The sequence below is a fragment of the Heterodontus francisci genome, chromosome 3 (genome assembly GCF_036365525.1).
Source record: "Heterodontus francisci isolate sHetFra1 chromosome 3, sHetFra1.hap1, whole genome shotgun sequence".
In the NCBI taxonomy this organism is placed as follows: domain Eukaryota; kingdom Metazoa; phylum Chordata; class Chondrichthyes; order Heterodontiformes; family Heterodontidae; genus Heterodontus; species Heterodontus francisci.
In genome coordinates, this window is record NC_090373.1 from 125,001,962 (window position 1) to 125,071,961 (window position 70,000).

A 70,000-nucleotide genomic window follows, 5' to 3' on the forward strand; every position below is an offset into this window, starting at 1 on the left:
TTCCTGCGTGAGCAGCTGTGAAACTGACCCTTCGATGCTTTCAAAAAGGTCGGTCATCAAGAAGGTGGCAAAGGGAAGTTTCTCATCTCCAGTCACGGTGCCCTGTGGTGCCCTGGCAAGGATGAGGAACGGCCCCAGGTACAGTTGACACACACGGGCCGGATTCTGGCCTGAGGGCCATATGTTGGACAACCCTGGTATAGAGGAACAAATTTGGAAGGAAATTACGGTGAGGTGCAAACACTATAGAGTAGTAATAATATGGGACTTCAATTGTCCTAGCGTAGGCTGGGATAGCAATAGCGTCAAGGGCAGCGAGGGGGAAGATTTCTGAAGTGTTTTCAGGAGAATTTTCTTGATCAGTATGTTTCTGGCCCAACAAGGAAACAGGCATTGCTGGATCTGGTTCTGGAGAATGAGATAGTTTGAGTGGATCAAGTATCAGTCGGGGGCCATTTAGGGAACAGTGATCACAGTATCAGAAAAGGACAAGGATCAATCCAAAGTAAAAATAATTAATTTGGGGAGGACCAACTTCAATGGAGTGAGAACAGATCTGGCCCATGGAAACTGGAATCAAAGACTGGCAGACAAAACTGAGATCAATGGGCTGCCTTTAAAGAGGAATAGTTTGGGTACATTCTCCTGAGGAGGAGAAGGAAGGACCAACAAAGTCAGAGCCCCCTGGATGATGAAAGGGGGAGTTAGAGAAAGATGCAGGAAAAGGATATGGCAGATATCAGGTTGATAATACAAGTGAGAACCAGGCTGAATATAGAAAAGTTCAGAGGGAAGTGAAAAAGGAAATAAAAGAGGCAATGACAGAGTATGAGAAGAGACTGGCAGCTAACATAAAAGAGAATCCAAAAGTCTTCTAAAGGCATATGAACAGTAAAAGGGTGGCAAAGGGAGGAATGGAGAGATTAGGGAGCAATAAGTAGATTTACGCATGGAGGCAGAGGGCATGGCTGTGGTAGTAGATGAGTACTTTGCAACTACCTTTACCAACGAAGATGCTGCCAAAATTATAGAGAAAGAGGAGGTAGTTGAAATACTGCATGGGCTAAAAATTGATAAAGAGGAGGTTTCAGAAAGGCTGACTGTACTTAAAGTTGATCAGGCACCAGGACTGGATTAGATGCATCCGAAGATACTGAGAGAAGTGATGGTGGAAACTGCAGAGGCACTGGTCATAAAATCTTCCAATCATCCTTAGATACAGGGATGGTGCCAGAGGACTGGAGAATTGCAAATGTTATACCCCTTTTCACAAAATGATGTAAGGATAAGCCCAGCAACTACAAGCCAGTCAGTTTAACTTCAGTGGTGGGAAAGCTTTTAGAAACAATAATCTGGGACAAAATTGACAAGTGTGAGTTAATTAAGGAAAGCCAGCACAGATCTGTTAAGGGAAAATCATGTTTGACTAACTTGAATGAGTTTTTTGATGAGGTAACAGAGAGGGGCGAGGGGGGTAATGTAGTTGATGTGGTGTACCTGGACTTCCAAAAGGTGTTTGAGAAAGTGCCACATAACAGACATGTCAGCAAAATCAAAGCATAAAAAGGACAGTAGCAGCATGGATGCAAATTTGGCTGAGTGACAGGAAACAGAGTAGTGGTGAATGGTTGTTTCTCGGACTGTAGGAAAGTATATAGTGGGATTCCTCAGGGGTCGATATTAGGATCACCAGGTTTCTTTATTTATATTAATGATCTAGACATGGGTTTGGAAGGCACAATTTCAAAATTTGCGGTTAGCACAAAACTTGCAAGAATTGTGAACTGTGAGGAGGATCATGATAGACTCCAAGAGGACACAGATAGGCTGGTGGAATGAGCAGACAAGTGACAGATGAAATTTATTGCAGAGAAGTGTGAAGTGATTTATTTAGGAACATAGGAGCAGGAGTAGGCCAGTCAGCCCATCCAGCCTGCTCTGCCATTCAATACGATCATGGTTGATCATCCAATTCATTGCCTTTTTCTCACACTATCCTCATATCTCCTTATGTCATTTGTATTTAGAAATCTGTCAATCTCTACTTTAAACATACTCAATGACTGAGCTTCCACAGCCCTCTGGGGTACAGAATTTCAAAGATTCACAACCTTCTGAGAAAAGAAATTTCTCCTCATCTCTGTCCTAAGTGGCTTCCCCCTTATTTTGAAATTGTGTCCCCGGGATCTAGACTCCGCAACCAGGGGAAACATCTTACCTGCATCTACCCTGTCTATCCCTTTAAGTATTCTGTAGGTTTCAATGCAATCACCTCTCATTCTTCGAAACTCTAGAGAATACAGGCCCAGTTTCCCCGATCTCTCTTCATAGGACAGTCCCATTATCCTGGAAACAAGTCTGGTGAACCTTCGTTGCACTCCCTCTATGGCAATAATATCTGTCCTACGGTAAGGGAACCAAAACTGAACACAGTACTCCAGGTGCAGTCTAACCAAGGTTCTATGCAATTGAAGCAATACTTCACTACCACTGTACTCAAACCCTCTTGCGATAAAGGATAACATACCATTAGCCTTCTTAATTGCTTGCTGCACCTGCAGGTTAGCTTTCAGTGACTTATTGACAAGAACACCCAGGTCCCTTTGTACATCTTCATTTTCTAATCTCTTACCATTTAAGAAATACTCTGCACATCTATTCCTCCTACCAAAGTGGATAACCTCACATTTTTCCACATCTGCCACATTCTTGCCTACTCACTAAGTCTTTCCAAATCCCCTTGAAGCCGCTTTACATCTCTCTCACAACACACATTCCCACCTAGTTTTGTCTCATCCGCAAACTTGGAAATATTACATTTGGGCCTCACATCCCAATGATTGATATATATTGTGAACAGCTGGGGCCCAAGCACTGATTCCTGCGGTACCCCAATAGTCACAGCCTGCCAACGCAAGAATGACCCGTTTATTCCTACTTTCTGCCTGTTAACCAGTCCTTAATCCATGCCAGTATATTCCCTCCTATGCCATGTGCTTTAATTTTGCTAACCAACCTTCTGTGGGGGACTTTATCGAAGGCCTTTTGAAAATCCAAGTATACCACATCCACCAACTCTCCTTTATTAATTCTGTTAGTAACATCCTCAAAAAACTCCAACAGGTTGATCAAACATGATTTCTGATTCATAAATCCATGTTGACTATGCCCAATCAGATCATTATTATCCACGTGTCCATTTATCACATCCTTTAGAATAGATTCTAGCATTTTCCAAACAACTGATGTAAGGTCTGTAGTTCCCTGTTTTCTCTCTCCTTCCCTTCTTAAATAGTGGGGTGGCATTTGTGATCTTCCAATCTGCAGGAACCACTCCAGAATCTATAGAATTTTGGAAGATGATCACCAATGCATCCACTATCTCCATAGCTACCTCTTTCAACACTGGGATGTAGAATATCAGGTCCTGGGGACTAATCAACCGTCAACCCCATTAATTTCTCCAATACAACCTTCTTACTAATACTAATTTCCTTCAATTCCTCATTCCCCCAATCCCTTGGATCTCTAATGCTGGGAGATTTCTTGCATCTTCCTCAGTGAAGACGGACACAAAGTAATCATTTAGCTTCTCTGCCATTTCTCTATTCCCCATTATAAATTCTCCTGACTCTGCCTGTAATGGATCTACATTTGTCTTAGCCAAACGTTTCCTTTTTATGTACCTACAGAAACTTTTACAGTCTGTTTTTACATGTTTTGCTTGCTTACATTCATATTCTATTCTCCCTTTATCAGTTTGTCTTCCTTTGCTGTATTCTAAAATCCTCCCAATCCTCAGGTTTACTCCTATTTCTGGCAACTTTATAGGCTTTTTCTTTTAATCTTATACAATTCTTAACTTCCTTTGTTATCCACAGTTGAATGCCTTTACTTTTGGGGTTTTTGTCCTTTGAAGGAATGTATAGTTGCTGTAAACTATGTAATATTTCTTTAAAGATTATCCATTGCCTATGTACTGTCATACCTTTTAATGTATTTTCCCAAACACCTCAGCCAATTTGCCCCTCATACCTTCATAATTTCCTTTGTTCAAATTTAACACCCTGGCTTCAGATTGAACTACCTCACTTTCAAACAAAATGTAAAATTCTATCCTATAATGGTCACTCATCCCTAAAGGTTCTTTTACAACAACATTATTAATTAGCTCTTTCTCACTTTGGTCAGAAGAAAAAGGAGAGGCAATACAAAATAAAGGATACAATTCTAAAGAGGTGCAGGAGCAGAGAGACCTGGGATATCTGTGCACAAATCATTGAAGGTGGCAGGGCAGGTTGAGAAAGTCGTTAACAAGGCATATGAGATCCTGTGCCTTATAAATAGAGGAATAAAGTACAAAAGCAAAGAAGTTATGGTGAACTTTTATAAAACACTGGTTTGGCCTCAACTGGAGTAATGTGGGCATCGCACTTTAGGAAGGATGTGAAGGTATTAGAGAGAGGGCAGAAAAGATTTGCAAGAATGGTTCCAGGGATCAGGGACTTACGTGCATAGATTGGAGGAGATGGGGCTGTTCTTCTTAAAGAGAAAGTTGAGAGGAGATTTGATGGAGGGGTTCAAAATCATAAGGGGTCTGGACAATGTGGTTAGGGAGAAACTGTTCCCATCGGTGGAAGGGATGAGAACCAAAGGACTCTGATTTAAGATGAATGGCAAAAGAACCAAAGGCGATATGAGGAAAAACTTTTTTTTTTAAACACAGTGAGTAGTTATGATTTGGAACACACTGTCTGAAAAACTGGCAGAGGCAGATTCAATCATGGCTTTCAAAAAGAGAATTTTCTGAACAGAAAAATAGGCAGGGCTACAGGGAACAAAATGAGGGATGGGGACTTGCTGAGCTGCTCTTGCAGAGAGACTGCACAGACACAATGGACTGAATAGCCTCATTCTGTGCTGTAATCATTCTATGATCCTATGAATCTATAGCCCATCTGGAAGGCCCAAAAGTCACAACATAATTTAACACTGGTGAAGTTCAGTCATGGGATGTGGGGTATCATTGGCAATGTCAACATTTACTGCCCATCCCAATTGCACTATAGTGCTGTTAGGCAGGATTTTGACTTAGCAATAATGAAGGAATGGTGACATCTTTCCAAATTAGGATGGTATGCGACTTGGATGGGAACCTACAGGTGCTGGTGTTCCCACATCCCTGAACGAAGAACAAAGAAAATTACAGCACAGGAACAGGCCCTTCGGCCCTCCAAGCCTGCGCCGATCCAGATCCTCTATCTAAACATGTCGCCTATTTTCTAAGGGTCTGTATCTCTTTGCTTCCTGCCCATTCATGTATCTGTCCAGATACATCTTAAAAGGCGCTATCGTGCCTGCATCTACCTTGACCTTTTAAGTAGCAGTGGTTGCACATTTGGAAAATGAAGAAGTAGCCTGGCCGAGTTGCTGCAGTGCATCTTGTAGATGGTACACACTGCAGCCACAGTGCACTGGTGATGGAGGGAGTGAATGTTTAAGGTGGTGGATGGGGTGCCAATCAAGTGGGCTGCTTTGTCCTGGATGATGTGGAGCTACCGGAGTGTTGTAGGAGCAGCACCCATCAAGGCAAATAGTGAGAATTCCATCACACTCCTGACATTTACCTTTAGATGGTGGACAGGTTTTGTGGAGTCAGGAGGTGAGGTTACTTGCCGCAGAGCATTCAGCCTCTGACCTGTCCTGTAGCCACAGCATTGATGTGGCTGGTCCAGTTAAGTTACCGACAAAATTAATCAATAGTCCAACTGGTGTCATGCAGACCCTCACCTGCCAAGAATGAGACATATTAATTTTGTCATGTGAACATTGATTTTAAACTGTTGCTAGAGTGAAGAGATGACTTGTTTGAAGATCAGAAGACACTGGGCTGGAAGAACATTTGCATACTAAGAGACGCTGCTTGCGGAGACAAAGGACTAATCCCTGTTCCAATTAACCCAAATGGATTTTAATCACCAGACATTGAAGGTGTAAGGAAGTGCATTCCAGGGCCTGCTAAGATGATACAATCCACAAAGCCAGGACTGGTTAAACCTGGTCACATGACTAACTGGCTGGTCCAGGTTTTTTGAACTAGCCACAGGACAGTTTGAATTGAGATGGCTGTTTGAACTGGAACCTGGAACAAGAAAGCCTCTCTCTCCTGGCTGGCTCTCTGTCACTTTCTCCCCAAGCCACTGGACCCACAGAGGACACGTAAACCTCAAGAGAGAAAAGACTCCTACATTGGAACAAGTTGAAGCGTGAACTGGGCCCCAACAAATTGCAAAACTTAGCGGCAACCAAAGACTCCACATTGAACTTAAAGGACTGTAACTACCAGATATTGCCTCAAACTTTTCCCCTTTATTCCTTCTACTTTTTCTGTCTCTATCTGCATGTGTCTTTATCGCGTATGCATGCTAGCATGGTGGCGTTGCATATTCGTAGTCGTTAACTGGATTAGCGTTTAAGATTAATAAATTTCTAACTTTCTTGTTTAAATCTGAGGAAACCGGTTTGATTTCTTTGCCTTACAATTGGAGCAGTGAACAAGGATTCACTGAGGGGGAGCTAAAATACGGTGTTTCTAAAATTAAACCTTTTTATGGTTAAGCCAGGCAAAGACTGAGAGGGATCCCCCTAGATCACTTCTCACCTGGTCGTAACACAGGCTTTTATATAACACAAACATCCTATGGATAATAGTACAGTAATTTCATTTGCGACAATTCAGAAATTAAAATGGCTCTAAAATGAGTAATTTTCTCTTGTGAATCTTTAATATCTTCTAAAGAACCTTGATTTTCATACGCTGTAACGCAGAATGTATTAACTAACGACAATGCGCTGCAAGGATTCACAGCAACTGAAAGCAACAATGAGACTCAAAATACAGACTTATGAAGATGCTTAACATAGGAGGTAGTTTCCAGAGCACAGGGGAAGGGAGTCATTGACTAATGCAGGCTCTGCCACCCAAGGCCGCAAATGGAGGTGCAGGGTGTCATGCAGGCCCCCACCTGCCAAGAATGAGACATTAATTTCACCACATGAACATTAATTTTTTAATTGTTACTGGAGTAAAGAAAGAACTTGTTTTAAAAAAAACACACCAGACCCTTGACTGGAAAGACAAGGACAAAGGGGCCACTCCCTGCTCCAAGTTAATCCACAATGGACTTTTGATTACCAGACATTGAAGGTGGAGAGGCTAGCATTCCCAGTTAACTGCTAAGATGGACAAATACACAAACAGACGTGGTCAGACCAGTTTAGTCGCATGACTAACTGGCCGTTGGAGTTTCTGAATTGAAACTTGCCACAGAGAATTTGAACTCAAAGCTGTTTGCTCCTGGACTGAAAAGACCCTCTCCTGTCTGCTCCCATCTCTTTCTCACGGAACTGAAGACCCACTGAAGACACATGAACCACAAGAGAGAAAAGTCTCCTACAGTGAACAAGGTTTAAGAAGAATACTGGGCCCCGACAAAAAGCAAGACTACCTACAAAAGGACTACAGTGAGCTCGAAGCACAGTAACAAGAAACTCTCTACTTTATTTTTTCTTCTGCTCTTTTTTGTCTCTTTTTGCATGTGCATATCGCGCATGCATGCTAGCGTGGGGCATCGCGTGTATCCGTAGCTGTTAACTGAATTAGAGATTAAGATTAAGTTTTAATAAATTTCACTTTTCTTCTTTAAACCTAAGACGGCCTGTTTGTTCTCATTTCTTTGCCTTATAATTGGAAAGCGATGAACAAGGATTCACCAAGGGGGAGCTCAAAACACAGTGTGTTTAAAATTAAACCCTGTTGCAATAAGACCAGATGAAGGCTTAGCAAGACCCCCAGTCAGCTTTCTCAACCGGTCGTAACAGAGGGAAGTAAAGATACAGTGCAGGGTTGAAAGAGGGGAGCAGGAATGTACAAACATAGGGCAGAAGGAAGCTGGCTCAGCAGGGTAAAAGTAAGGCCATGGAAGAATTTGTAAATGAGGGTAAGGATTTTGAAATCAATGTGCTGGGACACTTGAAGCCACTGAAAGTTGGAAAGGAGATGGTCAACCAGTGAGCAGGAATTAGTACAGGATAGGATGTGGATGGCAGAGTTCTGATGAAGTGCAATTTGTTGAACTTGGGAGGCAAATGAGAAGAGCATTACAGAACTTGAGCCCAGAGCTGGAGAGATTTCAGGCTCATCTAAGATCTGTTGTTGAACAAGGAGTCAGGCATCACAGCAAACACTCCTAGAATTAGGGTTATGGTGGAGAAGTAAAGTGAAACATCATCTGATTACATATGGAAGCTGACCCCATGTTTACAGAATGAATTCCTAAAAACTCAAACAGTGGCCACCGTGAATCTAGGCTATTTACAAATTAATTTGTTGTTTAGTATAAAGAAATACTTCACATTTTAATCTGAATGCCTTTGAACTGTGTTAAATTTTTCATTACAATCCTGACAATTTCTCACCTTCCTAGCATTTATTTGTCTAACTTTTTATATTCACCAGGTACTATTTAGCTTCACCGAAACTAATTAGCTTCATAGACCTTTTCGTTTTGATAGCGGACTGAAGATCGCCAAATAATAAACATGAGGTTTGAACATAAAAGTTGAAATACATCAAACACAAAAGATAAATAAGTATTCTGCATAAATTGTCTTCAAAAGGTTTAGAAGGATTTCACCCACCACCCCCCCAACCCCCCCGCCCCCCGAGAATGATAGTCATCCAAGGGCGCATGATTCATAACAGTGCTGAGAAATATACTTAAGCAGTCTGGAAATCACCTGGAAATCACCTTGTACACTGAATAGCAATGTGTAAACATCTCAGAATTTCTGTTAAATTGACATTAGAATTTCTTAAATATATACAGAAATTGAATAAATACATGATCGTGACACTTTGCTCTGTCAATGAGAATAAAAGATCTGCACTAAAATCAAAGTAAAATACTGCAGATGCTGGAAATCTGAAATAAAAACCGAAGGTGCTAGAAATGCTCAGCAGGTCTAGCAGCATCTGTCGACAGAGAAACAGAGTTAACCTTTCAGGTGTTAACTCTTTCTCTCCACAGATGCTGCCAGACCTGCTTTGAATTTCCAGCACTTTCGGTTTTTGCAAAAGATCTGCAGTTGTATTTTTTATTAAAATGTCTTCAGCATCAGATCTCATTTATGCTTCTGACAGTCCACATGTTTGCCTACCTCCAGCCCATATCTCAGATGAAGGGTACACAAACTGGAGGGACACGTTCAACACTACGATTCCCCAAAAGTCAAGTTACCGATATTAGCTGGTAAGAAACGAAGTAGCTTCACAGTCCATTTCATTCTGATTACGGAGCGAATATCTCCAAGTAATTTAAACATGATGTTTTCAGATAGAAGTTGAAATATTTCAAACACAAAAGCCACTCAGCCTTAATTGTCTTCAAACAGTTCAGGAGGTTTGCCCCCTTATCCACCCCACCCCCTCCGAGAATGAAAAACATCCCAGGGTGCATGATTCATAAATGCTAAGAAATATATGCAAGCTAAGGACTTGCATAAAGGCTAGGCCAGTCACCACTCCTAATGTCCAACACAGTAGAACAGCTGACCAACATTTTCTTAATGGTTAGGCTCACACATGAAAATTGGCCACATTAGAGAGTCACAGGAGGCTACCAGACTCTGTTGAACTGTATCCCAGCCTAATTCAAAGGTTTCAGAAGAGAGGATAATCATGCTAAATATATACTCCAATGTGGCAAATAAAATTTTTACTCAAACAATGCCCTCCCATCCATGAACTGATCTTCCATCAATCCATCAACATTTGACTCAAAACCTGGCTCAATGACAGTGATTCCTTTTCCTTCATCGGGACAGCTCATTCAGGTATACATGGTGGTGGCAACATGACTGTCATATCCAGGTCACACCCCAGACTGGTCTTTTATTCCTCTAAATCCTTCTGTACAGGTAACTCAACCTTCTACCACTCCTCCTTCGAGTTCCTTAACATCTACTGCCTTCCAACGTCCCTCTCAACATCTCCCTATTTTCTCAATCACACACTGCTCCCAGAAAAATAAACATCCCAAGCTCCCTTTCCAGCACCCACCTCCCCTATTCCTCTGCTTCATTCTGTGACAATTGTGCAGTCAGACTGCTAATCTGAGATCAAATTGTGGTTCAGCTACGAGTTTACACAACATTGACAAGATCTAATCAATCTTGTCAGAACCTCACCAGGAGCTCTGCAATTAAACACCACATCCATACTCCCCAGCTCACTGATTGGATCAAATAAACTTTCAGATTGCATACGAAGTTGAAATTCAAATCCCACATCAGTATATCACTATCACTGCATACTTACACATCTCAAACACTGTCTCTGCCTCTATCTCATCCCAACTCTGTTGAAATTCTCATCCATGTCATTGACATTTTCAGACTCAATTTTTCCAATACCCTTTTGATTGGCCTCCTGAGCTCCACTACATAATTTCTGACTAACTCGCAGCTTCACCATCCTCTTCCAATCCTGCATAAAATCCCACTCAGTTATTACCCCTGTTCTTTCTGATCTACATTGGCTTCTCATGTCTCTACAATCAATTCAAAACCATTGTCCTCAAATCAGTCTGATGTTGATGTTTTTGCACAGACGTTTCAAGGTGGAAATAATTCTCAGAGGCATCAATTCATGGAAATACTCTAAAAGCTTTTCTTGTTTTTCTTCACAAACATTATGAAGAACTGATGGAGAATTTCCATGTTAATGAAATTTACATTGAAACACCACAAATTTATAAATAAAAGTTATATTTTTCCAGGAACATATCCTTTCAAATTCAGTGTTTCAGAAACATAGTGAACTCAACTACATTAACATATTTTTCATCAAATACTGCATTTCATGAGTTACTTAAACATATTAATACAGTTCAAATTGTAAATCAATCTGTAGATTTTGATTTCTCTTTTATATAAATGACTAACTCTAAACACAACCAATTTCTGCATTAAAAAATGTCATTTAGTATACTATTTATACCCGTTTTTCCATGGTACTTTAAAAGTCATACCCTACAAAGAACGGTTTATTTTAATTTTTTTGGTCGGGAGGGGATTTGGAAAATTCCGATCTAGCATTTTTACATTCTACAGCAAAACAAAACAAAGAAAGTAAGTTAAAGCATTCAATTTATTTTGTATATGTTTTATTCAACATATACGCTAAGGAAACAGAGCTGTGTGTATCCAGCTGACAGATCGAACACAAGCCAGTCCTCTCAACGGTGTAATGCCAACCACAATGCTCAGTGCTGTTGTTATTGCTGAGAAACATTGCCACCACCCCGAAAAAAGTGAATAACTTTCAACTCACCTCATATGCATGTGTTTCACTTGGCTTTAATGTATTCAGCTATTCCCGATGTGCCTCCAGCAAAGCTGACGGGAAGGGAGTTTTGAAAAAGAGAATCATGGTTTAGGTCGAGCTTCCATTGACCATACAGCTACAATTCACTTCTCCCTGGGTATCTGATACATTGAATCCCCGGCTTTGCTACACTGTAACAGTCGCCGCCGCCAATGCGCACCGCATCACGTGTGCAGCAGCCGCGCGCTCGGACCACTTCCCTGCCGCTGTGACAGGCGGCGCTCGCTGTCCCCGAGCAGGTGGGCGAGCGCGGGTCACGTGATCCGGCAGCCGAACGACCTGATTGTCGCCCTGTTCGGGTTCCTCTCTCGCGTGGCATTCCTTGTCCTCGCGCCCGGAGTGATTGACAGCAGAACCTGAGGTGCATTCCAATCAGTGCTACTGTCAACCCCACTTTAGTTGCGGACGCTGGAAAACAGATAACCATCTCAACTTTTCTAAAAAGAAATCTGCAAACTGCAGTGCCATGCCAACTAACTAGAATCGTCCCACCGAGAAAAATCGGTACATTACCTGGGGAACAGGGCTGCTTCTATGCAGCGTGATGAGAACACTGCAAATGTCCACTGCTCATGTCAAATCAAGCAAAACACATCGCACCGTTTTTTCCCTTAACTATTCGATCTGATATTCTACACAGGATCTTTTCTTTTGGGCCTCCTTATCTCGAGAGACAATGGATACGCGCCTGGAGGTGGTCAGTGGTTTGTGAAGCAGCGCCTGGAGTGGCTATAAAGGCCAATTCTGGAGTGACAGGCTCTTCCACAGGTGCTGCAGAGAAATTTGTTTGTTGGGGCTGTTGCACAGTTGGCTCTCCCCTTGCGCCTCTGTCTTTTTTCCTGCCAACTACTAAGTCTCTTCGACTCGCCACAATTTAGCCCTGTCTTTATGGCTGCCCGCCAGCTCTGGCGAATGCTGGCAACTGACTCCCACGACTTGTGATCAATGTCACACGAATAATGTCACAGGATAATATAACGATAAAGCACAGAAGGCCATTCAACCCATCATGCCGCTCTGAAAGAGATACTAATTACCACTGGCTGTGAGGGTGATGGAAGCTGAGACAATGATTTCAAAAGGAAATTGAGAGAAATAATCTTGCAGGACTAGGGGATAGAGCCGTGGAATGGGACAGACTGGATTGCTCTACAAAGAGGACTGATTATCTTGAAAAGGATGAAGATCTTCTTGGTCGACCATGGGCATTTAGATACACCGGCCTCATTAATGGACTCGATGGGCTGAATGGCCTCTTCCTGTGCTATAGTTACTCTATGACTTCTTCTGCTTTGACTTGAGCGGTTGGTCGTAACATATTAATTGGGTTTCTCATCCGGGATTTGAATCATATCTTAACTGGGGGCTTGCTCACAGTTGAATCATATTTAATTCGGTGGCTCACGTCTCGGATCAGAATCAGACTAATTTAATGGGCTCACATTTGGAATCATATTGATTACTCATCTCTGGGATAACATATTTAAATTGGGGTCTTGTATTTGGCATCATATTAATTGCTCTCGAGTCTAGGATCATATCAATTGGAAACTCTATTGTTGGGATCTAAATCTAACACCAATTACAAAGAAATTAAAAGAACCACTCTCTTGGATAATACGGTACAGTCTATTCCATTGTTACGGCATTAGTGGTTGCAGCAGAGTTTTTGGGAAAGCAAAAGGTTTCCCTGATCAACTTGATAACTTTAACGACAAACAAATTAAAAGAATTGGCAGCGAAATTGGGGTTGGAATTGAAATCAGGTGCCAAAAAAGCAGAGGCAATTGACCTAATAGCCGAACATCTGGAATTAGTAGAAGAAGATGATGATGAAGATGATAGGGAATATGAGGAACAAGAAAGGGAATACGACGACAAGAAGGTAGTAGATCCGAGAATAATGCAGTGGAGTTGGCGAGGATTAAGTTAGAAATGAAAAAACTGGAACTTCAACGGGAAAAAAGAATTAACAAGACTTGAATTGGAAAAAGAGGAAAGGGAGAAAGAGAGAGCATTTCAGAGAGAAAGTGAAAGAGAAGAGAGGAAATTTAAATTAAAAGAGATGGAACTAAGACAAAAGGGTAGATTATGAGAGGGTAAAGAAGGCTATTCTCTCTGCGTATGAATTAGTTCCTGAAGCTTACCGTCAGAAGTTTAAGAATTTACGGAGATTAACTGTGCAGACATATTTAGAATTTGAGAGGGTGAAGCAAATGAATTTTGACTGTTGGATATGGGCATTAAAGATAGAAACCACATAGAAGACCCTCCGAGAATTGATTCTATTTGAAGAGTTTAAAAACTCAATTTCTTCACTAGTGAGAACACATATAGATAACCTGAAAGTTTTGAAAGCTAGGCAAGCAGCAGAGATTGATGATTTTGAGCTTGTGAATAAGCCAACCTGTTTTGTCCATCGCCCCCATAAACCTGAGAAGGATAGAAAGTGGGAGAGTAAAAGGAAGGCAAGGACAAGGAGGAACAGCTGGGAATGCCCCAGGATCACCTCCTCAGGTCAGAAAGGAAGGCGCTGAGGGTAGAAGTGAGGTTCGCAAGCCAAAGTGTTATCATTGCAACAAAACGGGTCATCTTCATTCAGAGTGCTGGAAATTGCAAGGTAAACCCATGGGACTTGTTGGGGTATGCAAAGTTAGTGCAGAGGAAAAGACTCTGACTGAATGTATAGCAGACCAGGCTATAGCTTTAACGACAGCTGTGAAAATGGAACCAGATACGAAAACTAAAAGGAGTGCAGAGGTTAATTTATTTTTTATTTAGAGATACAGCACTGAAACAGGCCCTTCGGCCCACCGAGTCTGTGCCGACCAACAACCACCCATTGATACTAACCCTACAGTAATCCCATATTCCCTACCTACACTAGGGGCAATTTACAATGGCCAATTTACCTATCACCTGCAAGTCTTTGGCTGTGGGAGGAAACCGGAGCACCCAGCGAAAACCCACGCGGTCACAGGGAGAACTTGCAAACTCCGCACAGGCAGTACCCAGAATCAAACCCGGGTCCCTGGAGCTGTGAGGCTGCAGTGCTACCCACTGCGCCACCCCTAAAATAAGAATAAAATACCTGACAGTTATAATGAATTTTTGTCAAAGAGGAGAGTATCTTCGTATCCTGTAAGCGAGGTAGGAAAATCTATCATTATACTCGGACACAGGAGCAACCCAAACACTCTTGCTGATGAAAGATATGAGGTTTCCACCAGAGACCGTCTTGAATGCTAAAGTTTTAGTTAATGGAATTGACGGAGGGTGTATACCATACCTTTGTATAAAGTACTCCTAGAGAGTGACTTAATATCTGGGGTAGTAACTGTAGGTGTTGCCCACAGTTTACCAGTAAAGGGAATTGATCTACTTTGATCTACGTCGTGGATAGCACGTTTAGTGAGGTGGTCACACCGCAGCTAATGGCTGCACAGACAGAAAAAGGATGGGTGACCACCAGATGGAGTAGTAGGCGTAGGCAGGTAGTGCAGGAGTGCCTTGTGGCCATCCCCCTCTCAAACAGATATACCACGTTGGATACTGTTGGGGGGGGGGATGACCTCCAAGGGGAAAGCAGCAACAGCCAAGTTCGTGGCACCACGGAGGGCTCTGCTGCACAGCGTTGGAGGAAAAGGGGTGGAAGAGCTGTAGCGATAGGGGATTCTATTGTAAGGGGTGCAGATAGGGGTTTCTGTTGCCGAAAACTAGACTCCAGGATGGTATGTTGCCTCCCTGGTGCTAGGGTCAAGGATGTCTCGGAGTGGCTGCAGGACATTCTGAAAGGGGAGGGTGAGCAGCCAGAGGTCGTGGACCATATTGGTACTAATGACATAGGCAGGAATAGAGATGAGGTCCTGCAAAGTAAATATAGGGAGTTAGGCAGAAGGTTAAAAAGCAGGACCACTAGGGTTGTAATCTCAGGATTACTCCCTGTGCCAGGTGCTAGTGAGGGTAGGAATAGGAGGATAAGGCAAATTAATGTGTGGCTGAAGAGCTGGTGCAGGCGGGAGGGCTTCAGCTATTTGGATCATTGGGATCTCTTCTGGTGCAGTGATGACCTGTACAAGAGGGACTGGTTGCATCTGAACTGGAAGGGGACCAATATCCTTGCGGGGAGGTTTGCTATTACTACTCGGGAGGGTTTAAACTAGTCTTGCAATGGGGTGGGACCCAAAGTAGTAGTCTCTCTGATGAGATAATTGAGGCAAATGTAGAGGTTAAAGCAAGTCCAGTAGGCAGGCCGGGCAGGGGCAGGACAAGGAGCGTGGAACGTCTGGTAGGCTAAACTGCATTTACTTTAATGCAAGAAGCCTTACAGGTAAGGCAGATGAACTCAGAGCATAGGTCGCTACATGGGATTGTGATATTATAGCTATTACGGAAATGTCGTTGAGGGATGGGCAGGACTGGCAGCTCAATGTTCCGCGGTACCGATGCTTCCGGCGTGACAGAGGTGGAGGTAAGAGAGGAGGGGGAGTTGCACTATTGATTAGGGAGGATATCCCAGGGGAAATGTCCAGCAAGGCCATTTGGGTAGAACTTAGAAATAAGAAAGGGGTGATCACTTTGATGGGATTATACTATAGGCCCCCCCCAATAGTCAGAGGGAATTGGAGGAGCATATATGTAGGGAACAAAGAACAGTACAGAACAGGAACAGGCCATTCGGCCCTCCAAGACTGCGCCGATCTTGATGCCTGCCTAAACTAACACCTTCTGCACTTCCGGGGCCCGTATCCCTCTATTCCCTTCCTATTCATGTATTTGTCAAGATGCCTCTTAAACGTCGCTATCGTATCTGCTTCCACCGTCTCCCCTGGCAGCAAGTTCCAGGCACTCACCACCTTCTGTGTAAAAAACTTGCCTCACGCATCCCCTCTAAACTTTGCCCCTCGCACCTTAAACCTATGTCCCCTAGTAACTGACTCTTCCACCCTGGGAAAAAGCTTCTGACTATCCACTCTGTCCATGCCGCTCACAACTTTGTAAACCTCTATCATGTCGCCCCTCCACCTCCGTCGTTCCAGTGAAAACAATCCAAGTTTTTCCAACCTCTCCTCATAGCTAATGCCCTCCAGACCAGGCAACATCCTGGTAAACCTCCTCTGTACCTTCTCCAAAGCCTCCACGTCCTTCTGGTAGTGTGGCGACCAGAATTGCACGCAATATTCTAAGTGTGGCCTAACTAAGGTTCTGTACAGCTGCAACATGACTTGCCAATTTTTATACTCTATGCCCCGACCGATGAAGGCAAGCATGCCATATGCCTTCTTGACTACCTTATCCACCTGCGTTGCCACTTTCAGTGACCTGTGGACCTGTACGCCCAGATCTCTCTGCCTGTCAATACTCCTAAGGGTTCTGCCATTTACTGTATACCTCCCACCTGCATTGGACCTTCCAAAATGCATTACCTCACATTTGTCCGGATTAAACTCCATCTGCCATTTCTCCGCCCAAGTCTCCAACCGATCAATATCCTGCTGTATGCTCTGACAATCCTCATCAGTATCCGCAACTCCAACAACCTTTGTGTCGTCCGCAAACTTACTAATCAGACCAGCTACATTTTCCTCCAAATCATTTATATATACTACAAACAGCAAAGGTCCCAGCACTGATCCCTGCGGAACACCACTAGTCACATCCCTCCATTCAGAAAAACACCCATCCACTGATACCCTCTGTCTTCTATGACTGAGACAGTTCTGTATCCATCTTGCCAGCTCACCTCTGATCCCGTGTGACTTCACCTTTTGTACCAGTCTGCCATGCGGGACCTTGTCAAAGGCTTTACTAAAGTTCATAAAGATAACATCCACTGCCCTTCCTTCATCAATCATCTTCGTTACTTCCTCAAAAAACTCAATCAAATTAGTAAGACATGACCTCCTCTTCACAAGACCATCCTGTCTCTCGCTAATAAGTTCGTTTGTTTCCAAATGGGAGTAAATCCTGTCCCGAAGAATCCTCTCTAATAGTTTCCCTACCATTGACGTAAGGCTCACCGGCCTATAATTTCCTGGATTATCCTTGCCACCCTTCTTAAACAAAGGAACAACATTGGCTATTCTCCAGTCCTCTGGGACCTCACCTGTAGCCAATGAGGATGCAAAGATTTCTGTCAAGGCCCCAGCAATTTCTTCCCTTGCCTCCCTCAGTATTCCAGGGTAGATCCCATCAGGCCCTGGGGACTTATCTACCTTAATGCTTTGCAAGACACCCAACACCTCCTCCTTTTTGATAATGAGATGACTGAGACTATCTGCACTCCCTTCCCTCGGCTCATCATCCACCAAGTCCTTCTCTTTGGTGAATACTGATGCAAAGTACTCATTTAGCACCTCACCCATTTCCTCTGGCTCCACACATAGATTCCCATCTCTGTCCTTGAGTGGGCCAACCCTTTCCCTGGTTACCGTCTTGGCTTTATATATGTATAAAAAGCCTTGGGATTTTCCTTAATCCTGTTTGCCAATGACTTTTCATGACCCCTTTTAGCCCTCCTAACTCCTTGCTTAAGTTCCTTCCTACTGTCTTTATATTCCTCAAGTGCTTCGTCTGTTCCTAGCCTTCCAGCCCATACAAATGCTTCCTTTTTCTTTTTGACTAGGCTCACAATATCCCGTGTTATGCAAGCATCCCGAAACTTGCCAAACTTGTCTTTCTTCCTCACAGGAACATGCTGGTCCTGGATTCTAATCAACTGAGGTTTGAAAGACTCCCACGTGTCAGATGTTGATTTACCCTCAAACAGCCGCCCCCAATCTAAAAAATTCTTCAGTTCCTGCCTAATATTGTTATAATTAGCCTTCCCCCAATTTAGCACCTTCACCCGAGGACTACTCTTATCCTTATCCACAAGTACCTTAAAACTTATGGAATTATGGTCACTGCTCCCGAAATGCTCCCCCACTGAAACTTCGACCACCTGGCCGGGCTCATTCCCCAATACCAGGTCCAGAATGGCCCCATCCTTAATTGGACTATCTACATACTGTTGCAAGAAGTCCTCCTGGATGCTCCTCACAAATTCTGCCCCATCCAAGACCCTAGCACTAAGTGAGTCCCAGTCAATATAGGGGAAGTTAAAATCACCCACCACCACAACCCTGTTACCTTTACGTCTTTCCAAAATCTGTCTACATATCTACTCCTCTACCTCCCACTGGCTGTTGGGAGGCCTGTAGTAAACCCCCAACATCGTGACTGCACCCTTCCTATTCCTGAGCTCCACCTATATTGCCTTGCTGCATGACCCCTCTGAGGTGTCCTCCCGCAGTACAGCTGTGATATTCTCCTTAACCAGTAATGCAACTCCCCCACCCCTTTTAAATCCCCCTCTATCCCGCCTGAAGCTTCTAAAGCCTGGAACATTTAGCTGCCAATCCTGCCCTTCCCTCAACCAAGTCTCTGTAATAGCAGCAACATCATATTTCCAAGTACTAATCCAAGCTCTAAGTTCATCTGCCTTACCTGTTATACTTCTCGCATTGAAACAAATGCACTTCAGACCACCAGTCCCACTGTGCTCAGCAACATCTCCCTGCCTGCTCTTCCTCTTAGTCCTACTGGCCTTATTTACTAGTTCCTCCTCATTTATTTCACTTGCTGTCCTACTGCTCTGGTTCCCACCCGCCTGCCACACTAGTTTAAACCCTCCCAAGTGACGCTAGCAAACCTCGCAGCCAGGATATTTGTGCCCCTCCAGTTTAGATGCACCCCATCCTTCTTGTACAGCTCCCATCTGTCCCTGAAGAGAGCCCAATGGTCCAGATATCTGAAACCCTCCCTTCTACACCAGATGCTCAGCCACGTGTTTAGCTGCACTATCTTCCTATTTCTAGCCTCACTGGCACGTGGCACAGGGAGTAATCCAGAGATTACAACCCTAGAGATCCTGTTTTTTAACTTTCTACCTAACTCCCTAAACTCCCCCTGCAGGACCTCATCACTCTTCCTGCCTATGTCATTGGTACCGATGTGTACCACAACCTCTGGCTGTTCACCCTCCCCCTTCAGAATGCCCCCTGTCCGTTCAGAGACATCCTTGACCCTGGCACCAGAGAGGCAACATACCATCCTGGAGTCTCTTTCACGTCCACAGAAGCGCCTATCTGTGCCCCTGACTATAGAGTCCCCTATAACTATTGCTCTTCTGCGCTTTGTCCCTCCCTGGAAATCACAAGTAGGTGCAGGAATTATAGGGTTGTCATAGTAGGTGATTTTCACTTCTCTAATATTGACTGGGACTGCCTTAGTGCTAAGGGATCAGATAGGGAAGAATTTGTTAAGTGTGTCCAGGATAGTTTTCTGAAGCAGTATGTGGATGGCCGTACTAGAGAAGGGGCTACACTTGACCTCCTCTTAGGAAATGAGGCTGGGCAGGTGGTTGTTGTGTCAGTGGGGGAGCACTTTGGGACCAGTGACCAGAACTCTATTCGCTTCAAGATAGGTATGGAAAAGGATAGGACTGGTCCTCAGGTTGAAGTCCTAGATTGGGGGAAGGCTAATTTCGATGGCATCAGACAGGAACTCTCAAAAGTTTAATGGGAGAGGCTGTTTAGAGGTAAAGGGACGTCTGGCAAGTGTGAGGCTTTTAAAAGTGAGATAGGAAGAGTTCAGGGCCGGCATGTTCCTGTTAAATGGAAGGGCAAGGCTGGCAAGTTTAGGGAACCTTGGTTGACGAGGGATATTGAGGGTCTGGTCAGGATAAAGAAGGAGGCATATGTCAGGTATAGGCAGCTGGGATCAAGCGAGTCCCTCGAGGAGTATAGGGGATGTAGGAGTACACTTAAGAAGTAAATTAGGAGGGCGAAAAGGGGCCATGAGATTTCCCTGGCAGATAAGATAAAGGAGAATCCTAAAAGATTCTATAAGTATATTAAGAGTAAAAGGGTAGCTGGGGAGAGAGTAGGTCCCCTTAAGGATCAGTGTGGCAATCTATGTGTGGAGCCACGGGAAATGAGCGAGGTCTTAAATGAATACTTCTCATCTGTATTTACCATGGAGAAGGTCATGGAAGCTAGTGAGTTCAAGGGAGGGAACAGCGATATCCTGGAGCATATCAACATTACAAAGGAGGAAGTGTTGGAGGTTTTGAAGCGCATTAAGGTCGATAAATCCCCATGACCTGACCAGGTGTATCCTAGAATGCTATGGGAAGCAATGGAGGAGATTGCTGGGGCCCTGGCAGAGATTTGTGTATCATCGTTAGCCACGGGTGAGGTACCGGAAGACTAGAGGATAGCTAATGTTGTGCCTTTATTTAAGAAGGGCAGCAGGGGTAAGCCAGGGAACTACAGGCCAGTGAGCCTTGCATCAGTGGTGGGAAAGTTATTGGAAGGGATTCTGAGAGACAGGATTTATATGCATTTGGAAAGGCATGGTCTGATGAGGGATAGTCAGCATGGCTTTGTGCGTGGGAAATCATGTCTCACGAATTTGATTTGAGTTTTTCGAGGAGGTGACCAAGAGGATTGACGAGGGCAGGGCGATGGACGTTATCTACATGGACTTTAGCAAGGCCTTTGACAAGGTCCTGCATGGTCAGCTGGTCCAGAAGGTTTGAACACATGGGATCCAGGGTGAACTAGCCAATTGGATACAAAATTGGCTTGGTGATAAGAGGCAGAGGGTGGTAGTGGAGGATTGTTTTTCAGATTGGAGGCTGGTGACTAGTGGGGTGCCACAGGGATCGGTGCTGGGCCCTCTGTTGTTTGTCATATATATTAATGACTTGGATGTGAATGTAGGGGGCATGATTAGTAAGTTTGCAGATGACATCAAAATTGGTGGTATAGTGGACAGTGAAGAAGGTTGTCTAAGGTTACAACAGGATATAGATCAACTGGGAAAGTGGGCAAGGGAGTGGCAAATGGAATTTAACGCAGACAAGTGTGAAGTGATGCATTTTGGGAAGTTAAACCAGGGCAGGCCATATACAGTGAATGGCAGGGCCCTGGGGAGTGTTGTTGAGCAGTAAGACCTTGGGGTGCAAGTACATAGTTCGCTGAAAGTGCCAACACAGGTAGACAGAATGGTGAAGAAGGTGTATGGCATGCTTACCTTCATTGGCCGAGGCATTGAGTACAAGAGTTGGGACGTCATGTTACAGTTCTACATAACGTTGGATAGGGCGCATTTGCAGTACTGTGTGTAGTTCTGGTCGCCGCACTACAGGAAAGATGTGATTAAGCTAGAGAAGGTGCAGAAAAGATTCACAAGGATGTTGCCTGGTTTGGAGGGCTTGAGTTATAAAGAGAGATTGGATAGGCTGGGTCTGTTTTCCCTGGAGCGAAGGAGGCTGAGAGGGGACATGATAGAGGTATATAAAATTGTGAGAGGCATAAATAGGGTAGATAGCCAGAGTCTGTTTCCCATGATAGGGGTGACTAAAACTAGAGGGCATAGATTTAAGGTGAGAGGGAGGAGGTTTAAAGGGGATCAAAGGGGTAAATTTTTCACACAAAGAATAGTGGATATCTGGAATGAGCTACCAGAGGAGGTGGTGGAGGCAGGAACAGTAGCAACATTTCAGAGGCATCTGGACAGGTACTTGAATGAGCAAGGCATAGAGGGATATGGAATTAATGCAAACAGGTGGGATTAGTATAGATAGGCATTATGGTCGGCATGGACGCGGTGGGCCGAAGGGCTTGTTTCTATGCTATTTGACTCAATGACTCTACTTCTAGGAAATGATTTGGCAGGATCAAAAGTATCAGTTTCTCCTATAGTTACAGAGGAACCAAGTGAAATTAAGGAAACAGAGCAATTACGGGAACAAGTTCCGGGAATATTTCCTGCGTGTGTACTTAACCGAGCAAAGGCTAAACAGGATCCATTGTCGGAGGTAAAAGGGGCACCACAAATAGATAACCAAGCATCTGAAACCTTATTTGGAGATTTAGATAATCCAAATGAGTTGTTTAATAGATCATCTATCATTGCAGCACAGCGAGCTGATCCAGTGAAATACCAAATGGCTCTGTCAGAAGCTGAGGCATAAGGAGTTCCGGAAGGCTATTATATGGCAAACGGGGTTTTGAGGAAGAAATGGAGACCACCTCATAGACCTGCCAAAGAAGACTGGATAGTTGTTGAACAGATAATGGTACCACCTAAATATCAACAAGGATTATTAAGGTTAGCACACAACATTCCTTTTGCAGGACAATTGGCAGACTCACTCAGACATAAGAAAACATTATTACTGGTCAGGTCTTACAATCTGTAACTATAGGATGAGACACAATTTTGTAGGACAAGCCATACCTGTCGAATGGTGGGAAAACTAGAACCTACCATAAAACCAGAGGATGAAGTATTAGTGTTGTTACCATTATAGGGAGAACCATTAAAAGCACAGTTCAGTGGCCCACATAGAGTGATCAACAGAGTGGGCAACACAATGTGTCTTAAAGAGACAGATGTGTTGGAGGGACACTGTCAAATTCCTTTGACACCCCTGGGTAAGAAAAAAAATCAGCTTATGTTGCACCAGACAGGGTTTTCCAGTGTCAACTGATGGCACATAGGTTAAGGGGTACTCGAAAAAACTTCTCAGAGGGTAGTGAACCCAATAGTGGTCAGTGCTCCAAGATGTGCAGTTCATCTGGCTGAGGTGATGGACAATAGGGACACTTGAAAGGAAAACACGAATTAATTGGAAGACTATGCTTGTAAATTTGAAATGTGTTAATTGGGACAACCTTTTGAAAATTTAAAGCCAAAATGTTCTGGTGGAACCTGTTGCTGTAGGCTTAATATTTTAGAAAGGTGTATGCCTGTAAATGGGAAAGAAAATGTGTTCATATTTTTTTCAATTTGTATTTTTTGCACATTGTAATGAAACGCATTTCAGGAATGGTGTTTCATTCTGCCAGGGACGGAGGTGTTATGATCCTGTAGTTTTTTTTCGAGAAGAATGCAGTGTTCCTTTAAGACTGGAAAAGGAGCCATACTGCTTTAAGAACCAGCAAGCCTCAGGAGTTAGAGAAAGTGCATTTTCATTGCCGTTGGATACAACCATACAGAAAGGGAACTAACCAGCTTCAAAGAATGCATCCTGGTTACCCGGCAACAGCCATTCAGAGACCAAGGACTGGATATACAATGTTGCAATTATCTTTTGAGTTGGCTTTTTAGTTGAGACAGACAGTTCTAACTGAGAAACAGACAGACAGCTGTGTGTTCGCAGCTTAAAGGAGCGTTCTCATTTAAATTTAAGGAAGAGAATTTAGTCTGTTTATTATTCTCTCTCAAAATTGTAAAAAGTCAAGCCAAAACAGAGATCTCTGATAATTTAACCTGAAGGAAGCGAAGTTAGACTATGACAATCTTTTATCCCTCAAAACTTCAAAAGCCAAATTGATTCATTAAAAAGTGTTTGCAAGTTGTTAATTGTTGAAATTCATCGCTGGAGAAGGAAAGCATCAATTTCAACTTTTGAATTAGACTACAGACTGTTCTACTGTTGAAGAACCTTTTTTTCCGATAGGACGGCTGTCAGGATTTCAAGCAACTGTTCCACATGCCGCAGGAGCGTAAATCTGAAAGGACTCCAATTTTTTCTATTTTAAATGTTGTTTATATCTTAGTCGTGCTTAAGAATTTAGTTTTTCTAATTAAACAGTTAATTTGTTGATTTAAAGACACCTGGTTTGGTTAGTCTCATTTGGGGGTTAATAGATGGTACAATTTGGCTGGGTCTTTCTTTAATTTGGAAACTTTAAACGATATGTTAGTCAATCCCGTCCCTCCACAGATTGCCTAACAGTGCGATTCTCCCACCACAATCAGAGTCGCCTATTTTGACTGGGGGCTTTGACTTGAGCGGTCATTCGTAACAGTACCCTTAAAAATTTAGCAGAAACTCTATCCCAATATATATTTTGGAAAACAGTCCAGCTATTCTTTTCAACAGCCTGCTGACTACACATTGGAAAAATACATATCAAACATGTATAAATGTAAAAAATGGTTGATATATTTCAATTTGACTTAAAAAATTGCATTACTCCTGTCACAAATATATATATATATATATTAAAAAAATATATAAAGCTTTGTTCCTGGAGCTACAACCTCTTTCGGGCTCATGAGTTTAGCTCCAAGGCCAATATCTGTGCTTTTGGTTCAGTTGCTTTGCTGACCCCAGTCATGGCCCTAGGCAACGCTACCTATATTCATTTTCATAAAAGCAGTTCTTACCACACTATCCAGAATGCTGCTTGACTGCTGCTGTAGCCATCCATGTAGCTGTTTCATATTTGATCAATGCAACCCAGCCATTCATGGTTCTTGTATACTATGTGATCCTTACCAATCTGTTCCACAGTAACATGTAGCACACAGTACTGAAAAAAAATGCCGCAAGACTGCGACAGACCCCAAGGGGCTGACAGCAAGTCAGCGAAAGAGCAAAAAAGGAATGGAGCATAAGATCAGGGAAGGATTGGGGCAAATTCTTCATCCACCTCCTCAGTGATGCTTTCCTGCAGGGGTTGGATGAAAGAGCACCCAAGTAGCTTCTCTTGGGACAGAGAGGTGGTGGAAGAAGGTCAAGTTGCTTCTTAATGAGAAGCAAAAGGTGAGACCAAGGTTGATCAGTAGTGGTGCTGGACCAAAGTGTTCACTATGTTTCCCAACATAGTGGTGGGTGGGGGGAGAGGGGTGGGGAGGGGCTTGTTATAGAATGAGGACATGATTATTGACCATCAAAAACGTTCATGGTTTTTCTGCACTCTTCAGCTCTACCCGTCGACTGGATTACGCAAGGCCAATGGATGAAAACAAATATTCAGAGATTCTAGTCAGCTTGGCCAGTTTATTTTTCTTGGAGGCAATCACAGACAAGTTGGCATATTGTACGGTGGGGCTATCAAATAACATTAGTTGAACCCACTGCATTCACTGGATTATGTGAAGTGATCATTATTACACCACCTTCAAGCACAATACCATTATAATCTTACAGCCACTCTGCCAATTTTTAAAATATATAATCAATTAAGAACCATACTGCCCTTCAAAGTGAAGCTCCATATTCTCCCTCACCCATACATTGATGAACACCTCTTGCAATTGAATAATCCAAGAAACCAGTTTTAGGAACAGTAAAAACACTAAAACTATTTTTGTATGGCTATCAGTGTAACACCATTCACATTAATCCATTTGAAGAAACTTCCTTTTACCCCCTCCCCTTGGTTTTCTGCTCACCAGTGATCACTCTATCCATATGATCACATCACCTCTAATGCAACAGGGCATCATTTTTGCCACAAGTGTTTTATGTAGAACTTTATTAAATGAATAACTCAATATTTTAAAGAAAAACTAATGAACTGTCTCATCTTTTTCTGCAAAACGTAAATATGTTTGTTTATGCTAGTTTATGGATGTAGGTTCAAGGCAGATGAAAGGACCTGGCTGTGCCTATCTTCAATATAAACACAGAATCGGATCGGAGATCAGGCATCAGAATGTATGAAAGAAAAATTTTTCAAGCTGCTGAGCTAAGAATTTGGTATTTGAAGATAGACAGATGGAAGTTACAATATATAACCAACACCATTTGCAATTTACAAGTTGGAGGCCAAGGATGTTAAACCGATAAGGAAATAGGACTACAAAATAGTAATCTCTAAGTTTCCCACATTTGTTCCATATTTTTCACCATATATGCAAACTTAAGTAAAATGTAGGTGGAAGGTTTAGATGCTAAGCTCACATGTACTCTCTACAGTATAAAACTTAGTTTTAAAATTGTTTATTGAAGGTTGTTGGTCACATTAGTATTGCAGTCATTCATGCAGTTATGTTTAAGTCTCCATTTCTTTGTCAAACTGCTCCCTCTACTGGTTACTTTGTAGAAGATTCAATGCTTTCAGCTTCTCAATTGCTCACTGGATAAAATGTGTTCGAAATGACTGCAGAATATCATTTGAAAATTAGAAATCATAGAAACATTTAATAGTGCTCTATAAACAAATTCAACATATTAGTCCAAAAATAAGTGCTACTTGATGCCAAACTTTTTTCGCCAAACATTGCAGCTAAATGTGATAGAAAGGTGGAAAATTAAATTTAGAAAGCACTTTTCAGGACCTTAACTGTCTCAAAACCCTTCTCAACAAATATGTTACTTTTGAAGTATTGTAATGTAGGGAAAGAAGGCAGCCAATTTGTGCATATGGTCCCACAAAGAGCAATGGGATAAAAGGACCACAGCAGTGTTGGGCGAGAGACAAATGTTGGCCAAGTTACTGGAGAAGTCACTGCTTCTTTAAAAAAAATCCCACTGGGCTATTCAGTGTTAACCCAAGGGGGCAAATGGGGCCTCAGTTTATCATCTCATCAATAAAATAGCACCCCCAGCAATGCAGCACTCCCTCAATATTATACTGAAGTGCCAGCCTGGATTGTGCACTCAAGTCTCTGAAGTTGGGCTTGAACCCATGGCCATGTGACTCAAGAGGCAAGAAAAGTTTCTCTCTCTGATTTTGAGCCCAGTGAGTAGCTCCACTTTATTTGTGCTTATCAATCTGAGAAAACAAACATTTTGAAGCTTTAGCGCTATAAAAATTGGAGAGGTACTAAGAAGTAGAGAGGACAATGAAATCTCAGCCTCAATAAAACTTTATCTTGAAGATTGTTATTCACAAATTTGGATTTCCAATGTTGCATACAAAACATTTTAACTATATCAGTGCAGCCCAGCTTAAAGTACATTCACAATAAAATGTATTTGTACTGTACCTATCTCATATTACATTAACAGGATCAACGAGAAAACTCCATTACAATACTTTGATACACCCAGTTTTTTGACAAAGGATTAAATGAACACAATATTATACAACAAGAGACCTTTATTGAAACCAGCCAGTGTGGTTGTCGGTATAGAGTATGTATGAGAGCTCTTAGTTTCTAACATGCACTAGAAACTAGAAAATGTAGCCATCCACAACAAGTAGGCTGGAGTGGTTTCACAGTTACAAGATTCTGGGTTCTTGACTTTTAATGGGATAGATCGTAGTGAGACATTCACTGCAGTATCAGTGGTTAACAAATGAAAGACTACACTGCAGTGATGACAGTATATTGTGGGGTAGCTCACTTCTAGAACACAGCTTTGTGGTCCTGTACTCATTCATCCACAGGTCTCAGTACAGATCTAATGCTTCTAGACACAATATCCATACCGTTCCCACAAACTGAACACATTGCAAATATTAAATAAGGATATCAAACATTTGGTGCCTGTTTAATAGAAATAATTAATGAATAGCACGGAAGTGTGCATATGGACTATCTTGCAGTCAGCAGTTCCTTATTATTTTGTTTTGGAGGTAGGATTTTAATTTCAAATGGTTTGAAAAATTCCAGCAGTCCTTTGACATCTTTAGGTTCTAGACTGTAATCTTCAGCTATTTTGTCAGTTGTCCATATTTTAGGTTGGAGCTTGTGGTTGTTGAGGACTGTAAGAGCCTCTGCTATGCTCAGCTTGCCTTTAGGAACATTTATAATGTTGAAAGGGTCATAATTCAAAGTAGATTTGAGAGGTCTGTATTCCTGCAGCTGCTTGGATGTTTTATCAGTTACAAGTTTCTGGAAAGGTGAAATAATAAAAAAACAGTAAAATGTCTGCAATACCCTAAGACATTATTAGGAAGGAATATTGCTTTCAGGAACAAAATATCACAATCAAAAGTTTTAATATGTTACAGCAGACCTGCTCTGGAGCAGATTCGGAATCAAGTGCATTTGTAATGAAGAAAAAACAGAAAAGACCTCTCCATTATAGCAAAATTAATTAAACGTCCATAAATCATCAACATTCATGGCAGCAGAGGTGGAAAAAAAGGGAGTACACGGAACTGACCATCATTGGTGAGATATCATGTATATTGCGTAAGACCACATTTACAGAGAGTCACAAGGATTTCGTCTAAATCAATTTGAGTGGAACTAGTTTAATGCGCTAAAGTGGACAATTCACTTCCCGCAGGGTTTATATATTTATTTTTTATTTAGAGATACAGCACTGAAACAGGCCCTTCAGCCCGAGTCTGTGCTGACCAACAACCACCCATTTTATACTAATCCTACATTAACCCCATATTCCCTACCACATCCACACCTTTCTCCTACCACCTACCTACACTAGGGGCAATTTACAATGACCAATTTACCTATCAACCTGCAAGTCTTTGGCTGTGGGAGGAAACCGGAGCACCCGGCAGAAATCCACGCAGTCACAGGGAGAACTTGCAAACTCTGCACAGGCAGTACCCAGAACTGAACCCGGGTCGCTGGAGCTGTGAGGCTGCGGTGCTAACCACTGCGCCACCCATTCCATTAAGACTTTTAATACACATTGTTGTATGATTGTCCCTCACCCAGCAGGTGTCATTTTTGTGAGGGGTCATTGCATTTGCAATGCTGGTCAGGTTTTTCCATCCTGGAGTCCAATTTCTTTCAGCTGGATTGCACACATCTACAAGCGTTTTGATCAAGGCTTAGCACATTGATTCCTGTGATTCATTTCAGCCATGGAATTTTCAAATGGAGATAAAGAGAGTTTCCCAAAAAACAACCTACTGATATTAAAGTAGCTAGCTGAAACATAATCATGACAGGAAAGGGCAAAGTTGCAATGAAACAGTACAATCTGTTACCAAGATTTCATGAATTTTTTTTCTGGACTGCCATGCATAAATATATTAATGATGTGCAGAGAGAGGCCCAGACATAGCCTGCTCCCAAGTACCTTCATTACCTTCCTACTTGTCAACAGAAATTGTCCGAGTGCCGAACACTGCACTCACTTCAGGGAGACATGGCAACTACAGCTTGGCACTTCCTAACTTAATTACTCAGGTATCAAATTGAGTGGAGTGGGAGTCAAATGTGCTTCCAACCCTGGTCTCTGGTACTTAGTGCTACACGGAATAAATTAACGGTAGCATTGTTGTAAGAGGTTTCTCCTTAATATTTTGCTGATTTGAAAACCATCCATACATCTGCGCAAGACTTCTAAACCATTGTTAATGTTGTGCTGCAAAGTCAATGAGAGAAAACTAAAATGGGTCAAACAATGCCTGCATCTGCTACTGACATCCAGAAAAAAAGGGAACAAAAAGTTCCCTTTTGATTGGCAAGTCTTTGTGCAGTTTTTAAAGAAACAGTTAGTACTTCAAATTTTGTTTTAAATTGTGAAAACAGATTGGGGATTAAAGAACTGCATGGAAGGTTTAGAAAACTGGTGTCACTTGACACCACTCAGAATCCAAACACCAGATAGTTACATTGGAGAAAACAGTGAGAGGAAACCAACAGAAATTCCACAGTAATGAACAACTGTAAAATTACAAAGCACTAAGAATCCTTGTTGTTGGTCACAGTGAAATCTGTACAAGATGTTGACTATAAACATACATGTTTAGTCCTCTGCAAATATTGTGGATTCAAATGTTGGAGAATTCTGTATCATAAAATTTTAACATATCAGGACATTTTACTTTTACAGCAAAACAACCAGATTGTTATATTCACCAAAAATAGCTGCAAGTTTTGTTTTTTTTTAAACTGTTGGAACTCGATAAACTGACACATAATTGGATAAGTTATACCAATTACTTCTAGGGCAAGGAGCTTTCTGTGAGAATCACCTTTGTATGTATATATAAAATTGAAAAATATATATTTACAATTGCATGTGTTATTGTGTGCATTAACGAGGCAGTATTTATTGCTTATCCCCCAGTTGCCTTGTGGCCACAAAGAGACAAGCATATAGCATGGTCCTGCCATGAAGGCCAGACCTGGGATGGGTGGTAGGTCCCTCCTCTGAAAGGCACTGGTGAACCATTTGTGCTTTTATGAAAATTCAGCTGCTCCTCTGGTCATTAATACAGTCCACAAATTACCAGATTTATCAATAAAAGCAAAATACTGCGGATGCTGGAAATCTGAAACAAAAACAAGAAATGCTGGATTCACTCAGCAGGTCTGGCAGCATCTGTGGAAAGAGAAGCAGAGTTAACGTTTCGGGTCAGTGACCCTTCTTCGGAACTGACAAATATTAGAAAAGTCACAGATTATAAACAAGTGAGGTGGGGGTTGGGCAAGAGATAACAAAGGAGAAGGTGCAGATTGGACCAGGCCACATAGCTGACCAAAAGGTCACGGAGCAAAGGCAAACAATATGTTAATGGTGTTTTGAAAGACAAAGCATTAGTACAGATTAGGTGTGAATATACTGAATATAGAACATCAGCAAGTGCAAACCTGAAGAAAAACAACCTGAAAAAAACAGTGGGTAAGCAAACTGAACAAACTAAGATGAAATGAAATAAATGCAAAAAATGTAAAAAGGAATGCAAAAAAAAAGGAAGAAAAAATAACTAAAAATGACTAAAAATGAAAGTAAAGTGGGGGGCTGTCATGCTCTGAAATTATTGAACTCAATGTTCAGTCCGGCAGGCTGTAGTGTGCCTAATCGGTAGATGAGATGCTGTTCCTCGAGCTTGCGTTGATGTTCACTGGAACACTGCAGCAATCCCAGGACAGAGATGTGAGCATGAGAGCAGGGGGGAGTGTTGAAATGGCAAGCAACCGGAAGCTCAGGGTCCTGCTTGCGGACTGAGCGGAGATGTTCCGCAAAGCGGTCACCCAGTCTGCGCTTGGTCTCCCCAATGTAGAGGAGACCACACTGTGAGCAGCGAATACAGTATACTACATTGAAAGAAGTACAAGTAAATCGCTGCTTCACCTGAAAGGAGTGTTTGGGGCCTGGGATAGTGAGGAGAGAGGAGGTAAATGGGCAGGTATTACACCTCCTGCGATTGCAAGGGAAGGTGCCCTGGGACGGGGACGAGGTGGTGGGGGTAATGGAGGAGTGGACCAGGGTGTCGCGGAGGGAACGATCCCTTCGGAATGCTGACAGGGGAAGGGAGGGGAAGATGCGACTGGTAGTGGCATCACGCTGGAGGTGGCGAAAATGGCGGAGGATGATCCTTTGGATATGGAGGCTGGTGGGATGAAAAGTGAGGACAAGGGGAACCCTGTCACGGTTCTGGGAGGGAGGGGAAGGGGTGAGGGTAGAGGTGCGGGGAATGGGTCGGACACGGTTGAGGGCCCTGTCAACCAGATTTATCAAATTCAATTCCACAACATGCAGTGGTGGAACGTGTCTCGAGGTCCAAACTATCCTCTTGACTCTGTCGCGTCAGGGCAACTAGGGAATCGGTCATAAAACCTGCCATATCAGTATCACTCATATCCCAATAACAAAGAAAAAAAACTTCTTTCAATGAATAAAAAACAAATTACTTTTTCAGTTTTGTGTGCACCAATATCCTGGGCGGGAGGTTTGCTAGAGCTCTTCGGGAGGGTTTAAACTAGTTTGGCAGGGGGATGGGAACCGGAGCCACGTATCAGTGGATGGGGTAGCTGTTGAACAGGCAGATACCGAGTGCAGAGAGTCTGTGAGGAAGGTTAGACAGTTGACAGGGCAAAGTTGCAGCCAGTATGATGGGTTGAAGTGTGTCTATTTTAACGCAGGAAGTGTCAGGAATAAGGGTGCTGAACTTAGAGCATGGATCAGTACTTGGAGCTACGATGTTGTGGCCATTACGGAGACGTGGATATCACAGGGGCAGGAATGGATGTTGGATGTTCCGGGGTTTAGATGTTTCAAAGGGAATAGGGAGGGAGGTAAAAGAGGTGGGGGAGTGGCATTGTTAATCAGGGATAGTATCACAGCTGCAGAAAGGGAGGTCGTCGAGGAGGGTTTGTCTACTGAGTCATTATGGGTGGAAGTCAGAAACAGGAAAAGGAGCAGTCACTTTATTGGGAGTTTTCTATAGACCCCCCAATAGCAACAGAGACACGGAGGAACAGATTGGGAAGCAGATTTTGGAAAGGTGCAGAAGTAACAGGGTTGTTGTCATGGGTGACTTCAACTTCCCTAATATTGATTGGAACCTCCTTAGTGCAAATAGTTTGGATGGAGCAGTTTTTGTCAGGTGTGTCCAGGAAGGTTTCCTGACTCAATATGTAGATAGGCCAACTAGAGGGGAGACTAAGTTGGACTTGGTGCTTGGCAACGAACCAGGTCAGGTGGCAGATCTCTCGGTGGGAGAGCATTTCGGTGATAGTGATCACAACTCCCTAACCTTTACTATAGTCATGGAGAGGGACAGGAGCAGACGGGATGGGAAAATATTTAATTGGGGGAGGGGGAATTACAATTCTATTAGGCAGGAACTGGGGAGCATAAATTGGGAACAGATGTTCTCAGGGAAATGCACGACAGAAATGTGGAGGTTGTTTAGGGAGCACTTGCTGCGACTGCTGGATAGGTTTGTCCCGATGAGGCAGGGAAGGGATGGTAGGGTGAAGGAACCTTGGATGACAAGAGATGTGCAACAGCTAGTCAAGAGGAAGAACGAAGCTTACTTAAGGTTGAGGAAGCAAGGATCAGACAGGGCTCTGGAGGGTTACAAGGTAGCCAAGAAGGAACTGAAGAATGGACTTAGGAGAGCTAGAAGGGGACATGAAAAAGTCTTGGCGGGTAGGATTAAGGAAAATCCCAAGGCGTTCGACACTTATGTGAGGAACAAAAGGATGGCCTGAGTGAGGGTAGGGCCGATCAGGGATAGTGGAGGGAACTTGTGCCTGGAGTCGGAGGAGGTAGGGGAGGTCCTAAATGAATACTTTGCTTCAGTATTCACTAGTGAGAGGGACCTGGTCGTTTGTGAGGACAGCGTGGAACAGGCTGATATGCTCGAACAGGTTGAGGTTAAGAGGGAGGACGTGCTGGAAATTTTGAATGATATGAGGACAGATAAGTCCCCGGGGCCAGACGGGATATACCCAAGGATATTACGGGAAGCGAGGGAAGAGATTGCTGCGCCTTTGGCGATGATCTTTGCGTCTTCACTGTCCACTGGAGTAGTACTGGATGATTGGAGGGTGGAAAATGTTGTTCCCTTGTTCAAGAAAGGGAATAGGGATAACCCTGGGAATTATAGACCAGTCAGTCTTACGGCAGTAGTGGGAAAATTATTGGAGAGGATTCTGAGAGACAGGATTTATGATTATTTGGAAAAGCATGGTTTGATTAGAGACAGTCAGCATGGCTTTGTGAGGGGCAGGTCATGCCTCACAAGCCTTATTGAATTCTTTGAAGATGTGACAAAACACATTGATGAAGGAAGAGCAGTGGATGTGGTGTATATGGATTTTAGCAAGGCGTTTGATAAGGTTCCCCATGGTAGGCTCATTCAGAAAGTAAGGAGGCATGGGATTCAGGGAAAGTTGGCTGTCTGGATACAAAATTGGCTGGCCCATAGAAGTCAGAGGGTGGTAGTAGATGGAAAGTATTCAGCCTGGAGCTTGGTGACCAGTGGTGTTCCACAGGGATCTGTTCTGGGACCTCTGCTCTTTGTGATTTTTATAAATGACTTGGATGAGGAAGTGGAAGGCTGGGTTAGCAAGTTTGCCGATGACACGAAGGTTGCTGGAGTTGTGGATAGTGTGGAAGGCTGTTGTAGGTTGCAATGGGATATTGACAGGATGCAGAGCTGGGCTGAGAAGTGGCAGATGGAGTTCAACCTGGAAAAGTGTGAAGTGATTCATTTTGGAAGGTCGAATTTGAATGCAGAATACAGGCTTAAAGACAGGATTCTTGGTAGTGTGGAGGAACAGAGGAATCTTGGGGTCCATGTCCATAGATCGCTCAAAGTTGCCACCCAAGTTGATAGGGTTGTTAAGAAGGCGTATGGTGTGTTGGCTTTCATTAACAGGGGGACTGAGTTTAAGAGCCGCGAGGTTATGCTGCAGCTCTGTAAGGCCCTGGTTCGACCACACTTGGAATATTGTGTTCAGTTCTGGTCGCCTCATTATAGGAAGGATGTGGAAGCTTTGGAGAGGGTGCAGAGGAGATTTATCAGGATGCTGCCTGGACTGGAGGGCATGTCCTACGAAGAAAGATTGAGGGAGCTAGGGCTTTTCTCATTGGAGCGAAGAAGGATGAGAGGTGACTTGATAGAGGGGTACAAGATCATGAGAGGCATAGATAGAGTGGATAGTCAGAGACTTTTTCCCCAGGGTGGAAAGGGCTATCACCAGGGGGCATAATTTTAAGGTGATTGGAGAAAGGTTTCGGGGAGATGTCAGAGGTAGGTTCTTTACACAGAGAGTGGTGGGTGCGTGGAATGCGCTGCCAGCGGTGGTAGTAGAAGCAGATACATTAGGGGCATTTAAGCGACTCTTGGATAGGTACATGGATGATAGTAGAATGAAGGGTAGGTAGTTAGTTTGATCTTAGAGTAGGTTAAAGGTTCGGCACAACATCGTGGGCCAAAGGGCCTGTACTGTGCTGTACTGTTCTATGTTCTATCTATGTTCTATGTTCTATATAAATATCAGTTTAGAACTGAGAATCTGTTCAAATGGAATTAGGTTTTATATACCGACAAAAATTCGAAAACACAAGTAAACCAGTTAAAATGGCTAAAGCTGCAGACAGGGAGGTTTTTCATCACAAGAGACTACTGCTGTTTTTGACACATTAAGAGACAATTTTATACAGCCGCAATGTAGGGACATTTGAAAAGCATTGTTCATTTATTTACAATGGTAGCGTGAGCATTTGTGATAGAAACAGTAAGGTAAATAATTTGTCAAAACACAAGGCAAATAAAAGTTTATCCCCACTGTGGCTCAAGTTATATTTTCAGCACTGTGCATCTATTACAATGTTTACCTTTGCAGGAGTGTCCTTTGAATCAACATAAACATCTTTGAGGAAAGACAAAAGTTCTTCATTCTTGTTATGAATTTCATGTATTTCAGGATGGTCTGTAAAAAGAACACTAGAATTTAATGACGATTCCGAATCAAAAGATGTGCCCTGACACAGTGGCGCAGTGGTTAGCACCGCAGCCTCACAGCTCCAGCAACCCGGGTTCAATTCTGGGTACTGCCTGTGTGGAGTTTGCAAGTTCTCCCTGTGTCTGCGTGGGTTTCCTCCGGGTGCTCCGGTTTCCTTCCACAAGCCAAAAGACTTGCAGGTTGGTAGGTAAATTGGCCATTATAAATTGCCCCTAGTATAGGTAGGTGGTAGGGGAATATAGGGACAGGTGGGGATGTGGTAGGAATATGGGATTAGTGTAGGATTAGTATAAATGGGTGATTAATGGTCGGCACACTCCGTGGGCCGAAGGGCCTGTTTCAGTGCTGTATCTCTAAAAAAAAAAAGAAATTAACGCCAAAAACACCTCCAAACTTAAAGAATATTTTTAATACATAATATCAAAACAGAAATTGTTGGAAATACTCAGCAGGTCTGGTAGTATCTGTGGAGAGAGAAACACAGAATTGATGTTTCGAGTCGGATATGACTTCTTCAGAAAACTTTGGAGTCTTGAATTAAGGATGAAATTACAATGTATCTAAATAAACAGAAAACAGTTACAAGCAGCCAGCACTGATTTCAAAAGAGGCTTGGCAACCTCTAAAAATTCCTGAGGAGGTACAGATGTAGTTGGTGAGAGAAATGTAGTGGATGTAGTGTGCATGGACTGTATTAAAGCATGACACGACACAAAAGAATAAGGTCTCTCTGAACGGACAGGGGACATTCTGAAGGGTGAACAGCCAGAGGTTGTGGTACACATTGGTACCAATGACATAGGCAGGAAGAGTGACGAAGTCCTGCAGGGGAAGTTTAGGGAGTGAGATAGAAAGTTAAAAGACAGGACCTCCAGGATTGTAATCTCGGGATTACTCCCTGTGCCACGTGCCAGTGAGGCTAGAAATAGGAAGATAGTGCAGCTAAACACGTGGCTGAGCAGCTGGTGTAGAAGGGAGGGTTTCAGATATCTGGACCATTGGGATCTCTTCAGGGACAGATGGGACCTGTACAAGGCCGGGTTGCATCTAAACTGGAGGGGCACTAATATCCTGGCTGCAAGGTTTGCTAGCGTCACTTGGGAGGGTTTAAACTAGTGTGGCAGGCGGGTGGGAACCAGAGCAGTAGGACAGCAAGTGAAATAAATGAGGAGGAACTAGTAAATAAGGCCAGTAGGACTAAGAGGAAGAGCAGGCAGGGAGATGTTGCTGAGCACAGCGGGACTGGTGGTCTGAAGTGCATTTGTTTCAATGCGAGAAGTATAACAGGTAAGGCAGATGAACTTAGAGCTTGGATTAGTACTTGGAACTATGATGTTGTTGCTATTACAGAGACTTGGTTGAGGGAAGGACAAGATTGGCAGCTAAATGTTCCAGGATTTAGAATCTTCAGGCCAGATAGAGGGGGATGTAAAAGGGGTGGGGGAGTTGCATTACTTGTTGAGGAGAATATCACAGCTGTACAGCGGGAGGACACCTCAGAGAGGTCATGCAGCGAGGCAATATGGGTGGAGCTCAGGAATAGGAAGGGTGCAGTCACGATGTTGGGGGTTTTAGATTAGATTAGATTAGATTAGATTAGATTAGAGATACAGCACTGAAACAGGCCCTTCGGCCCACCGAGTCTGTGCCGAACATCAACCACCCATTTATACTAATCCTACACTAATCCCATATTCCTACCAAACATCCCCACCTGTCCCTATATTTCCCTACCACCTACCTATACTAGTGACAATTTATATTGGCCAATTTACCTATCAACCTGCAAGTCTTTTGGCTTGTGGGAGGAAACCGGAGCACCCGGAGAAAACCCACGCAGACACAGGGAGAACTTGCAAACTCCACACAGGCAGTACCCGGAATCGAACCCGGGTCCCTAGAGCTGTGAGGCTGCGGTGCTAACCACTGCGCCACTGTGCCGCCCTTTTCTACAGGCCTCCCAACAGCCAGCGGGAGGTAGAGGAGCAGATATGTAGACCGATTTTGGAAAGATGTAAAGGTAACAGGGTTGTAGTTGTGGGTGATTTTAACTTCCCCTATATTGACTGGGACTCACTTAGTGCTAGGGGCTTGGATGGGGCAGAATTTGTAAGGAGCATCCAGGAGGGCTTCTTGAAACAATAGGTAGATAGTCCAACTAGGGATGGGGCCGTACTGGACCTGGTATTGGGGAATGAGCCCGGCCAGGTGGTCGAAGTTTCAGTGGGGGAGCATTTCGGGAACAGTGACCATAATTCCATAAGTTTTAAGGTACTTGTGGATAAGGATAAGAGTAGTCCTCAGGTGAAGGTGCTAAATTGGGGGAAGGCTAATTATAACAATATTAGACAGGAACTGAAGAATTTAGATTGGGGGCGGCTGTTTGAGGGTAAATCAACATCTGACATGTGGGAGTCTTTCAAACGTCAGTTGATTAGAATCCAGGACCAGCATGTTCCTGTGAGGAAGAAGGATAAGTTTGGCAAGTTTCGGGAACCTTGGATAACGCGGGACATTGTGAGCCTTGTCAAAAAGAAAAAGGAAGCATTCGTAAGGGCTGGAAGGCTAGCAACAGACGAATCCCTTGAGGAAAATAAAGACAGTAGGAAGGAACTTAAGCAAGGAGTCAGGAGGGCTAAAAGGGGTCATGAAAAGTCATTGGCAAACAGGATTAAGGAAAATCCCAAGGCTTTTTATACATATATAAAGAGCAAGAGGGTAACTAGGGAAAGGGTTGGCCCTCTCAAGGACAGAGAAGGGAATCTATGTGTGGAGCCAGAGGAAATGGGCGAGGTACTAAATGAGTACTTCGCATCAGTATTCACCAAAGAGAAGGAGGAGGTGTTGGGTGTCTGGCAAAGCATTAAGGTAGATAAGTCCCCAGGACCTGATGGGATCTACCCCAGAATACTGAGGGAGGCAAGGGAAGAAATTGCTGGGGCCTTGACAGAAATCTTTGCATCCTCATTGGCTACAGGTGAGGTCCCAGAGGACTGGAGAATAGCCAATGTCGATCCTTTGTTTAAGAAGGGCAGCAAGGATAATCCAGGAAATTATAGGCCGGTGAGCCTTACATCAGTGGTAGGGAAACTATTAGAAAGGATTCTTCGGGACAGGATTTACTCCCATTTGGAAACAAACGAACGTATTAGTGAGAGGCAGCATGGTTTTGGGAAGGGGAGGTCGTGTCTCACTAATTTGATTGAGTTTTTTGAGGAAGTGACAAAGATGATTGATGAAGGAAGGGCAGTGGATGTTATCTATATGGACTTCAGTAAAGCCTTTGACAAGGTCCCGCATGGCAGACTGGTACAAAAGGTGAAGTCACACGGGATCAGAGGTGAGCTGGCAAGATGGATACAGAACTGGCTCAGTCATCGAAGACAGAGGGTAGCAGTGGAAGGGTGCTTTTCTGAATGGAGGGATGTGACTAGTGGTGTTCCGCAGGGATCAGTGCTGGGACCTTTGCTGTTTGTATTATATATAAATGATTTGGAGGAAAATGTAGCTGGTCTGATTAGTAAGTTTGCGGACGACACAAAGGTTGTTGGAGTTGCGGATAATGATGAGGATTGTCAGAGGATACAGCAGGATAATAGATCGGTTGGAGACTTGGGCGGAGAAATGGCAGATGGAGTTTAATCCGAACAAATATGAGGTAATGCATTTTGGAAGGTCTAATGCAGCTGGGAAATATACAGTAAATGGCAGAACCTTTAGGAGTATTGACAGGCGTCAATATCTGGGCGTACAGGTCCACAGGTCACTGAAAGTGGCAACGCAGGTGGATAAGGTAGTCAAGAAGGCATACGGCATGCTTGCCTTCATCGGTCGGGGCATAGAGTATAAAAATTGGCAAGTCATGTTGCAGCTGTACAGAACCTTAGTTAGGCCACACTTAGAATATTGCGTGCAATTCTGGTCGCCACGCTACCAGAAGGACGTGGAGGCTTTGGAGAGGGTACAGAAGAGGTTTACCAGGATGTTGCCTGGTCTGGAGGGCATTAGCTATGAGGAGAGGTTGGATAAACTCGGATTGTTTTCACTAGAACGACAGAGGTGGAGGGGCGACATGATAGAGGTTTACAAAGTTATGAGCGGCATGGACAGAGTGAATAGTCAGAAGCTTTTTCCCAGGGTGGAAGAGTCAGTTACTAGGGGACATAGGTTTAAGGTGCGAGGGGCAAAGTTTAGAGGGGATGTGCAAGGCAAGTTCATTACACAGAGGGCGGAGTGTGCCTGGAACTTGTTGCCGGGGGAAGCAGGTACGATAGCGACGTTTAAGAGGCATCTTGACAAATACATGAATAAGATGGGAATAGAGGGATACGGTCCCTGGAAGTGCAGAAGGTTTTAGTTTAGGCAGGCATCAAGATCAGCGCAGGCTTGGAGGGCCGAATGGCCTGTTCCTGTGATGTACTGTTCTTTGTTAGGGAGTATGGATTTAGAGGGTAGGATATCAAGATGACTTAAAAATTGCTTCGTAGGGAACAAACAGAGATTTGGAGGCAAGACTGTTTTTCAGTCTGGTTGGCAATGAATAGTGATGTCCCAAAGGTTTAGGTTCTGAAGCCACTTCTGTTCACTGTCTATTTTGTAATCAATCAAATGGTGTCAATGGATGCTTCGAAGTGTAGTTACTGTTGTAATGTCTATCAATAATTTGCATACAGGCCTACAGGTAATGATGTCGATAATACCAAAATAGGGAGGTATGGTTCATTGTTTAGAAAACAAAAGGAATCTGAAAAGAGGTGATACAGAGATGGGAGAATGAACAAATAAAGATGATGGAGTTCAATTTCAGTAAACATGAGGTGGCATATTTTGATTTAAGAAAAAAACAACAGTAATTGAATGGAAGTTAAGTGCTGGGGATGAGCAAGGGGATTTGGGGATACAGGTTCACAACACATTAAAGGCAGCACTTCAGGTTAATAAGTCTTTATCACAAGAGGTAAAAGAATTGAGCTCCACACTATAAGAAGGATGCTGAGGTTCATAGAGGGCATAACAGAAATTCAGTAGGATAAGGCCTGGGATGGAAAAAATACAAAGAAAGTCTTGAAAACTCGCAGCTTTTTGTTAGAACAGTGCAGAATATGGGGCAATATGATGGCTCCTGGGCTAGCAGCTCCCGAGGGAGCTCCTTTGCTTTGCGCTTCTGTAACCAGACGTACCCCACGTCCATTAGCGTGCGCATTTTGGCCACTGCTCTTGACTTCAGGCCATCTCTTCTATTTCCCCTTAGGTGGCTCAACATCAAACTTTGTTTGATTACACTCCTGTGCATCACTTTGGGACATTTTACTATGTTAAAGTCACTACATAAATGCGAATTGCTGTTGTTGTTGATATGCAAGATTTTTACAATTATGAAAGGATGGGATAGGGTCGACAGAAGCAGAAGTTTCCGGGAGTTAAAGGGTCTAGAACAAGTGGCACAGATACAAGATAAATTCCAAGGGGCTCTGGATAAACTGCGAAAGAAACTCTTCACATAATTGTGAGTTCATGGGATTCACTTTCAGGAATAGTGGTTGGAAGGGACTCTCAATATTCATGATCGGAGTGGATAGGTAGATTAAGGAAAAAAGGGTTGAAGAAATCCAACAACAGGGCAGGTAAATGTGACAAGGACTATGCAATTGTAGGGAGGGTAAACACAGACATGTACAAGTTAGGCCAAATGTCCCTTTCATGTGTTGCATGTTTGATGTATTTCAATACATTAAAGACTGGTGAAGGAAGAGCTGAGCATGTCCCAACTAGAACAACAACAGCTGATCTTATGGACTCAGTATGTAGAATCATAGAATGGTTACAGAACAGGAGGCCATTCGGCCCATTGTGTCCATGCCAGCTTTCTACCTTTTCCCCTGTACAAATTTTTTCTCTTCAGATAATTATCCAATTCCCTTTTGAAAGCCACAATTGAATCTGCCTCTACCACACTCCCAGGCAGTGCATTCCAGACTCTAACCACTCACTGTAAAAAAGTTTTTCATGTATCAAATCACAATGAAGTAGCAGTCAACAGACCAAGTAGAATTCTGAACTATATAACCAAATATTAAAATGAAGACATTAAAAGGACAAATGAGAAATTAATTCTTCAGATGCCAGTTCTCTAGACAGTCCAAACTTTGAGTACTGCGGCCAGATTTGGTCACCAAGGCACAAGAGCACCACCTAAGCACTGGGAGTAGATCAAGGAGTGATCAAGACACAGATCCTTAGCATCAGAGGTCCGAGATATGAGAAAAGACTGAAGAAACTCAGACTTTTCTTGAAAAATTATGACCTTATAAGGACATTTCTTTCATAGTCACATATAAAGTTTTAAATCAATGTTACCTTTAACTTATTGGGATGTGGGGCTTAAAGCTCAATTCTAAAGTTGAAAACAAAGTGGAAATTATACATGGTCCGGTTCAACCAGAGAATGGCTGGGGATGGCAGGAGTTGAAGGCTGTGGTGGGGGCTGAAAATTACAGTTTTGATTTTCGTAATGTTGGGATTGAGGAAGTTGTGATTTACCAGAGAGTTTATGTTGGACAAGCAGTCTGACAGCACAAAGGCAGTCAGGCAATCAAGGGGTTAGGATAGGTGGTGGACAAACTACAAAAATAAAACTCCAACTGCAGAACCATCAACACTCCAGGGTATAGTGACCTTGAAACACACATTTTAAATGTGTTATCCTGGTACAATTCGGATTTCATTTTCAGCAAGATATTTATCTCCAGTAGTGATCATAGCAATCGCTAAGGGCAGGAAAGCTCTCGTATTTAAATTACATGAACTGCACTGATCACAATTTATATGAATAGGAAGTAGAATCTGCTGTACAGTTTAAACTAGTTACTCTGAGTTTTTTTTTAAACACCGGTGCAAAGAGAGCACGATCAAGCATTACCGGGATTTTACTTCATGAAAATAAATCATAGGAACAAAGCTGAACACTGGTCTTCTTGTTTAATCGGATGGGCTTGAAAAATAATTAAAGCGAGATTAGGCAGCGGGTAGTTGCACAACCTCAAGATCACCTTGACCTCCCAGTTTCATACAAACTAACTTGGTTTTGCAAAAATCTCGCTCAAATTTTGGGAACTGCGAAAATCAGAGCAAAAACAAACAATTCCCACTCAATAGGGGAAACGGTATCGACCGGTCTTCGTGTCCAAGTCGCACACTAAGCCTTGCCCAGCTGCGGCATTGCCCTGTTACAGTGAGTGGTGACAGTAGTACTCACTGCTGAGCTGCTGCTCCATCAGCGCCTTGCTGTTCGGGTGCCTCGGTGCAATCCTCGGCTTCTGCTTGCCGATCTCCGCGTGCACTCTGTTCTCCAGGTTAAAGTTCCGCATCGCGCGAGTCAAACGCCCCCCCATTGTTTCATCCTTCTCGAGCCTCCGGACAAAGTTCCAACGAGTTATCCCTTTTCTCGGGCGACGTTCTGAGGAGCTCCCGCTTTCCCAGACAGTCCGCGCGACGCCAACAACGACTGCCACCCGAAAGAAAGAACCCACAGCTGCAAATACCAGCAACAGAAAGAGGCAGCGCCGCCTACGGCGGAATACAGCGGGATGAATGAATTGAAGCTCTTGTATTTTTCATTGAGAAGGGAGGGCGTGTTTCAGATGAGAACGTTTAAAAGACCTGATTGGAATATAGTCCAGTCATACACAAACATCCTCACTAAATGCCATTTCCCTCTCTATATAATTTGTAGTTATGGAGTACCTTTAAATTAGAAAACATTACAAGGCTTTTCATAGAGAGGATGCTCATTAAGGCCAGATGCTCTAATTGGGATAAATTGGCAGATCCGGAGAATAATTAGATGGAAATTGTTGTTCTGTAATTTGGCTCGTGTTTGTAAATCCTTGGCTTCCGTACAAGGTCAAACAACTACGAAGAATTATCTGACTTTCTTTTTATATGTTTTTCTTTAAACAAGATTGTTTTGTGAATTTAAGTCTATCAATTTGAAACATGACACTCAATACTTTCATAACCATGGATATAAAATGTGAAGTTCCGAAGAAGGGTCACTGACCTGAAATGTTAACTCTGCTTCTCTCTCCACAGGATGTTGATGGTGGAGGATTCAGTTAAACAAGTGATAAAACAGTCGAATGTGAATGGGATATGGTTAGAATCTGTCTTGTTGGAGATAGTCATTGCTTGGCACATGTGTGACACAAATGTTACTTGCCACTTATCAGCCTAAGCCTGAATGTTGTCCATGTCTTGCTGCATGCGGGCACAGACTGAATTAGAATTAGAACATTACAGCGCAGTACAGGCCCTTCGGCCCTCGATGTTGCGCCGACCTGTGAAACCATCTGACCTACACTATTCCATTTTCATCCATATGTCTATCCAATGACCACTTAAATGCCCTTAAAGTTGGTGAATCTACTACTGCTGCAGGCAGGGCGTTCCACGCCCTTACTACTCTCTGAGTAAAGAAACTACCTCTCACATCTGTCCTATATCACCCCTCAACTTGAAGCTATGTCCCCTCGTGTTTGCCATCACCATCCGAGGAAAAAGACGCTCACTATCCACCCTATCTAACCCTCTGATTATCTTATATGTCTCTATTAAGTCACCTCTCCTCCTCCTCCTCTCCAGCGAAAACAACCTCAAGTCCCTCAGCCTTTCCTCGTAAGACCTTCCCTCCATACCAGGCAACATCCTAGTAAATCTCCTCTGCACCCTTTCCATAGCTTCCACATCCTTCCTATAATGCGGTGACCAGAACTGCACGCAATACTCCAGGTGCGGTCTCACCAGAGTTTTGTACAGCTGCAGCATGACCTCGTGGCTCCAAAACTCGATCCCCCTACTAATAGTAGCTCCAGTATCAGTGGAGCTGGGAATGGTACTGAATACTGTGCAATTGTCAGCGACATCCCCACTTCTGACCTTATGTTGAAGGGAATGTCATTGATGAAGCAGCTGAAGATGGTTGGGCCTAGGTCACTACCCTGAGGAACTCCTGCAGTAATGTCCTGGGGTTGAGATGATTGGCCTCCAACAACCACAACCATCTTCCTTTGTGCTAGCTATGATTGCAACCAGTGGAGAGTTTTCCCCCGATTTCCATTGACTCCTGTTTTGCTGGGGCTCCTTGATGCCACACTCCATCAAATGCTGCCTTGCTGTCAAGAGCAGCCACTCTCAGCTCACCTCTGAAATTCAGCACTCTTGCCCATGCTTGAACCAAGGTTGTAATGAGGTTTGGAGCTTAGTGGCCCTGGTGGAACCCAAATTGAGCATCGGTGAGCAGGTTATTGCTGGGTAAGTGCCACTTGATAGCACTGTCAATGAAACCTTTCATCATTTTACTGTTGATTGAGAGTAAACAGATTGTGCGGTAATTGGCCATATTGGATTTGTCCTGCTTTTTGTGGACATGACCTACCTGGGCCATTTTCCACATTGTTGGGTAGATGACCGTTTTGTAGCTGTACTGGAACAGCCTGGCGAAGGGCACAGCTAGTTCTGGAGCACATGTCTTCAGTACAATAGCTGGGATGTTGTCAGGGCCTTTGCTATATTGCTTGTCTGACATCCAGTACTGGATGAGCAGAAATTTTCTCCCAACAAAATATTGAAAAGGCTGAAACCATTGTCTTTGGTTTCTGCTCGACAAACTCCACTCCCGAGCTACCTACTCAAAATTCTCTGATAGGCAACTGCCTCAGTCTTTATTAGGCTGTTCACAAACTTGGTGTTGTAATTGACCCTGAGATAAGTTTCCAATCATACATCTGTACCGTCACTATGACCATCTATTTCCCCCTCTGTAACATTACCCAATTCTGGCCTTGCCTCAGTTGATTTCCCGCTGAAATCCACATCCCTGCCTTTGTTACTTCAAGACTATTCCAATGCTCCTGGCCAACCTCCCATCTTCCACCCTCCACAAACGTTAGCCCATCCAAAACTCTGCTGTCTGTATCCTAACTTGCACCAAGTCCTGTTCGCCCATCACCCAGGTGCTCACTGACCTACATTGGCTCCTGGTCAAGCAATGCCTTGATTTTAAAATTCACATCTTTGTTTTCAAATACCTCCCTCTGCTGCTCCAATTATGGCTTCTTGGCATTCCTGATTATGATTGCCCCACCATTAGCAGCCATGCCATTAGCTGTCCAAGGCCTAAATTCTGGATATCCCTCCCTAAATTTAGTTTGACAATGGTCCTGCAAAGTACCGATGTTAAAGGTGCTATTTAAATGCAAGTTGTTGTTGGTTGGCATCCTCCCATCTATGAAAGATGATGGACATGCAGCAAGTGGAGTGTCTTCTCTTGGTGCACCTTTGCTGTTGGCTGTGAAGGCCAATCCTTGAGAGGCAGGTTCTGCCAGAAGTGCTGCACATGAAGCTGCCAAGTGACGCTGTGAGTTGTTGTTTTTGATGTTGGTGCCTGTTGCCAAACTACTGTAGCAACTGGTCATTGTGGTAGTGCACACCAGTCTACAGGATGTTTCGCCATTTCCCTCTTTCACCAGTTAGTGTCTCCCAAGTGCGATAGTCGACATTTAGGGCCTTCATGTCACGCTTGCAAGCATCCTTGAAGTGGAGCTTTGGGCACTCCACTGGTCATCTGGCCCTGGCTACCTCACCATGCAGAAGGTCCTTGGGTGTGCGACCATCTTCCATCCTGCAGACGTAGCCATTCCGCCGAAGCCGCCTCTGTTTGATTAATACCAACACACCTTGGAGCTCTGCCTTTGAGAAGATTGCCACATTTGTGATTTTGTCCTGCCAGGATATACCCATAATGCGCTGCAGACAGCGAAGATGGAAATTATTGAGCTTCTTTTCCTGGTAGCTTTGAGTCACCCATGTTTCACAGCCATACAGCAAGGTGCTGAGAACACAGGCCTTATAAACAACCAGCTTGATCCTAAGGGTCAGCTTGGTGTTATCCCATGCGCATTTTGCAAGTCAGCCAAAGGTGGTAGCTGCTTTCCTTATGCATCTATCGAGCTCTGCATCAAAGGACAGATTGTCTGTCACTGTGGACCCAAGGTGGAAGAATTTGCTAACTACTTCCAGTTGGGTGTTATTTAGTGTGATCAGGGGTGAAGATGCAACACCTTGTCCCATGACCACTGTTTTCTTGATGCTTATAGTCAAGGAAAACAAGTTACAGGCATGGGAGACAGTCCATGAGTCTTTGTCGCTGAAGTTATTGTTATTTTACATGAAAAATGTTGATGCAGTTTCTCACAGGACATCCAAGTCTGCACTACTGTGCAGTTGGGGATGTTTATGCTGACAACAATTGGGTTGTTGTGTCCATGGGAATGAAGAATTCTTGGCCTGGAATTTTTTCTTTGGAAGAGTAATTTATATCTATTTCTGTAAAATTACGGTAGATGTCTGAATGCTGTGTATGTAGATTTCACCATTGCTCATATTACACAAAATGGTGAGTAAATTGTTTGTAGTTTACTATCTTCATTAGTTAGACACTGCTGCTTAAAATAAGGCTCTACGTTATTGGAGCTAGCTACAAAATAGTTCACTACAATCCAAAAATGGAACATCTAGATCTGTGTTTTTACCTGAAGGTGACAAGGACAAAACAAAGCAGTTGGGTAACTGTAGGTCATCCCATTATACACACAGCATAGCATTCAGACATCTGCCCTACTTTTACAAAACTGGACAAAATGTATTCCAAAGAAAAAAATCAAGGGCACATATTGTTTTACGTAAACAAAAAGCTTTAAAGGAATGGGATTGATAGAGACAAATTTATAATTATGATTTTTATTGTTTTTGAGTTATGAGGAAGTAGGGTTCACATATAAGTAGTATTGTTCTTGTTCCTATGAAGTATCTAATATATATATTGCATGCTATATGTCACATCTCACAATATCTTCAGGTCTTAGATCACCAAATCCATCATTCCTTAAGTTATTATGCATAACTGTGTCTTAAAATGGAAACACAACGATAAGAAAAATAAATATTCACAATTTTAGATATACAAGCAGACCAAGGTAAGTTGGAGGATACGCTATTTCATAATGATAGGAATGCTATATCTGAAACTTTCATTGTTTATATGTTTCTATGAATCAGCAATATGTTTTCAAACAGCAGTGTTCTACCTCTTTCAACCTGGCTAACAGTGAAGGATGTTTTCAACTGGTTACTGTAATGGGTACTTGTGCAGTATTTTTGCTGGCAATTTCATCTAAACTCTCATTTTAAACAGTGCAGGTGTACTTGCCCACTACAGAGTTTGGTCTGAGTAACCAGCTGAGAGAAGCAGAAGGTTGGTATTTTAAAACATACTGTTGATTCAAATTGAGACTATTATTGAGACCTCCGTAGAGAATATTAGCTTTAAAACAAGAGATATGAACTCCCCAGACCGAGTAAAGAATTACACAAGATTTCACCTTTTAAGACTTTTACTATAACAACCCAAACTAAAAATCAACATTAACTAAACAGTAACTAATACACCTGCTGTGACCAGGCAAGATAGGGGACTAGGGGTTCCCTCTCAGCCTTTGCCTGGTCTAACTGTAACAGGTCTTAATTTTAAAAACACCGTGTTTTTAACTCCCCCTCAGTGAATCCTTGTTCACTGCTTTCCAATTGTAAAGCAAAGAAATCAGACAGGTTTTCTGAGATTTAAACAAGAAAGGTGGAAGTTTATTAATCTTAAACTCTAATTCGGTTAATAACTACGAATATGCGACACGACCATGCTAGCATGCATACGCGATAAACACACGCAGATAGAGACAGAAAAAGTAGAAGGAATAAAGTGGAAAGGTTTGAGGCAATATCTGGATTGTATTTACAGTCCTTTGAGTTCAACATGGAGTCTTTGGTTGCCGGTAAGTCTTGCTGTTCGTTGGGGCCCACTGCACGCTTTAACTTGTTTAGATGTAGGAGTCTTTTCTCTCTTGAGGTTTATGTGGCTTCAGTGGGTCCAGAGGCTTGTGAGAAGGCGAGAGAAAGCCAGCCAGGAGAGAGGCTCTCTTGTTCCAGGTTCAGTTGCACTCTGCAGTCTGTGTTCAAACTGTCTTGTGTCCAGTTCAAAAAGCCTGGACCAGCCAATTAGTCATGTGACCATCTGGCTTAACCAGTCCTGCATTTGTGGATTCCAAAGCTCTAGGTGGGGTTGTAGTGCTGTCTCTTACCCCGACAAGATGTGGATCACCAATCTCTGTTAATTTAATCAGTGAGCAGTTCTTTTATCTGTCCAAGCTCTGTCTCTTAGTATGCAAATGTCCTCCAGCCAAATGTCTGGTGATCTCTTTAAACAAGTCATTTTTCCAGTCCAGCAACAGTTTAATGTTCATATGATAAAATTAATATGCCTCATTCTTGGCAGGTGGGGGTCTTCATGACACACCAAATTACAGACAAAGGTATTTCCCATTAACTTATTAACACACTCGAAAACCCCACATCACATTTATACGCTACACAGTGCTCTCAACGACAAGTTATCTTTGCAGTTATAAGTCCCGAACTCCTCCTTGCTGCAATAGGTTAGATTTCCCAGTGTCCTTCTCAAAGCTAACGTCCTTTTCAGTCACTTCTTCCAAGCACATTCAACTGGACTTTCATTGATAAAGCAATCTCTGGTGGCCCCCATTGGTCCTTTCTCCTCCACAAACCTCAAGCCTTTGAATTGGATTAAATATTAGCAGCCTTTTACTGTATTGGTGATCTGATTTCTCTCTCTCTCTCTCTAGGCTGCTGCTGACTGCTGCTCTTCATTTTCTCCTTTCAGTTCCCAGTCCTGGGAAAGCCTCTCAAATTTATCCAGATCAAAAGTCAATAGTAGTTTGCCTTTGACAATTCTCAAAGACCATGGGCTACATTTTATCAGCATGCTGCGCTCTGCGGCTTGAAGTCGTCGGCCTTCCGACACGGCAGCGCTGCTGCACAGTCCTCGCAATATTACGTGTGGGGGATCATTTAAATGGATGGGGCGGAGTGGCTGCTCCTGATGATGTAGAGGGGACAGCCGCTGCGTCATCGGCAGTGGTGTCCGGCGCCACCGCGCAGGTGCAGGTGCCATTTTTAAAGGGCTTTGAGGCCTTCAGGTAAATTTACATTTTTAAAGCAATGTCAATACACATTTCATGCATATAAAACATTAATACACGGAGGCCCTTTCCCAACCCCCACAATGGATTTTTTTATTGTCAGATGTGATTGAAGTGTGTTTTGGTCCCAGTAGGAACTTTCCACTTCAACCTCACCACATTTACCCTTCAGCCCCTTCCTATCATCCCCTTCCTATCATCCCCACAGCCAATGATTGTTGTTTTTCCCACTCCGCACCCCCCCTCCCCACCCGTGTCTTGCCTCCGAACTCCGTAAAATAAGCGTGGGACGGCCGCTGGGAGCAGGAAAGGCAATTTGCATTAATTTAACTTCATTTTAATATTTAATGATGGTCCTGCTGCTTGGCGACGGGGGGCAGGGCCACTCTGAGGCCTCGCCGCCACCGGTAATATGCAGCGGGGCCTTCTTGGCATCATGGGTCGTGGCAGGCCACTCCCGCAAGCATTTTACAGGCCTCCCAACCATGATCCACGATGTCAAGGGGCTGATAAAATCCAGCCCCATTAGTCTGACCATAACAAAATCACCTAGGCCTTCCTTTGTTTCCAGGTGGTAAAAATTACAACTCAGATCTGCGATTTAGAGCCCCTGGCTCCCTGTTTACAATCTGTGAGTCTGGGAGAGCAAAATCCATTGTCCTTTAGTTGTTACACCTTTGCACCCTGCTTTCAAAAGAGTCTTTGATCTGGGTTCTTTGTTCTCATAATCTAGAACTAGGGGTCATTGTTTAATCTAGAACTAGGGGTCACTGTTTAAAAATAAGGGGTCACCCATTTAAGACTGAGATTAGGAGAAATTTTTTCTCTCAGAGGGGTGTGAGTCTTTGGAACTCTCTTCCTCAAAAGGCAGTGGAAGCAAAGTCTTTGAATATTTTTAAGGCAGAGGTAGATAGATTCTTGATAAGGAAGGGGGTGAAAGGTTATCGGGGGTAGGTGGAAATGTGGAGTAATCAGTTCAGCCATGAACCTACTGAATGGCGGAGCAGGCTCGAGGGGCCGAGTGACCTATTCCTGCTCCTAATTCGTATGTTTGTATGATAACAAAGACTCCTGGCTTGTCTCATAGCAGATGTTGAATGAGGTCACATTTTTCCTCCATATGTCCTTTTTACACTGTGGTAAAGGTCACAGTTTAAAAAAAAAAATAACCATATGACAAAGTCCTGCATTCCTAACACTATCTCCAATTCTCTTTCTCACTCTCCTTCATTTTGTCTCCTGTCTTTATGTCTCTCAGTTTCTAGCTTCCCCTCTTTCTCTTTGCCTGTATATTTTCTTTTACTTGCATGTGTGTGAGCATAGTGCAGTGGTAAACGTGTGCTTTACAAGCAGTTAATCTGGGATCAATTCCCTACAATCACATTTGTCACTTCCCATTTATTTGTCAGCCTTGATTCAGTACTCTTGCCTCTGAGTAAGAAGGTTGTGAATTCAAATACCACTCTAGAGACTTGATCCTGTAATCTAGGCTAGTACTTCAGTACAGTACAAACAATGTTCTGCACTGTCAGCGATGCCATCTTTAAGATGAGGCACTAAGCTGAGGCCCTGTCTACCTTTTCAGATGTACATAAAAGATCCCATGCCACGACTTGAAGAAGTGTAGGGTTCTTCTGGTGTCCTGGCCAATATTTATCTCTCAACCAACACTGTCAAAAGAGACAGTCTTGTAATTTATCAATTTGCTGGGAGCAAATTGGTTGTTGCCTTTTTCTAGATTCCAATAGTGACCATACTTCAAAAATAAGTACTTTATTGGCTGTGCAGCACTTTGGGATTGTTACGAGTGTTTCCAATTTTTGTTAAATTTTGAGAATTTGTGTTTTAAAACTGAAAAGGTTTTCATAGATGTGTTGTTTTTTTTAAAAAGGTCACCAGAAGGTTTGGACTGAGTTTTGACTGTAAACAGTTACTGGGAGGCACCTGTTTTCAAATAACCCAGCAGGGGTTGTTTTTGACTTGGGGAGATGTTGACAAAGGAGTGAAAGGCCAAGATTTACGGAGGTCAGGAGACTTGACTTCTGGAATGTTTTCAATTTCAATTTGAACTGTTAAAAAGCCAGTTGATTTTTGACTGCCGGAAGAGGAACAGCTCTCTCTTGAAAACAAACCCTGCATACATTGTGGCAGTTTCTTATTTCCTCCTGTATTTGAAGAAACACTGCATGTTTGAAGAAACCTTTGCATATTGAATGTGTGGGAACTGAAACCTTGTTGCTGCATTCCTGCTGTAAGACCTATTTGGAGCCTCTGTAGCTGCATCTCTTGGAAAGCCTACCCAAACTGACCTTCAACATCGCCTGGAAAGAATTGTTCTCGGAAGATCCCAGTGATAGCTGCCTATATGCATTTGGGACACCTAACCAAAACAAAGGGCATCTTTCCATATCTTCTTTTCAGCCTAAGTGTTTTTTTTTCCTTCTGTTTTCTTTGTAACAGCTATAAACAAAAATCCCTTTTATTTTTTTCCCTGTTAACTGGTGTGTATATATGTATGTGTAAATGTGAGGGCTAGGATAAATAAGGGGCTTTATTATTTCAATTGTGTGTCTGTCTTACTTCATTATTGGTTAGGTTTGTAATAAACTGATAATTATGTTGTTTATTAAAGAAACCTGGTTGGTGTGTTTTATTCTGGGGAAAAATATGGTTGACTGTATCGGTAAGTGGGAAAATTTAAATATATGTTGTTACCTGGAGAAGTGGGACTAGAATAAACAGTGCACTCCTCCAACCTCGGTCATAACAGGATGTTCTCAGGCTACAATAGGTGCAAGTTCTTCTTTATCTTTTTCATTCATTATATACAATGCTCTAATAGTCTCTTTCATATTTTCTCTCACTCTCCCTCCTGCTCATAAACCCGATCTCTAATTCCTTTCTATTGCTCTTTTTCTCAAAAAATAACCCCTTGAAAATAGTTCACCTATGAAAACTTACCTCAAGAAAGTCGTAAAGGTCATGCTTTACCTTGTGCTGAAAGCATTAGGAAAATTACCATTATAGCTTTCTGTCCATGAGCTTTGAGTAAAGCAGAGATTGGTTCCAGAGTCATACTGATGTATGTTGGGAGCTTTTATCATAGAATGTTTGCCCAGACTCAGACTGCAGCATGCTGTGAATTGTACGCTTGCTGAACTGTAGTTGCCTCTTCAGCTGACAGAGGAATAGCTTCAGCAAAGCCATGAATCAAAGAGGCACAAACCTTTAATATAAAATGTGTTGGACACATTTTAAACACATAAAATACTATGGTACAGCTAAATTTTGTAGTCTTTTTAAAAATAGAAATATTTAATATTATGTTACAAACCTTATTTTTGTTGTATTGAGTTTCTCAGCTAGATTTCAAGATAGCCGCTGAAAGAACTTTAAAAAGAATTGCATGACTTTAATGGTTCACCATCTTTTTTGTACTGTTGACTTGCTTTGTAGTTTGTGATTTTTTTCCATTCAAATTCGCCTGGTCAATGACTTACCAGTTTATTTGTGATTTATTGCTGCTTCATGAATATGCAAATTTTATACAGAATTTTAGATTTTTACAGGTGCAATAGATAAAATGCACCTTAAGGTACAATATTACTGCTTTAGCAGACCTCCTCTGGCATTGCACACAATAAGTCTACTGTTGTCATTTGATACAGTACCAGGTGTGGAAGTGGGGAAGGAATGTGAACTTCCAGTGAACGAGGCAAAGAGAAAGTTATCTCTTGGCCCACCCCCGCTTTACTTGCTTAAAACCTTTCACATTTCTAATATCTGCTAGTTCGGATGAAGGGTCACTGACCTGAAACTTTAACTCTGCTTCTCTCTCCACAGGTGCTGCCAGACCTGCTGAGTATTTCCAGCATTTCTTGTTTTTATTTCAGATTTCCAGCATCCACAGTATTTTGCTTTTACATTATTAAAGAGAAAGTCACCACGGAAACAGTTTTTCTGCACATTTTAATGATCAGTTTCAGAGTGACATTGGCAGAAGCCGAGGAGCAGGTTGCTCATCAGCTGTCGTGGGAGGATATCAGAGGAAAAATATAGGGCCACATACATTTAAAATTTCATTGATATTGAAATCATAATTCTGGCGCTACACAATAACATGGTAACATTTTAATTCTCGACTTTTCATGTTCTCTGATTTCGCCAAACCATGGAACAGTTAGATACTGCTAAATTTCACGAGATAATGGGAGGAGACACATGGAAGGCAGCCACTTCCCACAAACATCCTAAACAAGACCCTAATTTTGCATATCTGCCAGCAGCACATTCAGAAGTAGTGGCAAAAGCGTGGCAGCGGGTTGCTTTGACACTTGCGGATCTGCAATCCCATTGATTGGAAGCGACAATCCCTCATTTTGTTTTGGAAATGTGACCTATTTTAATGCAGACAGCATTCTTAAATGCAAACCCGGTTTCGTGTTTAAATGAACGTGCAATCCATGACACCTTTAATCATCGTAACTTTGAACATTTTCCCGATGTCAGCGATGCAAAATAAACAAGGAACACGCAGACGGTGCTGTTTTCATCCACCGCCCAAGGTGAACTCTGCCAGCAAGCTGCTCGCTGGCCAACACAACGTTCCATGGATTGCCAGGCGCGCGCCCTGCGCCTCGCGTCACGTGTCAGTCATCGTGCGCGCGCTATCGCCTCTGCTCCAGGAGTGTAGCAAAGCCAGTGCTCGGTGCATGAGACATATACGCACAGTGGTGAGCATCTCTGCAAGCTTGGCTCCGTGGAACACAGCAAAAAAAAAACGTATACCGCATTTTCTAAGGTCCGTTTGATACAGGCAGGCACTATTAGTGCTATAGCTAAAGAAATTAAAACCAAACAAGCACTGTTTGTGAGGTGAGTGTAAGTTATTTTGTTCATTTTGGGGAAATCAGTGTTTGTGAGCAGGAGTAGCAATAATCGTGGGGATTGTGAGTCTGCTAGGTTAGATATTTCAATAGCCAGGTGCTGGGTCGTGTGTCATTTACCAGTCCGTTACAAACCGCTTTAGTAGTTTTAGAATATGTAATTGCAATAGAAACTACGTCGAGATTGAACCTTTACTACGATGCAGGGGACGTTGCAAAATGTGGTGAAAACAGCTTATTCTGTCTAGAAGACTTTAGTTGACTTAAGCTTTACCATGGCAACACAGCTGTAAGACAGGATACTACGTGACCTTGCTTCAAGGGAGAATTTGGACAGGAATTCAATATTATTAGTAATTAGTGAAAATAATTAAAATTGAAATATACTTTCTAACAGTGAAAAATATGAATTTAATCTAGTTAATGGAATACTGTAATAATGTGCTTCTAGTACTGAGACTGCAGTAAATATACCTGTTTTGAAATGTTTTCATTGATAGTAATTACAGTGTGTAACTGTTTTAAATAAATATGTAGCAGTGTTAATGTATACTAGTTGCTCTCGTGTGGCATTGTACATGGGGAGTCGAGACCTAAGTGTAGTTTTAATAAAGCAGCGGTAGAGGATAAGCTAATTTGCTCCCCATTTTAAAGTGATGTTTCTGTACTTATCTTTTTATGTTTATTACAGATTCTTATGTCCACATTTATAATGGAGGCAGCCTAAGCTGCTATGCCTTTACTACAGGGAAGCTGTAATTAGAGTATGCCAAATTTACAGTGGACATTGGAATTTATAATGGGAAAAGTTGACAAAGTATGTGTAGATGCAAGACATTTTAATGTTTTTTAAAATATATTGCATTTCTTTCAACTTACATTACAATTAAAAATGTTCATATTTTCTGAATAAACTTGATCAGAGTTTATTTTCATATGTGAAAACTGTAACTGGTTAAAATTTCAAAATGCTTAGTTTTAGTTTTTTTTTAGTTTGAGATACAGCACTGAAACAGGCCCATCGGCCCACCGAGTCTGTGCCGACCATCAACCACCCATTTATACTAATCCTACACTAATCCCATATTCCTACCACAGCCCCATCTGTCCCTATATTTCCCTACCACCTACCTGTACTAGGGGCAATTTATAATGGCCAATTTACCTACCAACCTGCAAGTCTTTAAAGATAAGGGTTTATCTCCCCTCCCACTCTACTAATATCAAATAATTTGTGAGATATAAATAATGCCTTCATTTTGTATTGTTTCAAGTGGGCACATACATTGAATGCTGGCTGAGAGTACATAGGAAATTGTGGGCATCTCCATAACTTCCATCTGTGCCACTCTGGAGCTAGTTAGGAAGTCTGAAACATGTTAGTTTTAGTTTAGTTTAGTGATACAGCACTGAAACAGGCCCTTCGGCCCACCGAGTCTGTGCCGACCATCAACCACCCATTTATACTAATCCTACACTAATTCCATATTCCTACCACATCCCCACCTGTCCCTATATTTCCCTACCACCTACCTATACTAGGGGCAATTATTAATGGCCAATTTAACTATCAACCTGCAAGTCTTTGGCATGTGGGAGGAAACCGGAGCACCCGGAGGAAACCCACGCAGACACACGGAGAACTTGCAAACTCCACACAGGCAGTACCTGGATTTGAACCCAGGTCGCTGGAGCTGTGAGGCTGCGGTGCTAACCACTGTGCCGCCCCAAAGATTGATCAAAGATTGAATCCTTGCTTGGTACTACATCTGCTCACCTGGCCAAAGTAGTCTAATTGGGAAAAATCTGAGTGCTAATGTCACGCAGAGTTTGGATGTGAACTTGGGTGTCCCATTTTGTGTTTCAGTCCATCAATATGTTGTTTCTCTGGGATCGATTGGTATTTTGTTTGTCTTTGTTTTTACCAATAACATTTAAAATGTTAAGGTGGAATAAGAATGGAAGATACAATTTTATTTAAAATTAATAGTTGAAGGAGCAGAGTTGGAAATGTTTGGAGTGTGCAAATTATTGCTGGCTGACTCATTATCCTGTCACAGTGTATACAGGGAATTAAAAGTAAGTATATTCTTGAAGTAAAATGGTGTTGGACAGCAGGTTAATAATTAGACTTGCATATGCAAATGTAATTAATTTCTCATTTTAGAGTCATACATTTTGTCCTTATTGTTATGTTTCCATGATAAGTTTCAATGTTCATAGTTAATGGCATCCTCCCAACAATGGTGGCATGGCAAACATAAGATTTTTTTTAACATACTAAAGATGATTTATACTGCTATTCATGAGTAGTTTGGGGTCTGGGGGATGGTTGTGACTTTACCTGAAGATGGAGAGAGGTTTAACCTGCATTATTTTTAAAGGCATTTATTAAGCGCTTCTTGTGGGGAAAGGGTGGAAGTAAGTCCTCAGGTCAATTTGAGGCTAATTACTAAGCAAAGTTTCTGTCTATTGTAAATCCCAGGCTTTAGCTCTTGGGGAGAGGACAGATTATGCAAGCTTGTCTGTCATTCTTTTGACACTTTCAAGTATCATGTGATGTGATTGAATGTGTGTTAGATGCAAGATATTTTTATATATGGACATTGATAGGTGCGAGTCTTTCAAGGGATCTGTGTAATCAACCAACACCCAGACTTAAAACTGCAGAATGTTCCTTATTACTATCCAGGGATGGAAAGGCTGATAATTGCCAAGTCTGTGAAAACTGCCAGTTCTTTGAAAGTTTTCAAAGAGTTGTTTTTTGCTAAGTTTCTGACTCCGATGTGAGGTCTGTATGATATTGTATGTTAAAATATTTATAAGTTTGGAGAAAACTTCAACATCTGCATGAAAAACGGGTACTTTACATTGATCTTACGTCAGTTTCCCTTTCCATAATAGTAAACTTAGCATTCAAGTAATTCTGGTATTAAAAGACACACAAATTAACATTTGTAATATATCTAAGTTTAGTATTTAAAAGGAATTATGATATATATTACAAAACCCTTAAACTCCCCTTTTTATTATAGCTAAATGGATGTAAAAGAGGTGCCATCATTTTTTTGATACAGCTATTCCCACTTGGAATTTAAAATAATCATTTGCCAATGTTTATAGTTTTATTATTGAATAAATGGTGTATATGCAAATTTGTGATCCCTGTTTTTAATAAAGAACTTGTATTAATATAGCAGTAGCAGGGGAGATGGTGGCATAGTGGTAATGTCACTGAACAAGTAATTCGGAGGCCCAGGCTAATACCCTGGGGACACAGGTTCAGTTCCCACCATGCTGGTGGAATTTCAATTTAATTCATTAATAAATTCAATTAATTAACACAAATCTGGAATTGAAAGCTAGTTTCAGTAATGGTGCCATGAAACTGTCATCGATTGTCGTAAAAACTGATCTGGTTTGCTAATATCCTTTAGGGAAGGAAATCTGTTGCCCTTACCTGTTCTGGCCTACATGTGACTCCAGACCCACAGCAATGTGGTTGACTCTTAACTACCTCAACTGTCAAGGGCTATTAGGGATGGGCAACAGTTGCTGGACTTGCCAGCGACTCCCGCGACCCGTGAAATAATTTTTTTTAAAAGCTTGCTATTTGCCCATTAGGGTTGGGAGGCACGTGGTCACTGTCTTTTCACTTCAAGGACCTGAGATCTGTGGGAGGGCAATATAGTCTGAGAACACATGGCTGGCTGGAATCTTGTGCCTGGAATACATGTTGGGGAGTGAACACTGGAGTGTGAGGCCAGTGGGAACTGTGGGAGGATTTGGCAGGATGGGGAGTTTCTGGTCATGCTGCTTGAGAGAATGATATTGGTTCAAGGCCCTGGGGAGCTCCCATCTCTTCGAATAATGCCACCAGATGTTTCCTGCTGCATGAACAGGTAGGCAAAGTCTCCATTTAATGCTTCATCCAAACCATGACATCTACCACAGTGCAGCACTTCCCCAGTGCCAGGCTGTATGCACTGGAATGGGGCATCAATCCACATCATAGAATGGCCTTCTGTGTGTGCCATTTGGCCCATTGAGTCTGCGCCGGCTCTTTCAAAGAGCAATTCAGTTCATCCCACTCCCCTGATCTTTTCTTGCATCTCTGCAATCTTTTTCACCTTAAAACATTTATCCAGCTTCTCTTTGAAGTCTACTATTGAATCTGTATCCACCACCCTATCAGACAGTGCATTCCAAATCCTAACCACTTATTGCATAGAAAAGTTTTACCTCATGTCACCTCTGGGTCTTTTGCCAATCACCTTAAATCTGTGCCCTCATTATTGACCAATAAGCCATTGGAAACAGTTTCTTTTTATTTACCCTATTTAAACCCTTCATGATTTTAAACATCTTTATCAAATCTCCTGTTAATTTTCTCTGCTCCAAGGAAAATAACCCTAGCTTCTCCAGTGTATCCACATGACTGCAATCCCTCATCTTGGAAGCAATCTACTAAATCTCTTCTGCACCCTCTCCAAAGCCTTCTCATCCTTCCTAAAGTGTGGTGTCCAGAATTGGACACAATACTGTAGTTGGGTTTGAACTAGTGTTTTATATAGGTTTGGCATAACTTTCAGGCTTTTGAACTCTGCCTTCATTTATAAAGTCAAGAATCCCATATGCTTTATTTAACTGCTTTGTGAACCTGTCCTGTCACCTTCAAGCATTTGTGCACAAACACCCCCTGATCCCCTAGAGCAGTCTAGTCACCAGAGCAACATTGAAGCACCTAAGGCGAAGGGTGGATGGCGGGATGAAGCACTTGCAAGTTCAAAATAACTAAACATAACAAAAAAAAAAATTGGGTCGCGCAGTGGTTAGCACCACAGCTCCAGCGGCCCGGGTTCAGTTCTGGGTACTGCCTGTGCAGAGTTTGCAGGTTCTCCCTGTGACTGTGTGGGTTTCTGTCGGGTGCTCCAGTTTCCTCCCACAGCCAAAGACTTGCAGGTTGATAGGTAAATTGGCCATTGTAATTTGCCCCTAGTAGGTAGGTGGTAGGGATTATGGGTATATAGGATTAGTATGAACGAGTGGTTGTTGGTCGACACAGACTCAGTGGGCTGAAGGGCCTGTTTCAGTGCTGTATTTCTCTATCTCTCTCATTGCACCCCCTCTAAAATTGTACTGTTTAGAATAATTGTCTCTCTTTCCTACCAAAATGTATCACATTGTGCTTTTCTGCACTGAATTTCACCTCTCGTGTCTGCTCATTCTGTCAGCCTATGATTGTCCTCTTGACGTCTATTACTATTGTCCTAACTGTTTACTACACTTCCAAGTTCCATGTCATCTGTATATTTTGAAATTGTGCCCCATAACCCCAAGTCTAAGTCATTAATGTGTATCAAAAATGGCAGTGCTCCTGGTACTGAAGCTCATGGCCTCCCTCCAGTCCAAAGAATAACCATTCACCACAACTTTTTGTTTTCTATTTCTTGGCCAATTTTGCGTCCATGCTGCTTTTATCCCACTGTGCTTCAATTTGGCTAGCAACCGAATGTGCTATTCTTTATCAAGAACCTTTTGGAAGTCCATATGCACAGCATCAACTGCACTGCCCTCATCCACCCTCTCTGTTACCTTGTCAAAAACTTAACCTAATTAGTCAAACATAATTTTCCTTTATCTTTTATATTCGTCTGTGCTTGTCCAAGTTGTTAATTTTCTGCTGAATTATTGTTTCTAAAAGCTTCCCCAACACCAACATTAAGTCGATTGGCCTTTGCTAGGTTTATGCTGTTCCCTGTTTTTGAACAAGTAGCACTTGCAATCCTCCAGTCCTTTGGCACCTTCCCTGTATCAAAGTAGGATTGGAAGCTTGTGGCCAACCTCTCTGCAGTTTCACTTTTAATTCCCTCAGCAACCTCGGATGCATCCCATGTGACTTATCCACTTTAATTACTGACAGCCTTTCTAGTACCTCCTCTTTGGCTGGAATTTTACTCCACCCCTGCGAGCCTGCAGGGGGAGGGGGTGGAGGGGTGGCATAAAATTGAGTACGAGGCTCTGAGAGGCCTTCCTGACCTGCTCCTGCCTCCGCCCCACTTTATGTGGGCTGGGGGCGAGAAATGGGCCGCCCACCCCAGGCCAATCAAGGCCCTTAAGTGGCCACTTAATGCCCACTTAAGGGCCTTTTCCCGCCTCCATGGGGATTTTACCCATGGCAAGTGGGTGTCCGTGAGATGTGAAAGGCTAGCCCAGTGAAAGCTGGCGGCCTCTCAGCGCCCCAGGGTGGGTCCTCACAAACGGGCACAGGGTGCCCAAATGGGGGCTGCCCCCATTTCCCAACCACTCCCAGGACCCAAGACAAACCCCCACTTCCCCCCCCCCCCCCCCCACATGACCACCCTTGCCTCACCAGGGTGTGACAGATCACCCCGGCGAGGCAACCTTAACTTAGCTGGAGTCCTGGCTCCATGTCCTCGGCTGGGCTGCAGTCCCAGAAGTGGCCACCGCTCCCAGTGGCGCTGCTGGGACTAAGAGCTGCCGGCCCGTAAAATTGGCTGGCAGCTCAATGAGGTGGAACTTCCTCCCTCAAGCGGGTAGAAGTCCCACCTCGGTACAGTTAAAGCCTGGAGACGTATAAAATGCGGGCCAGATACCCGGCCGGGCGGAAGCGGGTTCGCCACTGACTTCTACGTCAGTGGCCAGCTCCCATCCGCCCAACGTAAAATCCAGCCCTTTATCTCTGTTTGCCTCATCCAATATCTCAGCAGCCTCCTCGTTTATCATAGCTTTGGCAAAGTCCTCTTCATTGGTAAACACCCATGAAAAGTACTCAGCCATGTCTTATACCTCCACCAATAGTTCTCCATTTTGGACTCTAAGCAACCCCACCACTCCTCTAACAACCCTTTTACTGCTTGTGGAACCTCAGTAATTTCTTCGCTATGCTTCCCCGGGTCTCTTGTTTCCTGGTCATTAATTGTAAGTGGACATGATTAGTTACAGATAGGCAGCTGCTGTTGAAGCTCGCTGTTTGCTGCTGTTCAATAGAGTATGCTCTGTGTTTGTGCTGGGGTCAGGAGGATTGTAAAACTACACACTCATATTTTAAAATAAGTTGTGGTGCTTGTAAGGCTGCTTGTGAGGAGTTCCTGCAGTCTGCCTAATGAGGGCTCAAACACATGCTTGTCAGTTGTCTAATGACTAGCAACTATTCTCTTAGGTGGATAGTGTTATGAAGTGCCTCTGTGTTTTGTTAAATGTATTTTTTGAGGATTCATTTTTGAAAGATTGAAGAAATGTTAAATTTTAGGGTTTCCAAAGGGGATCATGTAAAGGGCACTTGACTTTGAAAAAAAGTCCCTGGAAATGTTTTTTAAAAGGGGCACTGAGAGGTCTTGTGAGGAAAACAAGCCTTTCCGGGAAACCACTTGACTTACAGCAACAACAACAAGCCTTTCCGGGAAACCACCTGACTTCCAGCTCAATAAACAGCAGAGAACATTGGACACCTGGAAAAGTTGTTTACTTCTGTAAACCTGTTGTTGGTTTCGCTTTTGAATTGTTTTGAGTTAGGGTTGAACTGTATAAAAAAGGAGAGAAGAGAATTGTCAAGGAAGGAGAGAAGACCATAACCCAGCTCAGTTTTCCAGCACCTCTCTAAAAGACCAAGAAGACAGTGATAAAATAATGGCACACTTTCAGTTGATTTTCCACAATCAGTCACCAGCTCATATACTGACACTGCACATATTTTAGAGGTGCAATCTGCATCTGGTGAGACACCAGGCACAAGTGGGCTATAGCCAGGGCAGGAGGCAAGGATAAACCTATGTGCCAGCTAGTCGGACGGGTGGTCACACATGGGTTCTGCTGCAGAGGTCACAGCTGAGTACATCATTGAAGGAGGCTGATGGGTATTCACAATAAAATGCTGTCGAGGTTGCCTTCTGACTCAAGCTGCAATCCCACCTACTGTTCCCAGATAGCAGTGACACCAGCTTCTCACGGCATACCAGACCATGATTCCTTTTCACAGAATTGTTACAGCGCAGAAGGAGGCCATTCGGTCCATTGTACCTGCACCAGCTCTCCTAATGAGCATTTCACCTAATGCCACTCCTGTGCCTTTTCCCCATTCTTCCTTTTCATATAACTGTCCAATTCCCTTTTGAATGACTCCACTGAACCTGCCTCCACTACACTCTCGGGCAGTGCATTCCAGATGCTGCGTGAAAACAATTTTCCTTGTGTTGCTTTTGCTTCTTTTACCAATTACTTTAAATCTGTGCCCTTGCATTCTCAATCCTTTCACAAGTGGGAACAGTTTCTCTCTATCTACTCTGTCCAGACCTCTCATGATTTTGAATACCTCTATCAAATCTCCTCTCAGCCTTCTCTTCTCCAAGGAAAACAGTCCCAACTTCTCCCATCTATCTTTGTAATTGAAGTTCCTCATCCCTGGAATCATTCTCGTGAATGTTTTCTGCACCCTCTCTACTGCCTCCACATCCTTCCTAAAGTGCGGTGTCCAGAACTGCATGCAGTACTCCAGTTGAGGCCGAGCTAGTGTCTTACACAAGTTCAACATAACTTCTTTGCTGTTGTACTCTACGCCCTGATTAATAAAGCCCAGGATACTTTATTAACTGTGCTCTCAAACTGTCCTGCCACCTTCAGTAACTTATGCATATACACACCCAGGTTCCTCTGCTCCTGCACCCCCTTTAGAATTGCACCCTTTATTTTATATTGTCTCCATGTTCTTCCTACCAAAATGCATCACTTCACATTTCTCTGCATTGACCTTCATCTGCCACCTGTCTGCCCATTCCACCAACTTGTCAATATCCTTTTGAAGTTCTACACTGTCGTCCTCACAGTTCACAATGCTTCCAAGTTTCGTATCATTGGCAAACTTTGAAATTGTGCCCTGTAAACCAAGGTCTATATCATTAATATCTATCAGGAAAAGCAAGGGTCCCAACACTGATCCTTGGGAAACTCCCACTGCAAACCTTCCTCCAGCCTGAAAAACATCCATTAACCACTACTCTTTGTTTCCTGCCACTCAGCTAATTTCATATCCATGTTGCTACTGCCCTGTTTATTCCATGAGCTATAACTTTGCTCACAAGTCTGTGCGGTCTTAATCAAACGCCTTTTTGACGTCCATGTACACCACATCAACAGCATTGCCCTCATCAACCCTTTCTGTTATCACTTCAAAGAACTCCCATCAAGTTAGTTAAACATGATTTTCCCTTAACAAATCCATGCTGACTTTCCTTAATTAACCCACATTTGTCCGTGTGACGATTAATTATGTCCTGAACTATTCTTCCCAGAATTTTCCCCACCACTGAAGTTAAACTAACTGGCCTGTAGTTTTTGGGCTTATCTTTACACCCTTTTTTTGAACAAGGGTGTAACGTTTGCAATTCTCCAGTCCTCTGGACCATGATTCCTTTTACCCACTACATTTTTGTACCACTGCATCTCCCTACCAGAATGAGAAACAAAGGCTGAGGGACACAAAAAGAGTTTGTGTGAAAGGAGGTGAGACAATTTCAATATGTGTTGCAATGTACACCGTGTTATTTGGGATAATGCTGGTACTGTTGTCATTACAAAACAGCATATCCTCCAAAACACACTGAGCACCACCACAAGAGATCTCCTAGTTTTGTATATAATAACAGTAGAAATTAGAGTTTAAATATCGTATTTGCTTGATCGTTCATGTTGTTTAAAATCATCTCTTGCTGATGTTTGCAATCTGTAACCAAAGTGTCATTTACACAAAAGACTTTTCTTTGGGAAGTAGCCTTTTATTATTGCAGTAATATGTTTTGTCAGTTATATTTCTTGACCGTGTATTCAGAAGTACTAATTTACAAGTTCAAATTTGGTCAGCAGATAATAAAATATTGATATCAGAAGCAGTGCTAATATATCTTACCTTCTGGGAGTGGAGCGGAGCGGACCACAGCGGACCTGTGGGGAGAACGCCGCGTGCTGAGCCTATAAATTGACCCTGAGGATCGAGGCCCAGTCTCTTATCTTCTGGGAGCAGAGCGGAACTCTTCTAGTGCGCTGGAGTGTTGAAAAGAATGAAAGAAAAAAGCCAACAGTGACGTCAGAGGAGGGCTGCAAGGTGATTGGTGAGTAGCAGCTGTTAGAATATCTTTAAAAAAAAAAATATCTGGTGATCAGGTGAGTACTACTAAAGTGTTTTAGTTTTAAGGACTTTAGATTGGAGTGGGTAGAACAAGGCCGCTAGTGTAATTAGTATTTTTTAATTCAGAAAGTAACTAATTAATCTAAGGGCAAGTCATGGCAGGAGAGCTCAGCCCCATGATATGCTCCTCCTGCGCTATGTGGGAAATCAGGGATGCTTCCAGTGTCCCTGGTGACCATGTGTGCAGGAAGTGGATCCAGCTATTGGCTACCCGCATTACGGAATGGAGCTGTGGGTGGATTCACTGTGGAGCATCCACGATGCTGAGGACGTCGTGGATAGCATGTTTAGTGAGGTGGTCACACCGCAGGTGATGGCTGCACAGGCAGAAAAGAGATGGGTGACCACCAGACGGAATAGTAGGCGTAGGCAGTTAGTGCAGGCGTCCCCTGTGGCCATCCCCCTCAAACAGATATACCGCTTTGGATACTGTTGTGGGGGGATAACCTCCCAGGGGAAAGCAGCAACAGCCAAGTTTGTGGCACCACGGAGAGCTCTGCTGCACAGCAGGGGAGGAAAAGGGTTGGAAGAGCTATAGTGATAGGGGATTCTATCGTAAGGGGTGCAGATAGGCGTTTCTGTGGCCGCAAACGAGACTCCAGGATGGTATGTTGCCTCCCTGGTGCTCGGGTGAAGGATGTCTCGGAGTGGCTGCAGGACATTCTGAAAGGGGGGCGTGAGCAGCCAGAGGTCGTGGTCCATATTGGTACTAACAACATAGGCAGGAAGAGAGATGAGGTCCTGCAAAGTGAATATAGGGAGTTGGGCAGAAGATTAAAAAGCAGGACCTCTAGGGTTGTAATCTCAGGATTACACCCTGTGCCATGTGCTAGTGAGGGTAGGAATAGGAGGATAAGGCAAATGAATGCGTGGCTGAAGAGCTGGTGTAGACTGGAGGGCTTCAACTACTTGGATCATTGGGATCTCTTCTAGTGCAGAGGTGACCTGTACAAGAAGGACAGGTTGCATCTCAACTGGAGGGAGACCAATATCCTTGTGGTGAGATTTGCTAGCACTACTCGGGAGGGTTTAAACTAGTCTTGCAGTGGGGTGGGACCCAAAGCAGTAGTCTCTCTGATGAGATCGTTGAGGCAAATGTAGAGGTTAAAGCAAGCAAGACCAGTAGGCAGGCCGGGCAGGAGCAGGACAGGGAGCGTGGAAGGTCTGGTAGGCTAAACTGCATTTACTTTAATGCAAGAAGCCTTACAAGTAAGGCAGATGAACTCAGAGCATGGATTGGTACATGGGCTTGTGATGTAGCTATTACAGAAATGTGGTTGAGGGATGGGCAGGACTGGCAGCTCAATGTTCCGCGGTACCGATGCTTCCGGCGTGACAAGAGGTGGAGGTAAGAGAGGAGGGGGAGTTGCACTATTGATTAGGGAGTACTTAGAGAGGATATCCAGGGGGGAATGTCCAGCGAGGCCATATGGGTAGAACTTAGAAATAAGAAAGGGGTGATCACTTTGATGGGATTATACTATAGGCCCCCCAATAGTCAGAGGGAAGTGGAGGAACATGTATGTAGGGAAATCACAGATAAGTGTAGGAATTATAGAGTGGAATAGTAGGTGATTTTAATTTCCCTAATATTGACTGGGACTGCCTTAGTGCTAAGGGATCAGATGGAGAAGAATTTGTTAAGTGTGTCCAGGGTAGTTTTCTGAAGCAGTATGTGGATGGTCCTACTAGAGAAGGGGCTACACTCGACCTCCTCTTAGAAAATGAGGATGGGCAGGTGGTTGTTGTGTCAGTGGGGGAGCACTTTGGGACCAGTGACCATAACTATGTTAGCTTCAAGATAGTTATGGAAAAGGATAGGACTGGTCATCAAGTTGAAGTCCGAAATTGGGGGAAGGCTAATTTCGATGGCATCAGACAGGAACTTTCAAAAGTTGAATGGGAGAAGCTGTTTACAGGTAAAGGGACGTCTGGCAAGTGGGAGGCTTTTAAAAGTGAGATAGGAAGAGTTCAGGGCCGGCATGTTCCTGTTAGATGGAAGGGCAAGGCTGGCAAGTTTAGGGAGCCTTGGTTGACGAGGGATATTGAGGATCTGTTCAAGACAAAGAAGGAGGCATATGTCAGGTATAGGCAGCTGGGATCGAGCGAGTCCCTCGAGGAGTATAGGGGATGTAGGAGTACACTTAAGAAGGAAATTAGGAAGGCGAAAAGGGGCCATGAGATTTCCTTGGCAGATAAGATAAAGGAGAATCCTAAAATATTCTATGAGTATATTAAGAGTAAAAGGGTAGCTGTGGAGAGAGTAGGTCCCCTTAAGGATCAGTGTGGCAGTCTATGTGTGGAGCCACGGGAAATGGGCAAGGTCTTAAATGAATATTTCTCGTCCGTATTTACCGTGGAAAAGGTCATGGAAGTTAGTGAGTTCAAGGGAGGGAACAGCGATATCCTGGAGCATATCAACATAACAAAGGAGGAGGTGTTGGAGGTTTTGAAGCGCATTAAGGTGGATAAATCCCCAGAGCCTGACCGGGTGTATCCTAGAATGTTATGGGAAGCAAGGGAGGAGATTGCTGGGGCCCTGGCAGAGATTTTTGTATCATCGTTAGCCACGGGTGAGGTACTGGAAGACTGGAGGATAGCTAATGTTGTGCCTTTATTTAAGAAGGGCAGCAGGGGTAAGCCAGGGAACTACAGGCCAGTGAGCCTTACATCAGTGGTGGGAAAGTTATTGGAAGGGATTCTGAGAGACAGGATTTATACGCATCTGGAAAGTCATGGGTCTGATTAGGGATAGTCAGCATGGCTTTGTGCGTGGGAAATCATGTCTCACGAATTTGGTTGAGTTTTTTGAGGCGGTGACCAAGAGGATTGACGAGGGCAGAGCGATGGACGTTGTCTACGTGGATTTTAGCAAGGCCTTTGACAAGGTCCCGCATGGTAGGCTGGTCCAGAAGGTTCGAACACATGGGATCCAGGGTGAGCTAGCCAATTGGATACAAAACTGGCTTGGTGATAGGAGGCAGAGGGTGGTAGTGGAGGCCGGTGACCAGTGGTGTGCCGCAGGGATTGGTGCTGGGCCCTCTGTTGTTTGTCATATAAATGACTTGGATGTGAATGTAGGGGGCATGATTAGTAAGTTTGCAGATGACACCAAAATTGGTGGTATAGTGGACAGTGAAGAAGGTTGTCTCAGGTTACAACAGGATATCGATCAACTGGGAAAGTGGGCAAGGGAGTGGCAAATGGAATTTAACGCAGACAAGTGTGAAGTGATGCATTTTGGGAAGTTAAACCAGGGCAGGCCATATGCAGTGAATGGCAGGGCCCTGGGGAGCGTTGTTGAGCAGAGACACCTTGGGGTGCAAGTACATAGTTCCCTGAAAGTGGCAACACAGGTAGACAGGGTGGCGAAGAAGGCGTATGGCATGCTTTCCTTCATCGGCCAAGGCATTGAGTACAAGAGTTGGGATGTCATGTTACAGTTGTATATAACGTTGGTTAGGCCTCGTGCAGTTCTGGTCGCCACACTACAGGAAAGATGTGATTAAGCTAGAGAGGGTGCAGAAAAGATTCACAAGGATGTTGCCTGGTTTGGAGGGCTTGAGTTATAAAGAGAGATTGAATAGGCTGGGTCTGTTCTCCCTGGAGCGAAGGAGGCTGAGAGGGGACATGATAGAGGTATATAAAATTATGAGAGGCATAGGGTAGATAGCCAGAGTCTGTTTCCTATGGTAGGGGTGACTAAAACTAGGGGCATAGATTTAAGGTGAGAGGGAGGAGGTTTAAAGGGGATCAAAGGGGTACATTTTTCACAAATAATAGTGGGTATCTGGAATGAGCTGCCTGAGGAGGTGGTGGAGGCAGGAACAGTAGCAACATTTCAGAGGCATCTGGACAGGTACTTGAATGAGCAAGGCATAGAGGGATATGGAATTAATGCAGGCAGGTGGGATTAGTATAGATAGGCATTATGGTCGGCATGGACGCGGTGGGCTGAAGGGCCTGTTTCTATGCTGTATGACTCTATATCCAATGAATTACAAACAATTTGAAAGCTACATATAGCGTGTAAGATTCAAAGTATGAAAGAGGATGAAATATATGTTATGCTAAATCCTCATCGACCTATCTTCCACCTACCTTTAGTCACTACCTTTAATCTTCTTTCAACCTTGATCCTGATCATCATTTTACAGATGATGTTCCACATCACCATTATGTTTAATCTTTGTTCATCTATATTTCATATTTTCATTAAGCTTATGAAAAGCGAAATAATTTACATAATTATTAGTGTGACCTGATAAGCCATTCCTATCTTGCTATCAAATGAATAATTATTAATTGTATCTGGTCCTTAAGTTAATTATTACCATTATTGCTCAAACTAGACATCTGATTAATGATTCAGTTACTTCTCATCCTTGACTTGAAAGGCAAGGCTCTTATTCAATATTTTTCAAATGAAACTATATGACATTCCAGTGGGTCAATTTGAATTTTGATTGAACTCCAGGTTGAAGACTTGCATATTAATGAAGATGTTGGATAATTATGTTGTGAGGAAGGGTACAATAAAGCAGTATTGTGCCTGAAACAGGACAAATCTTAAGTTGTGCCTGCAAAAGGACTTATAGGATTCACGGAACTACATCAGATCATGCCTGCAAAAAATAATTGGTAATTAATGCAAGTTCAGATTTCATCACTTTTGGGCAACCATCTTCTGATGAAGATTATAGAACAGTACAGCATGTAAGCTTGTTACTGAAATAAACTATTTTATATTACCTGATAAGTCATTCATTTTGAGAGCTAAACCTGGAAGTGACATTTGGTGATGGTGGATAAACTTAACATATTTATGTCATTCCTCTGTCTGCTGCTTTAGTGGATGTGTTCGCCCCTTAATTTTAAACAGGTTCTCACTCCTATTAAAATGGAAGATGAGGAATAGCTTACAGTTGCAAATGCATAACAAATCATCAACTATTGTTGCCAGCTTCAAATGTGTGTTGGTATAGCAAGAAGCAACTTGACGCAAGTATGTAATTTTGCTAATAAATTATCATAGTTTTAATGGTTCACCATTATAGCTGCTTTCTGTCCAGCTCAGTGGCATACATATTCTCGTGTGTAGTAGCATGCATGGTATAAGGCAATTACATTTATGAAAGTCTACTCCAAAGTGTTGGAAAATGTATGAAATAAAGTGTAAAAATATTTTACATCATGTATAGTATACTCACTTCTAAAAGTGCCACCAAGCCATTGTTTACTCCTGTAATTGAGAAAACATTTAGAAGGAGCATTAGGTTAGGTTGGAGAAACCACACATAATGCATTGTTATCATGAGAAATATACTGAGTATATAGACATTACATTTACAGTATTAAATTTGGTTACAATTTATTTCAACTTTGTCTAGAGTTTTTTAAATATACTATAATATAACTTCCACTTGCCAAGAATAGA

At 43.0% G+C, this 70,000-nt stretch overlaps 1 protein-coding gene across 1 annotated transcript; it reads right to left on the reverse strand.

The window, feature by feature from the left end:
- Positions 1–26,407: 26,407 nt before the first annotated feature.
- ndufaf4 (NADH:ubiquinone oxidoreductase complex assembly factor 4) lies at positions 26,408–42,872 on the reverse strand. Its single transcript, XM_068025887.1, has 3 exons — positions 42,624–42,872; positions 35,241–35,335; positions 26,408–28,075 (listed from the first exon to the last, which is right to left on the reverse strand). Exons 1-3 carry the CDS (start codon positions 42,757–42,759, stop codon positions 27,776–27,778), a joined length of 531 nt encoding a protein of 176 aa, XP_067881988.1. The 5' UTR covers positions 42,760–42,872; the 3' UTR covers positions 26,408–27,775.
- Positions 42,873–70,000: the final 27,128 nt, after the last annotated feature.

What these genes read in the sequence shown, in the direction of transcription:
- ndufaf4 (XM_068025887.1), bottom strand. Translation starts at nt 42,759, where the DNA reads ATGGGGGGGCGTTTGACTCGCGCGATGCGGAACTTTAACCTGGAGAAC. An exon ending in GATGGAGCAGCAGCTCAGCA is followed by an intron (nt 35,336 to 42,623) that starts GTGAGTACTACT and finishes TTCTTTTTACAG; the next exon opens with ACCATCCTGAAATACATGAA. An exon ending in CAAAGGACACTCCTGCAAAG is followed by an intron (nt 28,076 to 35,240) that starts GTAAACATTGTA and finishes TCACCTTTCCAG; the next exon opens with AAACTTGTAACTGATAAAAC.